Source organism: Sceloporus occidentalis, unplaced genomic scaffold (assembly GCF_023333645.1).
Source record: "Sceloporus occidentalis isolate IW3139 unplaced genomic scaffold, rSceOcc1.0.p SCAF_11, whole genome shotgun sequence".
NCBI lineage: Eukaryota > Metazoa > Chordata > Lepidosauria > Squamata > Phrynosomatidae > Sceloporus > Sceloporus occidentalis.
The window spans coordinates 12,081,506-12,142,453 of NW_028316991.1; the positions used below are offsets into that span (position 1 = coordinate 12,081,506).

Genomic DNA, 60,948 nt, shown 5'->3' on the forward strand with positions numbered 1-60,948 from the left:
TTGAAAGCAGAGTAGGTTTTCCACGATTGCATCTGCATCAGTAAGCTGTTGGGGAATTATAATGCTAAAAAGGTACCGAAGTCATGCATTAATAAATGAGTCCGTGCTTCCTAGTTCTGGTGCAAAACTATCTTGTCTGGATGATATAATAGAACAAAGAGTTGAAGTGTAAGCTTGTGAGGAAGGCCCACTTTATGTAAATTCTAGGATTTTTGTGCCAAAATACTATTTTTTTTGTCCCTAATCGTCGAAGAGCTTACATGACTTCTGATTTTTTATAGAACAATGAAAAGTGCAACTTGTGTTTAAACAGGGATTACAGCGATAACACGAATGAGAAAAGGCAAACGTTTGGGAGAGTAAAGTATGATGCGTTCATGAGAATGGGAACAAGTCTCTTCTAGACTGTATGGTGTGGAGACTGTCACATAGGCTACGTGTTTCTGCGGCAGTCCTCCATACATGTAAATACCAAAAATATTCTGCCCAGGCATCCCCAGCTCCCAGTTTGACTCCTCCAGCAGATCCAGACTCCATCGCTTTCAGCCTGTCCAGTGTTTACAGAAACCTAGTTTGCGCTCCTCTGTTTTTCACTTGCAGACACAGCTCAATGTATTGGGTGTTTATCAACAAGGCTTACGGTTAGCGCGAGTGCAATTATTCCAAACCACTTATCTAACCGTGTCTCCTCAACACATTTTCCTTTTCCTCTTTCACCATCATGGCAGAACCTGCACCCCTTCTCCCCTTATGTCCCCACCTTTTCCACAGGTGTTATTTTCCACTGTTTCCCATGAATATCCTGCTGTAATCCCTTCCCACGTCTGCTGGACCTGGTTCAGATGGCTGGCCCAGTGTAGTATTATTGCTTTCACCAGGTATGTTCCAGAATTCAAGCCGTGACTTGGCTTTGAACGTTCTTTGCGTGGAGGGCATTTCTGTTGCATCTTCGTTAGCTTTGTTTGCAGGTTAATCAGCGCACACTCGGAAATAACTTGCAGTCGTAGGTTGCAACTACTTTTAGCAAAAGTACAACAACCATAGAAATGGGGGACCAGCTTGTGAAACCCGGTGAGTGTTAATAGCAGGCCAGACCCTGCCACACCTGCAGCTCATCATCTAATATTTAGCCACTCAGAAAATACATGGATAGGATTGATAATGCAATGCAGGACACAGCCATAAATAGACTATGCTCGCTAATCAGAGGCAGATCACCCTAGGGCATGGGCTGAAAGGGGCCCTGGCAGTGTGCTCTGTGTGCCTGTAGGAGTACAGAGCTGGGGGGTATCGGAGGATGTTCATACACTATGGATACCTCTATAACACCTCCATTTAACTTTTTTTGCTGAGTAGTGAGTGCGAGAAGACGCACAGACCTTACGCGTCAAGGGTGAGGTCATCCTCCTGTTATTTTTAAGGTATGTAAAAATACTATATATATATATATATATATATATATATAATGGAGATTCCACAGAAGCATTCCTAGGAGCCATGCTTCTGTGTTGCAAAGGACATCTAGTGAGTGAGTCTTGATCTCCTGTGATCGCTTGTTGGTCTAGTCTTGGAAAACATAAGGGATCCAGGACAGGGCAGCTCTCCTTTCCCGTGTAAACTATGGTAAGATATGTATGGAAAGTATACTCCGTTCCACAAAATAGAATGCTGACCCCATGGATGTCTTTAATGACTCTGGATAAGGTATTAAACTGTGTGTAGGTAGAGGCATAGAAGGTTCGGGTTTTCCTCTGTGATTAATGAGTTAACCTCTGATCTAAGTAACGCAGCTGTTCCCAGTTAAATGAAGGCAGATGGGGGTTAAATGTAGTTCTGGGGAAATAGTCTCCCAGTCAGCAGATTCCCTTCAAAGGGAAAGAAACCAAAGGGCCGTGCTATGCACTTCGGTGTATAACGTACAGGTAAGGCTCCGGATTTCACAAAGAGTTTGATTTTTGTCCTATTTGTAAAGAACGGGCATTTTGTTTGTTTTGTGGGCTTGTCAGTATCTGTCTAGATATATATATATATATATATATAACACTTTCAAAAAGTGAGTATATATATATATTATATTATTTTTATACAGTGCCTTTAAGCACAAAAAAGGCAGTTATACTAAACTTAAACTATATATAAAATGTACAATGCCTGCGGAAAGTTACATTTCTGTGAAGTATTCTCCAGGGCTTGGGGAAATTTCCACAGAGGACGTTTTTGTGTAGAAAATTTTCCATTTCTTCAAACTGTTTTAAAGTTAAAACCAAAATCTGCGGTCTTTGACTCATTTTATGAGCGAGCCGGTGATTGAAGTGATCATTTGTGCTTTTTGGTGTTTATTTAAGGCTGCCACAATGCCTAATATGAAAAAGAGCAGCGTGTGGCATCACTACACTGAACACGCGGAGGGGAGGAAGATTGTTGGCAAGTGTAAATACTGTGGTCAGACCTACGCCAACAATGCCACCAGGATGAAGAGGCACCTGGCCGCGCTATGCCAGAGGTGTCCGGAAAAAGTCCAACGTTCCTTCCAGAAAATGTTACAGAAAAATCATGAACCGGTACTTCGGAAATATCCCAGGCTTCATGTAAGTATATCAATGGAGTATAAATATTTTATGTTTTATAATACAATTCTGATTCACAGGGTGGGTTAAAGAAAACGTCCTGGGACACCGTAATAAAGCATAGTACCAGGTTATAAACCACTTTATATGCTCCTTTGTCCTCAAAGGGTTAAATAGTATTTTTAAATACTAGGATGGCAACAATTTAGACTTTTCTATTTTTATAATCTTAAAATCTGTGGAATACAACTGAATAATTAAATCTCTACATTTGGAAACCCAACTGATTTATTCTAAACCTTTATTTCTAATTGACCGTTGTTGGCCAATAAGTTGGTGTCTTATCCCTTCTTTATACTCATGGGCTTTTCTTCATGTGAAAACGTTTCATGACCGTATGGGCAATCACCTGATTCTTATGATCAACCACTGTGTAAGGGGGAGTCTCACAATTAGACCTTGCAGTATACACTATGCACTGTGCTGTGTACGTTATTGTTAGGTTATTTTATTGTATGTGTAAGTTATGCCACCTGACACAACTGAATACAGTCGATGTCTGACATCTTCTTTAACGGTTCTCATTGATCATGATTCCTAGCTTTGAACTGCGTCTTTATATATTTTAATAATTTTAATAATAAAATACTTGCTTACCGGAAAAAAAAATATTGATATTGTTGCAGGAAGTTGGTGATTCTGTCAAAACAGAAAATGGAACAAAAGAGGAGAATATAAATGCTACCGTTCCATACCTAGGAGGTGACGCTGCATGCGGATCTCTGCTACAGAATTTTAGTTCTCGTATGGGCTGTTCAATACCAAGAGCGTTGGTAGCTCGCTTTGTGGATCCGGCGTTAGAAGCAGATCGTGAAAAGAACAGCGATACATTAGCTATATCTACAAGTGGCACACATATTCCCGTAGATGATAATGAAAACCACAAGGAGCATTACAAATTAATGGCCCAGGCTCATGTGTTCCCAACCTCAACTCAACCTTGTCACAGTCCTGCAATTGAGCCACATAGTGAAGTCTCAACAACTATTCGGATGATAAATGAAGCAGAACATCTCACGCTAATGTCGGATGGATGGTCAGATCAACTTGAAAGTAATTTACTGACCATCAGATTTGCAACACCTGAGCCAATCTACTTGAAAACTATTATGAGCAAATCTTGCCACCATACGGGAGAATATATAGCCGGTTTACTGAGTGACGAGATGGAGACCGTTGATCCTTTCAGGGTGCAAGCTATTGTCACTACCCAGTCAAATAACATGAATACTGCATGGCTGATATTAAAGGCAACGTATCCGCATTTAATTGTGTTTGGGTGCCTTGCGGTTGGGTTGAATAATCTGGCAAACGGTTTAGTACATCTGAATACTATAAAAACACTGTTTGCCGACTGCAGTGCGATTGTGAACGTGTTTAACCGCTTTCACATGATAGACTGTAAATTCATGGTGCAGAAAGAGGAGGAAGGGGCAGAAAGCGGAATTATTCATGAGGCTACAAGGTGCCTAGAAAGTCTTCTGGTTGCCAAAAGCTGCTTGCAATATGCTGCCCTGGATATGAATTTATCCAAGGTTATTCCGGTGAACATTTGTAAGCAGACGCTGGACGAGGATGTTTTTTGGGTTCAAGTGCAAGGAGTTTACAACTTGCTGCTTCCTCTTTCAGAAGCTATCTTGAAGGTAGAAGCTACTACACCCAACATCTCCAAGATCCCACAGATATTCAGAAAATTAAATGAAACTCTCACAGAGAGTTTGCCTCTTTTACCGCTCTCAAGAACAGAAGAAGATATATTAAAAGAGAGGTTCAAACAGACATGTGAATTCTGCTGTCACCCAGTTCACTTGGCGGCAGACCTGTTGGATCCCAGACACTACCAAGACAATTTATCAGAGGAGGAATTTAGCATTGCTTTTGATGCTGTTATGGATATAGCAAAGAATGTTCCAGAAACCGACGAAATAAGTGTGGCCACAGACCTTGCAGAGTACCGGGCAAGAGATAAGCTTTGGAGCAGAGATATCATTTGGAGAACGGCAAAGTTCATGTCTCCGCTCACGTGGTGGAAAGGATACTTTAAATCCCGTCAGCTCTCTAAGATTGCTGTCAGGATTCTAAGTATTCCGTCTACAGCCAAGTCCAATGAATGCAACGAATGACTATGCCAGGTTTCAACCTATAAATGTTCCGAAAATGTATGGAATTCCTTGGTTTATTTAAACACAAACACAACAGGAAAGAGGTTTTGGTGTCTAAAAAATCTTTTGCTTTTCTAATTGTACGTTTCTGTAAAGTAATAAGCCGAAGAGTACTTTTACTCTGTTATGGGTGCCCTGATTTTGGGAGTAGCTCCCATCATGTAGCGTTTTTATAGGCAATACAACTTCAAACTCGTTCTGCCAATTGGAAAAACGTGCATATTGCTATTTATTTTTTTTTTATTTGAAAGGCTCAACGGTATTATGTTACCTGTGTTTTGGTCTGTATATTGTTATAGTCCTTACTTAGTTGTATTTTTCTTTGTATTGTACTGGCAATAAGTACACATAGAAAGGGGACTCTCAAAGAAAGAGGAAAAAGAAAAAAAATATATATAAATATCTATATCTCTATCTATCCTAATTGAGGTGTGAGGAATATGTAAGATGCAGTTAGGACCGTGGTAGACGTGATGTGTGTTGCTAAAAGATCTTAGAGATCTGGTTGTAATGATAAATCTATAGTTTTTTGGGGGTTTATTTTGATAATAAACCAATCTAATATGTAGCAGTTTAATTTCACTCAAGCAAGACCATCAAATCAGAAGTGTTTTCTTCGATATTCCATATTTAATGACTCCATTAAAAAGGACGTAAGATCTGTATTGTCTTTTCCTCCAATAAATTGTTTGAAACGTAACTCTGTATTGTCTGCTTTTTTTCTCTTTGTCCCAAGAGTTAAGTGGTATTAGTTTTATATAAATGTATAATATGAGGCCTACCAAACAGGTGTAAGCATGCTGCAAAAACAGTGTATTGGCTGTACAATGTATACAAAAAACAGAAACTGTCTGCGCTTCTCACCCTAATAAAGTTGGCAACAAATATATAAACATAATATAAATGAGAGGTGTTGGTTATATGAATTGGCCAAAGCATAATTAAGCTCACCCGCCACGTCAAGGCACACTCTCAATAGGGTGAGAACCTACTCTCACCTCCTACATAGTGGGCACTCAAAGCAGTTTATACGGCTACCAAAACCTTATTAATGTGTTGGGGGAGGTGCAATTAAACCTCCTCCCATTTAACCCCTGGACAGCAAGCTGCAACCAGACTGATGAGGAGCCAACAGCCTCAAATATGTGCAAACAGGGAAAAGAAAAAATGTCGGTGCACTGAGCTAGTCTCAGGCTCAAATAATACAAATACTGTCCAGGGGTTAATGGGGAGGAGGTTTAATTGCACCTCCCCCAACACATTAATAAGGTTTTGGTAGCCGTATAAACTGCTTTGAGTGCCCACTATGTAGGAGGTGAGAGTAGGTTCTCACCCTATTGAGAGTGTGCCTTGACGTGACGGGTGAGCTTAATTATGCTTTGGCCAATTCATATAACCAAAACCTCTCATTTATATTATGTTTATATATTTGTTGCCAACTTTATTAGGGTGAGAGGCGCAGACAGTATTTTGTTTTTTGTATACATTGTACAGCCAACACACTGTATTTGCAGCATGCTCACACTGTTTGGTAGGCCTTATATTATACATTTGTATTATTTGAGCCTGAGACTAGCTTAGCGCACCGACATTTTTTCTTTTCCTTGTCCAAATGGTGAGCTTAATTATGCTTTGGCGAATTCATATAACCAACACCTCTCATTTATATTATGTTTATGTATTTGTTGCCAACTTTATTAGGGTAAGAAGCGCAGACAGTTTGTTTTTAGTTTTATATACCTTATGGATACGCAGGTAGGCATGCTGTACAGCACGGATAAAGGCAGGGTACTTGGATAGGTAAAGGAACTAGTATAGGAGTATACTGGTGAAACTTACCCTGGAGTATTGTGTACTGGAGAGTCAATCTCCAAACATATTCTGGACATAATCTAAAGAATAAATTGTTACGTGGTGCGTAGGTTACAAATTGAGATCTCTTTCTATCGTGACCTTTTACATGTTGGTCTCTCTCACAGGCTTGATCTTATACTTGACTCTGTTCTCTCACTTAGACTTGCCTACAGTCTGCTACTTTCACTTGCATAGCACTTCTAAATCCTATCATCTCACACTAAACATAGCTAAAAAAATATTAATTTATTCACTTGTGGTATCCTATCTGGCTTATTATAAATATCCAACTAATTGGCCTTGTGTCTTCAATCCGCTCTGAACACATCTGGCAGTAGTAGTCTTATCCCATCGTGTCAGTCCTTCCACCAGATCCTCGCACCCTCTTGATTAATATTTAAACTCTGTATTACAGATCCCTGTAGAAATACTACACTCGGATGCCACTTACCCTAGGCTAGGTTACGTAAATACGCACATATTCTTTCTCCTGGTGCTGGGTCATGTTGCGTTGAGGTCCTATCTCCCTGATACCTCCTTTTACTGAATTAATGCTATCTAGGGTGAAGACGGTGGGCTTCTCCAGAGTGTTTGCATAAGCCACTATTCACCACACAGCTCTCTGAAGGCACCGGCATGCACCAAGGCCAGTTTTCCAGTGGGCCTGCCAAGCCCTGGTATCAGATGTAATTCTAGAAAGTATTTATTTAAGAAGAGTGTGTAGTATGATATGGGATCGGTTCATACCAGACCAAATATGGCTATTGAAAAACCCTGTTAAGCTTATGATTCAATAAGATTTTAGATTTGGTGAGGATAATTCAAATTTGCCACTTTTAAATGAAAGACAACATCAGTTTCATCAGATAACATTCTGTTTCTTTTGAATGATCCGTAAACGAATAGATGAAGCTAAGCCCATGGCTTGCTCTCTCCTCCTTTCTTTGTGTCGGTGCTTTTGAGCAAGCAAGCCGTGGTGACATAAGAACCATTCCTGTGCTCTATAGTGTAAGTGTAAAAACTATGCATGCATAAACTAATAAATAGAGTAAAATGTTTGACCAATACAAGCATTCAAGACCTCAAGTATGTTCTCCAAATGTAAACAAACTGCAACATTTTTGCCCTCTTTTTAGCAATTCACCCATTTTCTAACAACCTTTTCCACAATGTGTCTGGGCATCTGTTTCTATTGTATCACCGGGATTTAACGGTTAATGAGGGGTGTCCTATTCGCCATTCTTCTTGAGGTCCGTCTACTTATTTATTGTAAGATGTGGCTGGGCCAGAAGGGACATCTCCCGCTACTTTGACTTCTGTTTTGCCTGTCTGGGCTTTTTTGATCCCATTGATTTCAAAATAATTTTAGACACAATTATATTTACTTTGTAATTAGCCATTAATCATATCAGCCCAAGAGAAAATTGAGCCTTTGGTTGAAGTTGTTTTATTGGGCCAAATGTTTAAAAAGATGTTGACTTACCTAAGTCCCCTTGGAAGACGAGACTACTGAGGCTCCAAAAGGTTATGTAACTGTAGTCCCAATAAAATCAAGTTTGAGTAAATAAAAAAATAAAATAAAATAAAAAGAAGAATAGTATTAATGGTATGTGGAGCTGTATATTTGCGGTATGACTTTTATTTTTAAAACCAAAAAGAAAAATAGAACAATACAACCTTCTGGCCACTAGAGGGGGCCACCCTACAGCTTTTGGTGACACTTTTATCTCTTGCTAATCTGTTGTAATATATTCAGTGCCAGCCTTAGTGTTGTGTAAGAAAATCCTGCAGATATGACTGCTGATGCTGTGTGCCAGTGCGTACTCGCCTGATACTGAATATGCTGTTTGCTTTTGTATATATCGAAGGGAACTGATACCGCTATTCCACGGAAGATATAAAACAGAGGGATTCCGACTGCTGCCCAGGCACCGAAGATCAGAATTCCCATCTTCCTAGAGTTTCTACATCAGAAGACCAGAGAGATGAAGATGCAGTCACCATGGGCTCGATTTTACTCAAACAGCTGTTGCTTATGCTGCCATGTCCGCACTGGGACAATTATCCTTGGCGTGTGGTACTTGGTAAGGACCCTTTTCATCCTTTATTATGTCACTTATCGCTCGCCTATTTTAGAAAGTGACTTCATAGTGACAAGACAGATTTTTGCGTGATGCTCACGAGGATCCCCTCTGTTCGCTGTGACATTACGTTATCAGGCTGCGGTTTTATTACTAATTATGTGCCACTTAAAAAAATAAACTGCCCTATTTATCCGCATGCTACCAGTGGCCATGGATGTGAAAGGACGAATCCAGCATTCCTTCTATTCCGCTCTCCTGTGTAGCGGAATGCTCTACTTAACCCCTTATCAGACATGTTATCTGTCCTGACCTTTATACAAATCCTATGTTTTTTGAATGGTTGAATTGACTTTATGTACTTTTTTCTTTTAAACTAGCTTGTTTAGGAGTAATGCCGGTGACGCTGTTATACTTTCAAAGGGACTTAATGTTAATTCTGTTTAATAACTTAATACTGGTTCATTAGGGCAACTGTAGTTGTGAGCAGTTCTCAAGCAGAAGGTCAACAGGGATTAATTGTTGTAGAGTAACTTCTCTTCTGTTGAACACGTATTAAAATACTGATCCATCCATTCTTATTTGTTTTACAATCTCACAATTTCCTTTGCGCAGATATAAATTATGTATTTATAGACAGCGAGTTTGCAAATGTAATTTAACTTAATTAAAATCCCATTTTGATGTCTTGTTGAAATGGCTCCAAATAGGAGTCATTCAGCCCATAAGACCGTTTCTTATTTCCCAGTGTTGCGGAACAATTTAACCCTGTACGTGCCAAATGTTAAGCATGCCACAACAACATGCATCTCTCAAGGGTCATTAAAGGTGGTAATTAAAACTAGCCTTGAAGCAGTATGTCCAGATAACGTAAAGTTACGATGATTTGTGCTTAAGGTTTTGTTGGTAAAAGAGAATGACGTAAATTTTTTTTGTAGCTGCCTAACATCTATATATGTGTTATATGTAGATGTTCTTGCTGTCAACTGAGGAATTAGAATATATGCTTTACTAGTTCCTATGAAAAAATGACATTGCATTTACTTATAGAGAACCCACAGATTCTGCAGCCCTATTAAAATATGGGGACGGTAAAAATTAACAATAACAGTCGACGCACAGTTTGACAATAAGATTAGCACACATCAAGACACGCTGGTATGGAAGGAGAAGAGGGCCCTGCTTTTGCTCGCTTATAATCTATTGATGGACAGAATAGATTTACTGCTTGCGTACTTCTTTTACAGAATTTTCAGATTGTGGGATTGAACGCGACAACGTGAACCATACAATAATAGGATAAGGTCAGGATTTGCTTAGGCAATTACAACACCCTTATTGCTTATTAATGCACTCATTTAACGATAAATAATTTTTGATCAAACTGTATCACATAGTAAACCTAAAACCCTAGGTATGCTAAAAAGTATAAAACATTTATGTCAAGCCTTTAAATGGATGGGGCATATTTTATTCCAAACTATTGCCTAGGAGGCCACACCATATTAAATAAATTAATGCAATGGAATGTGTGGGTATTTCACAGTGGTTGAACTGGAATATATTGATGCTAAAACGCAGTGTCCACAAGTTACTTGATAATAATATATCCATTTTTCCTCTTTAACAGCCATTCTGATTTCCACCTTAGCCGTAAGTCTGCAGTAATTTTACTTTGCATGTTTAAAGCTAATCCTTGGCCGTTAACGCAGGCTAATCCTTATCTGCTTTACCTCCTGTCTGTTACTATGTCTAGTTTCGTAAGCTTTGTCCATTATAACATCATCTGTTAGGTGTATTGACCTCGGCCCCTAAATTTATGAATCTTTTGTCTATACAGTATACAGATTCCTATTTCCCAAGCACTTTTATAAATTCAACCACCCTCGCCCCCAAAGATATATTAGTAGAAAAGGTAATGTGGCTTCAGATTTATTATTTTTTCTATTTATATAGCTCCGATAGATACCACAACTAGTGGCAGAAAGCTGTGCGCCGGGTACAACTTGTAGCTCTGGAACACCCTACATTCGCCATCCCTGGTCTAAGGAATAGCATAAGGCCTTGAGAAGTTTCTCTCGCTTTAATGAAAACATCCCTAGTTTTTATCAAATGACATGTTTTTCTACAATGGAAACCACGTGAATGCTTAGATTACTAGCATAGACCAAGCCACCCCCCCCACACATGACTCAATAAAGACACTGGACACCAACTTTGTGGGTAGGGGGTTGGCCGCAGCTTTATTGGCATCAGCTCCCCTACCAGGCCAGTGACACCAATGGAATAATAACAAACATTAAACAACATGCCAGTTGTCAAGTCATGGGTCCGACCGGCAGTTAGTTAAAGAAAACCGTGAACAAGAGTCCTAGTCTCCCCAAACCCATTTTGGGCAAATCGTTCTATTGGCATTGAATTCCATGCTAGCCTGGGGACCAACACCACAGCTGTGTCTACAAAAGAACAAAACACATATTCCAAGCAACATAGTTGCGGGCCCACACCAATGGCCTTAAGCCATAGCTTCAACACCGTTCTAAGAGACTGGTTTTATGTTATGTTCTGAACTTATGTGTTCTAATCGTGAAATAGTCTATTACACGGACACATAGAAGTTAAATACAAGGTAATGTGGATATAATTATAGTTTAGAATGAGAAATTAAGCTGTATATATATTTACTTTTTAGAACTGTGGGTTATGGTTTGCTTTTTTGCTCTTGTTCTTGTTCCAGTAATTGAGTCAGACCCTGTAGCTATTGTTCCAACAATAGGCTGCCTGGGGACACCTGCTTATAAGTACTCTTAATATCATTATCACTAAATTGTTAATGTGCTAGAGAATTGCTCAAGGTTGGACTATTCGCCACTTAATGACATGACCTATATATGGTTCTTTACGATAAAGGAGGATGCCGAAGAATGCCTTTTCACTTGGATGCTCTTTAGCCAAGAGTATGCCTTGAAATCGGGATTTGCCGAAAACAATGTGTCGGAGGTTAATGGGTTCTAGGATGAATTAATATACACATGCATATAGTTTATTAACCAAATCAAAATGCATGCAAAAAAGTGCATTATGAAAGTTAAAGTTAAAAACGAGACCCAACACCCAAAACCCCTCAAAGCGTTTACAGTGCAAGACGCGCTGCGGGGGCTAATTGCCAGGCACCGTACCCTGAACTTTTATACCTTTAGCGATTCATAAAAGTCTATTTAAGAACTGTTTACATATGTGTGCTCAGCGACACTTATTTGCAAATAGTGTGGTTAGTGAAAGCAAGATACTTAGGATTTACTCCCTCCAGGTTTAAGGATATGCTAAGATATGCTTGGGTATATTTATTCCGACGTATGACTTTAATATAACACTTCTGCTTTGCTTTGTACGTAAATAACTGAAAAACAACATCCCTTTCTCCAACATTTAACCCTTACATGCATTCATCATACTATTAACCCCTTTGTAGTACTAGTAACCCCTTTGTAGTACAACACTCTTCTGGGAATTACGCGGGTCCCAGTATCTCATTCAGGATCCATGTTCCTGGAGGCCAAATGAAACAAAGCATAAATGAGTATTTTTTCAGTAGTTTCTGTGCTGTGGACGGCAGTGCCCGAGGAAAAAATAAATACATATATTCATAGACAGTATTAGGCTCTATTGCTATTGTGCTAAAAAAGTGGCTTTAATGTGATGAAGGCTCAACAAGACACAATGACCTGAGGGTGCATAAATATTTCATATCCAGAATCGCACTGCTTAGTAATCTAATCACATCCAAAGTGTCATTGTGCGAAAGTTCCCTTCACATTGATGGATATGGTTCTTTCGGAGTAGAATCCAAGAACTAGGGCAAGGATAATAACTCTGTTAATACGCTACTGATAGTCCTACAGCAACCCTAAAGCTGTCCATGGAACAAAGATCTACTAGCAACTAGACTTGGGCACCAGGGGGCTCTTCGTGTTCGTCTTCGTGCTCGTCTTCGAGGGAAAAAAAATCTTCGTATTCCGCGAATATTCGCCTGTTCCTGTCTTCTCTTCAGGCGAATATTCGTGGACAATCTTCGTGTTGTTTTTCTTCGTTTTTTTCCGGTTAAGGGGTTAATACGGGGTTAACGCGTACCGAAGCAGCTCTGGCGCCAGGAGTTTAAATGTCCGTATGAGCAACTCTATTGGTCGTCAGCAGGGGGCTCATCTGCCAATGGTTGATGGCAGACGAGCCCCCTGCTGGCGACCAATAGGGTCGCTCGTACAGACTGTTAAACTCCTGTTGCCGTAACTTACCCTGCAGATCCCACTGGCCTCCCTGTTCTATCAGTTAAATGTCCGTAAGAGCGACTTTATTGGTCGTAAGTTGCAGCCTATTGGTCGCTTGCACGGCCCTTTAACCTACGGAAATCCATAGGTTCGCTGTCAGGGGTTACAATTTACAAAGGCCGTGCGAGTGAGCCTATTGGTCACCTGCAGGGTCTTCCTCTGGCATCAACCAATTGGTTGATGCCAGAGGAGGTCCCTGTAGGCGACCAATAGGCTCATTCGCACTGCCCTGTAACCCGTGACAGCGAACCTGCGGATTTCCACTTCCGTGAACTGCCGCGATGCCGCTGAGACAAGGTAAGTTAGAAGGGGGGGAGACTGGTAGACGAAGACGATCACCAAGATCTTCGTGGTGTGTGTCTTCGTCTTCGCCTACGTTTTACCGCCGCTGTCTTCTCTTCGGGGTGTCTTCGGAACGAACATGAAAACCCACTCTTCGTGTTCGTTTTCATGTTCGCCCGAAGATGAATGCACAAGTCTACTAGCAACTGTTGAGCGACAATAATAATCATTTTGTTCCATTCCCCAATATATACATGAAACGATCCATATCCCTCCCAATAGTCATACTCCCTCTGTCCAGCTTTTGACTCCTGATGCCCCACTTTTTAAGAGCTCAGAATGTGTGTTGGATATGATTGTATCAAAGTGTTTTACATGTCACATATGAGTAAACAGCAGAAAAGGTGCAAATCACATAAAAAATTCCTCTTCTACTTAGTAAGCAAAATATATGGCTATTAATGAGTAACAACGTCGCATAGAATGACACAGCCCCGACTCTTGAAGCAGAACAAATGTTGTGAAATATGATTTCACACCCTGACAGGTGAAGTTAATACATATGAAATGATGTGTGTTTTTGATGGAGGTAGCGTGTGTGAAGCGGCAACACTTTCATAGGACGAGTTCTTGGTAGTCAAATAGAATGGGAAGTGAAACCATGTTGCGTCTTCTTCTGTATCGCAATCGGAAGCAGATAAGCCATCAATAAATACATAACTGTTTCGGCTTTCATTTGGCAGCCCCTGTGATAGGTAAAACCAATCTTCCTTTCAAAAAATGCTTTATGAAGTGTTTATGAATATACCCTGCTGCAATACCAGCTGTTTTTTCAACTGCCTGCTAATCCCCATAATCTCTGTCTAAAACGGCAGCAAACCAGGCTTATCCGATTGCGTTCTGCTCTGAAGCTGACCCCTAGACACAGATATTAGTCTTTCACATCTCACAGGAACTGGGAATAACCTGCAAACAACAATATATATTGGGACCACCTGATAACTCATAGGATCTGCTTTAATTTCTCCATCAGCACCTGTTGACTATTTAAGTATCAAGCAGGTTGCAAGTCGCTTTAAAATCGTTGTTCATGGTACTAATTTCCACTAATGAAGAGATCCCTGCTATTTCACGGATGGATTCTCTAGGATTTTGTAAACATAGGATTATGACGGAAGATAAGAACCATTCGGCCCATCTAGTCTTCCCGCTTTCTGATGTAAGGAATCCATTCAATTGTGCTTTTTTGGAGTAACCAGTCATTGTTCTTGCATCTATTCCTATTACCAGTTACTTATTACATCATCATTCCATCATAGTTCCATTATGGCTATATTTGGCTAACCAAATTTTCTGAACAGCAGAGTTTAAGTTGATTCACGCAAACAGTATCATTAACCCACTTCAATTCATGTAATTTAGCCTGTCCCTGTGCAGCTCAATTTTCCTTGTACCGTTATCCATCAGTTACCATGGACTACAGAGTATGTCATTTCACCTCCTGCGATCATGCGATCTTCTGTTTAGAAGTTGCTGTAGACTGTTAGTTGCTTGTAAATAGATCTGTTTATGTGAAGGATAATATTCACGTAAATTGTTTATTTTTTACACCTGTGCAAACGCTTCAAAAATGCAGGTGCAGTCGATATCAAGATACAATTGGGGTGAAAAAAAGACGCAGGTGCAAACATTCCAACTTTATTGTAAATTTGTTTGAACAGGGCACTCCTGCAAGTCCAAACTATGTCATGTCTACAGCACTGCAGAACACAAAAATACCCTATTTGGGATTTATGATGATTATTGGCTCATCCCAACTGTACTTTCCTTTCTGGAATACCGCCCTCGAAATGCTTGCTAGAATAGAGGTGAAAGTTTGAGATAACTTAAGTCTAGCACTGGCTTGGAGTGTAGCATGCAGGCAAGGTCAGCATGGCTGGGCTGGGCTGGCTGTCAATCACCACAATGTGATAAGCCGGGGGGCTACATGCAGGACTCCCCGTCGGGTGGCCCTGGGGAGTATGTATTGTTCCTTGCTACCGTTCATCAGTATTCTCCCAGTGTTTGTAAGCTAGGATCTTCTTACATGTTATATTTTCTGTTTTATGCTTTGAATATTTTGGTATTAGCTTATTGGATGGGATATATTTTCATCGTTTATTTCGCTTATGTATGTCGCAGGTTTTCCCTCAATAAACGGATGACATTTTTTAAGATCTAGCAGGTCTCATGTGTGTTCATTTGGTAATTATTTATCGGCCATGGCGCTGTCATGCAAGATATTGTTTTCATAGAGATCCCTTTGGTTGTCATAATTAACAAGTCACTATAATAAAATATCTATATGACTTCTTGCAAACTGTATGGAGCCCATATTACAAAACTGAATAATGAAAAAGAAAATTGCACATACAATATACAACAATATACAATACAAAAAATAATTTTAAATACTCCATGGGCACTCATATATAAAAATTGAGGAAAAATGATTTACCAATATTCCAAAATTTGAATCCTCTGAAGACGGGTCCTCATCAGGGTAATACATTTCCTTTATTTTAATATACAAAATGAGCCTTATCCTTAACCTTGAACATAGTTGATTATCTGTCACTAGATGGAGCTCAAAATCTGGGAGTGAATATCTCTTCCTAGTTAATGCAATGAATGCAGCAGTTGGGTGAGTACAGTAGGGAATGATGCTCACAAGTTGAGTAGACGGAGATCACTTACAATTAATAACGCAAATTAATTAGGTAATGTCATGTGCCTAGCTGGCCCTGATTTGAAACGTAGCCTTTTTTCTATTGACTTTGTAATAATATTTAAAATATGCAGTCTTTATAATTAAACATCTGTGGGGCGCCATATGAGCAATAGCCGATTGTACCACTGGAATAACGAATAGTTGGAGGTTCTTGCAAAAAAATACCAACATAGCATTTGAATTTCAACAAAGGACTTTTTTATTCCAGAAGGTATGATATACAGATATCCGCAGCAACTTCAGTAATCAGCAGAGGAGGCCTAGCTCTTGCCCATAACTATCATACACACTAGCACACACACTTGCACTTGCAATAACATACACACTCACTTTATCAAACGCTGACACTAACACACACTGCAGATAGGCTGGCCCAAGTATTTATGGCTATTACAGGTTAACTTACCAGTAATAACCAGCGAAGAGGTATGAGTTTGCAAACAAAGTCAAGGTGGCACTCTCTACGTCCAACAAATCCTGCTAAATGTAACAGTCTTATAATTAATTGTAACATTAGAAACATCTTTCTTAGAACCACTGAATGCCCTAACCCTTCCCAGAAATAATTATTTAATCATGGAAAATTTTGCCTTGTTTCCATCTTACACTTAATAGTCATGTGACTCAGGAACAGAAATATTGTCATGGAAACTGAAAAAGCATTTTGAACGTATCCGTGTTGTTTTTAAATGTTTAAACCTTCAGAGGAAAGATTAAAATGACAGCTCCACAAGGTTTCCGCGTTCCACATACCGTAGAGCTGATTTCATGATTTTTCTGATGATGAAATGAAACAGCACTTTAATTCCCTGCGTACCTCAGCCTTAGATCTCCTTAACGAGCCTCTGATCACAGCTGAACAATGCGGGATGGTGGGGCAGTGCCGCTTAAAACTGGTCAATTGGGAGAGATGAGGCTTTATTGTTCTAGTGAAGTTTGTCACAAACAGTAATTACAACTCCTCAGTATGGTAGCCTTTTCGTCTGGGCAAAAAGAGGTATCTGTCTAGGGCCCAATATTATTTAGTGGCTCACAACTCCCTGCCAATTTCATTTAGAGGGTGATAACTTCCTATGTGTAAAAATAAAAGATTGCAAGCTTCAGGTCAGACTGGGGGAGCCAAAGCAGACTGGCAACTGCAATGCTTTTATATATTGGTCACAAAACCGCACTGTCCAAAGCCCCATTAATGTTACAGATGGTCCGATAATCAGAGCCGGAATGAGCCTCTCATAAGTTGGTGCTAGACTCAGCTGTAACTTCTTCTTTCTTCTTCTTTCTTCTTCTTTCTTCTTCTTTCTTCTTCTTCACACCATCATATTCTGTAGCACTGTACAATAGGTAGATAGGACATAATGAGAAATATATAACATAAACAACAGCTTACAATCTAATTAGTATTATGTTCCAATGGGAGATCTTATATCCGGTAGAAGCCATGAATTGACACACATTAAAGCCAGGGTAAGCCAGGAACAAGGGTTGTTACTCCCTTATGGCTTTATTAATTGCTAACGTAGCTTGTGATTGACAATGTATGAGATTAATAAGATTTTATTGCTTTGCTGTTACAATTGGCAACAATGATGTCCTGAACCTATAGTGATTGTTCACTTTTTATTAGCATACAAAATATATTAGGATAAAAAATATAGGATAGGATATTAAATATATACAGTATACACCTTTTACATAAAGGCATAAAGCAGAACTTCATACTCTCCGCCATTGACAATGACCTCATTGTACTTTAGTATGTTGAGATTGAAAGAATATGTAGTTTATTGAAAGAATAAAAAATAAACTATACTACTCTACTCTGTACAAGGTTGTATTTAATGCTCAAGGAAAAATAATGTTTTTCCCCTTACCTTTTCTCTATTGTATTTATTCTTCCATTGCCCTTTCTCCTATATTATCTTATACTCCTCTTTGTCAACCCCCACATATTTTAATAGCTGTTAGTTGTTATTTCAGTTGTTAGCTCTTCTCTTCCGGTTCCTGGAAATTAAGAAATTACATTTTGATATCTGTTTATTTTCCACATTGAGAAGACTTTGAGAAATTGACTTAAAATATCATCTTGAAAAATAATTTGCACACATTATTAGCCATTATGTTTTAGATCTTTTGTGGAAAATTATTTAAAGGTCTGCATTTTGTAACCATCAAGAGTCACCATACAAATAGAGACAAATCATGGGATAACTGAGCTTGTATAGTAGTTATAGACTGAATGGTAATCATTCGGGATGCATGGTATGGGCGCTGTTTGCCGCAGAACTCCTCAAGCTGTGTAACATTTGTTTTAGTTTACATACAGACTATATATATATATAGTTTTGAAAGGGGCCAATCAATTGTGTTTCAGAAAGTTGATAATCGGTTATTGATTATTGAGGGCTCTTACATGGGGTTGCCCTAATTGTCCATATATGCATATTCATCCATTCCCTACAAAGCCAATGCCTAATTTGCCATTTTTAAGACCTCTTCTTTAGTTATTTTTGTTTAAATTAAATACTGGTTTATATGGATGAAAGTCAAGAAGGTTTGTTTTTTTTACATAGTATAGCATTGCAGGTATAGAGCAACTGAATAACAAGCAAAACCAAGCCTTGCAGGTATATATCAACTGACAAATCACATGCAAACTCTAAATTGCAGGCATTCATCGCAGGTCATACTGACACACATAGGACTTGCCCAGCATTCAGATTGCACACATATTACTTGCCCCAGCACTCAGATTGCACACATATTGCTTGCCCCAGCACTCAGATTGCACACATATTACTTGCCCCAGCACTCAGATTGCACACATATTGCTTGCCCCAGCACTCAGATTGCACACATATTACTTGCCCCAGCACTCAGATTGCACACATATTGCTTGCCCCAGCAACCAATTTGCTTCCACATTCTTGCTTGCCCTTAGAAAAACTTTCCTTACATACAAACATACTCTCTATCCCATTATCTCTCATATTAGTCATTATCTCTGCCCTTTCCGTGCATCTACCCCCCCTTTATCTCTCCTCATCTTTCTCTTTATCTCTCCTCTTCTTTCTCTTTATCTTTGTATTTCCTCCCTATCTCCCCTATTTCTCTTTATCTCTCCTTTCTTGTTGACCCCGCTACTTTTTACCTCTCCTTTTTATTTCTCCCCTTTCTATTTCTTTGTTCTTTTTATCTCTCTACCCTTTCTATCTTTGTACCCTTTTGTATCTCACCTCCTCTTTATCTCTCCCTTTTATCTTCCCATTGTCATCTTTCAGTAAATACAACCACTTGAGTTATATAAACACTAGCCCTGGTTGCATTAAACTTCAATAAACGTTTATTCTCCCTACTTGTTTACTTGTTGCAGGTCAGCAAACTAATATGCTGTTGGTGATCCTAGGTAGTGAACGAGTCCATCAGCACAGTGCCTAAATTCCAAGTGCCACAAAGAGGACACACATGTTCTGACCTCCATTGATTTTCCAACTCCACAGACCAGTCAAGAAAGATCAGAGGGTCGGCCAAACTGGCCCATGACCCCTACTGTGTGCCTGAAAAATCGGAAAATCTGTTGCATGAAACCCAAGATGGAAAATCTGGTGCTGTGGATAATAGTGCCTTGAAGATTTGATGTTTGATTATTTACCCAGCTTCCTAAAGTATAATTGTTACTACGCTAGTATATAACTATATAAAATCCTTGTAAAAAAACTGCTTTTCAATCTTACGTTTATGTCCTTCAAAATAATTTTTTTGGCTTTTTAAAAGATTTCAGTACTAGCACGTACAGTGACTTGCATTTAATTTCCCTCAAAAAGTGAATACCAGTAATAAATATTTCAAAACGCCTGTTTATGGATACATTCAAGTCACTGTTTCATTCCTGAGAAGTCGATATTGGCTATAGGTGCTGTTCCATTAGGGCTGTCCATTCATTAACACAGTAGAGAAACCATAGATTTCCCTTACTGCTAATTCCTGAAATAAGAATTCATCCAATATCTTCCGAGAGACACATTCCTCTGAACTTAAATGAAAGTGTGACTAAGGAAAGAACATTAGCCTCCGTAGGACACTTGCTGGAAATAAAAGGCAAAAGACCCTGATGAAAGACCATATTTAAAGTCACTGGGGTGAATGATAAAAATAAAGTGGAAGTCAACATTGAAATCTTGTCAGCCGGTGCTACTTGTATGCCATCTAATAAGAGTAGAAGAAGAAATGAATGCTTGTCCCCACATTCATTACAAAATGACTGCGCAAATATTGCATGGCCATATGCCCCTTTTGCAATGTGTAACCCATAGGGATTATTCACTATGAAAGGGCATGAAGACGGTGACGTTCTTTTAATAAACTTGGGAAGATGAGCGCACATGCAGACTATTCATGCAGTGAATATTTACTTATTCTGTTAATATGCTGAATTAGCAGTACTGTTAATATGAGGTTTGCGTAACAGTAAACACAGATGATTCCGAACTAAATTACTGTCGGAGTCCTTTTACAGAATACTGGGGTTTATTCTAATGCAGGAGTCTTCTGGTTAGTCTGGTGGAAAACTCCAGGTCCTATTCACTGACTTCATTTGAGTTATGATTGACCAACCTCATCAAGCTTCTCCGGCATTAAGAGTTTTTTGGGTGATGTATGATGCATAGTTAACTTGTTACAATGTCTTGAAATTGATCTCACATATTGAGCTATGCATTATGCAGGGTCAGCTAATAGACCATGTGGGAAAACCGTGCTATGACTCGTCATTCATGATGCATAATACAGTCAAATGAATGAGTTCAACATCCAACTCTCCAGAAGACTCATCTGCCATTGCCCACTTTAAACAAATACGCACCTAAAAGCTTTTCCGCTTCTGTAGATGTCTCTTATCACAACCAAATTGTGCGTTTTTACAGAAAAACTGTAATAAGCCTATTTATTTTAGGTGAAGGCGCTGTTCCGCTTAAAAAAAAAACATTATTTGCACATTCTAGTATGTTAAGAAAATAAACCCTAGCATAGATGTCATTTATTCTTTTGTTTGAAGGATTAATCCCATAAAAACAACACAAACTTTTAAGAAGCTTTTTTTTGGTTTCTATGACAACAGCCTATCCTGTCAAGTGTTCCCAGCTAAATTTCTGAACGAGACAAGATTTAACATGATGAAAAAAAAATTTCTGAGAAGGGTTTGGGCATTCAGGAGTACCAGGAATGATGTTCAACACAGTGGGTGGGAATAGCACCTTTAAACGGGTCATAGTGGGAAATTCCCAAAGGTATGTAATAATATAGACTAATTTGGTCTCCGGGTACTTATTAGGGAGGCAGTGTGAATGCAGCTTGGATTTACATGCTGGGGCATGAAAACGTCAACAATTTACAGTTAGGTTTCATTTATGTACAGTGTCTTACTGATTTATAAGATACCATTTTCTGATTGTCTGTGCATGTGAGCAATGTTTTTACACATATGCAATAAAAAGATTAAACCAGAACATTAGGTTTAATAGAACACATTTTGAAATAATGTACCTCTAGGTAAAGGCTGTAGAGACGCATCATTTCCACCCTTTGGCACTTCTGAATTCCTTTATTAAAATACATATAATTTGTATTTGTAATTGTTTTAGAGATAATTGATTTAAAAATAAGTTACTATTTTACCCCGGGAAGCAGCTGTGCATTTACCCGCCCAAGGCCTGACCATCAGCCGCCCCTTCCATGGACATTGTCCTCGTATACCGGTGCTATGTCTATGTGGGGTGATTTTGATGGATCCTATGGAGGTTGTGCTGGCTGGGCACAGTCCCCCATAGTGTAAGTGGGCCGGTTGGAGAGATCAGCGATCTCGTGTGCACTTGACCCGTTGAGCAGCAGCACCCTGGTTTTGCAGCTGGGGGACTACCGCTCCCCTGGACCAGCCACCATAAGCCAAGGCCAGAATTCATTAATCCTGGAAGGCTGCCCAGAGAGCTTCTGTCTGAATCAATTAACAACAACCAGCAACAATATAAGAGTGATAACATAATGGTGAGGAATAATATAGAGCTGTAAATGAAGTATTTCACAGCCCCCTTTTAAAACCCAACTAGATGCAATGTGTATCATTCTGCTCTGTCACTTTGGCTATGATAAATACCCCACTAACTATAATCATTTTCAGTTTTACTAAATTACTTTTTTGGCCTCTATAGTGTTGTGTGTATGTTCCCCTTTTATTTTCCCTAATTCTAGAGATAATTTAATTTTATTTATTGGAGGATCACAACCCAAGCATAAAAGCAAGCATATCTCTAAGCTCTTAAAATAAACCCAGATTGTGAAATAAATTTAGTAAACACATACAGTGTATATATTCGATGATCAATCATAATAACCTGGAATCCATTCTGAATGTTTAAGGAACTAGTAGAAATAATAAAGTTCATATTAATGACTCTAAGACAGTTTTAATTAGAAGCTGCCACCTCACTCAGTTAAATCTACAACGACCTGTTCAAGTTTAAGCCCTGAAATTATTTATAGCTTAATTCTCATAATTGTCTAAACCACGAAGATGTTTATCTTGAAAGAAGATTAATAACTAGGATTGACGAGGTGACCTTTTCCATGGATGGCGACATGTATTTTTCTGGACTCTTGCCCAAGCTTAGCCCATTGTATAAAATGTATCTGACACCAGCTACTTAGAATTCTATTTTATTTTTTGTATTTTATTCAGTCTTTATTTACTAGGCAGAGTCCCTGATGGGTCAAATGCAATGACAGTAATATATTTCAAAGGAAAGCAGGGTTCTTCTTTTAAAGCTACTGTAATACTAAATAATATATATAATATAAAAACTCGTGTTCTCTGGCCATATCAGAGGTCTGTACATTCTTTTCTAGGAAATGTGTTTTCAACCTTAATGAAAGCTACAAATGATTAATAAAAAAAATGACCATATCTTCTACAAAAATGCATTGAAAGACATGAGACTTTAGCATTAAAGGATACAGTTATAATTCTTAGTAATTTATTTTATGAAAATCGACAGTTCTTTCCTTCCCCTATAAATATCACTGCTTGATAAAACTGAATTCCAATAAATACCCTTCCCTTTCTTTCATGGGATCCTACCAGGTGCCTACCAAGTGTCCCTCTTTACGACCCAAATTTCTCTGTCACTTTCCCCCCTGATGTCCCCATTTTCTAGGAGTTCAGAACATGTGGTGAGTATGAGTGGATCAGCATAATGTGTATGCAAACATCATTGAATCATTCCTCTTCTAAATGTAGTAGAACTGGTCAAAGTTGCATAAAACGTCTTAGTAAAGCCCTACCCTTTACCCAAACCTCTAACTATACCCTCTAAAATAAAATTGTCCCTGGGAGCATTTGAAATGTTGGGCGTTATGGAACAACAACAACAAAAATCCAATCTTTACTGAATTAGAGCACAAAGTTAACACCCTTTAACTCGGGTTTAGTCATGTTGTCACTATTCCTATAGTAAATTGTTCACATATTATTTTAATTCTATAGAACATGATTAGCCTTATGTCTAGAAATGTTTTCTCATATCAAACTTCTACTTAAATTTTGAACAAGTAAGGCTAGGTCTGGACTAAAATGTTTACATTCTATAGTCTAATGAAGTCAAGTTCCGGGTTCTAATCTGTTTTTTTGTCCTCATCATTGGTAGATTTAGGGGGGGGGGCAGGGTAGATGGAGGCATGCTCCGGGAGAAGTCCAGATACCTGAACTTACCTCTATCACCCTGATTTCTGGGAGTAGCAGGGCTGAGCAGGGTCATATAGAGTCACTTTACGTAACTCTCCGTTGGGCAAGCTGCATCAAACATAGGCTGATGCTTCACAAGTGAAATTGTTTATGTGTGTGTCTGTTAGTGTGTGAACATGTGTCTTTCGGGATGTTAGTGTGTCTGGATATGTTAGCGTGTGTCTATTTCAGTGTGTGAACATGTATTTTTGGGTATGTTAGTATATGTATCTGGATATTTTAGTGAAAGTGTCTTTGGTTATGCTACTGTGTGTGTGTGTCTTGTCTGGTTATGTTTGTGACTGTGTGTGGTTGGGTTAGTTTGAGTCCCTGGGTATGTTTTTACGTGAGTGTCTGCGCTGGTGTGTAACCATGCATATTAGTGTTGAGTGTCTGTGTGAGTATCAGGGTGGGTGTTAATGTTGATTCTCTAGTTGTGTTGGTGTGAGTGTCTGGGTGTGTGTTAGTGCTGAATGTGTGTGTAAGCGAGTGTGCCTGGATGTGTGTTAGTGCAAGTTTCTGGGTGTGTGTTAGGAAGAGTGCCGCTCCTGAGGTCAGGTTTTGGATCCTCCCCGGTCCTCATCATAACTCTGAGGATTTTGCAGGCACATGTAATACAGAAGAATGGCTATTTTTTAAAAGTTTTTTCTTAAACCCCCAAAATGTGCCATATTTCTAAATTGATCTTTGTAAAGGATTTTTTGAGGGAGAACATTGTTACAGAGGCAGGTTTCTCAGGAATACCAGTGGCAAAGTGGCACAATCATAAAACTAAATGCCTCTTTGATTTCTAATTGATTTGAATGATACATCTCCTAGTAGCGTTTTTTTCAGAGACAAAATATCTATTTTGTTATTTAATAATGCTTTCTCTTTATAAATAAAAACATAAATAGATTGTAGTATATAAAACCACATAATCTTGATGCAAAAAAAAAAATCAGAGGTGACCTTTATATTAAGACCTGATAATGATATGACCTCAGCTTTTTTTCTTCCTTTACAGATAATAAACTCAGTTGTCCTCCTTATTTTATTGAGTGCGCTGGCTGACCCAGATTTATATCACCTTCCGCATAATGAGTTGAAAAATGATCTGGACTTTATGGATGATGCCAGTAAGTATTAAAACTAGAAATATGGTGTACAAGAGGAAATAACATGAATATACTACACTGAACGAATCATTACCCCTTTGGTTAGGTGATTCCAAGGTGACCAACCACAAGGTTCAAAATAAAGAACATGGATATTTTGTAATATATGTGTCTCCGATATTTTGCTGATGCGTGCGGCAGGTAACAATCCAGCCATAGTCCTAAATTGTTGCTTAATCAGGGATATCGCGCATGATCTGCTTTCTAGGTTTAACTGTTTGGTCAGACATAGTGCCCATGCAGGTTTGAGTCCTGGCCGTAGGGCTCACATTATCCTCTTCGCAAATCAACAAATCCACATCGCTTTTAATTTCCAGCAATGTGAATGTTGTAGTATGGCACTTCTTGCCTAAGAAAGATCCTGGGGATCTCATGAACACTGATGATGTTCATTTAATGGTGTTGGGCATCTGGTACTCTTGCTTCCAATTAAAGTGTTAAAAAGGCTCTAGTGGTGTGGCGGAGGTTGGGTTGGGAAGTCAAACTTCCCAACTTTTATGAAGTTTACATGGGAATCTTTAACTTCTCAGGGGAAATATGCTTATATTAAAAGTTAATGGGTGGTGTCTACTTCTATCATGGAATTTACATGTCTATGGCTACTTATATTACACTGTGCACAATGTGCTGTATATTACAACCTCATTCCTCTTTACGCAATAAGAAGCCCTAACGTGAGCCAGTGCTGCACATGCTCATTGGTACGATGGAGATGTGTTTGGCCGAACACATCTCATCCAAGCTGAGAAACAGAAGGGGATTCCGATGAAAATGTTAAAAAAAAAAATAAAAGTTTAAAAGCTGACATAGCTATAATATGCATTAAACTGCATCAATTCTTGTTATGGTGATCCTTTAGTAAAGTCATGAAAACTCTATGTTCACTGTTGTTCTTATCCAGTCCTGCCTGATTTTGTTTTTCTTTGGGATATTTTTGGGTTGGTTATTTTATTTCGATGGAGAAAACAGAAATGGATAGAATGACTTGTCACACGCCATAGTCGTTTTTTTTTAAAATGTACTAAACATTGTTTCTGATCTTTTATCCTCGTTTCCTTTTTCTAGATCTGTGCATCGCTACTTCAATTTCTCTCCTAATGATCTTAATCTGTGCAATGGCAACATATGGAGCTTATAAGGTAAAGATAAGTTAAGGGGGTCCATTATTTCTGTTAACAGGTTATTTAATATGGTGATTGCAAGAAACATAGCTTAGCAGGATAAACTGTAAACTGTTGAATATAATGCCTGCTCAAAAAAAATGGTACATAAATTACCAATTCTCTAAGGGAATGCAAAGTTTTGAGCACGACTCTACTTTTATACAAAGTTCCTGGATTTGAGGGCCCCGCTAGCGAGTATAGCATTAGGCATACTATACTGTTGATGAGAACAGATGAGTGAGACTTGGTAGCAATTATTTCTGAAGACTTAAAGAAAGGCAAGCAATGTGACAAAACATTGGGAAGTGCAAGCAACGTGCTTTATTTTAATAAATACCTTGTATGCTTTATAAAACACGGGAAATTGTATATGTGCAAATTACACTAATTCACTTCAAAGCACATTCATTTGGGAAAAAGGCTTTACCTTTTTGTAAACTACTATTGTAACTGTTATTTCATTTTGTCTGCCACTTTGATATGTGAGCTTGTGAACCGAGGCATCTTGTAACATATATTTGCTGTTTTAATTAGTACATTTTACTTGATTTTTTTTCTCTTTGCAGCAACATGCAGCTTGGATCATCCCATTTTTCTGCTACCAAATATTCGATTTTGCCCTTAATTCCCTTGTGGCTATTAGTGTACTTGTTTACCCCAACACAATCCAGGACTACCTTCAGCAACTGGTAAGTCTAACCCATTGGACATGGTGGGCATATATTGAGCGCAAGACAAAGCTTTGGTTTTCACAGGATCAGGTGATGGCAAGATGGGTTACTTCTAAAAAAGCATTAAACACCCTAAATGTCTTTGAGGCTTAACAATATAGAAATGTTGATATGTTAAATGCGTATCACTAATGATGTGTGTTTCTGGAATAACTGTTCCAAAGAGTGGATGGAATTTTTCTTCATAGTCTGTAATTAAAATTCCTGTTAATTAACCCCTTAAGGACAATGGGTGGTCCATAAACCCATTGAAAACAATGCATTTTGAGCCTGTACATGTACGGGCTTTGTCATTAAGGGGTTAAGGAGGTACGCACTATGGAAGTAATTAACAGCCGTAGCCTAATATCAGATCAGGGCAGCTGACCGCTTTATTCTTAATTCATTATAAGACATATTTTATAGGACTGGCAACAGAAAACCATTGAATAATTTCCTATCACAGTGGATGAAAGCATTTATTACAGAGCCGCTGTCATTTTAGTTTAAATGACCAAATCAACTGATGTCAGTTTTGGCAACTCCTGTTATACAGAATAACAAGGATATAAGTCTATATGCAGCTTAACCTCTAAAACCATAGTGTGACATTGAGCAGAACACTTGAGGATGTCTTACATTAATCGTTACAGATTGTTTTTGTTCCAATTCAATAATGCCTAAGTAATATTACTGCCATTTTAATGTATTTCTTCAATTAAGTTGCTCGTGATTTTTGGCAGAATTTATACTTTAGCATTTTGTCACAAATATAGGGTCTTAAACTGAATATTTGAAGTTTCAATGAAAATAACCCTTCCATTAGATGTGTGTCTATATATTTATCTATCTATCTATCTATCTATCTATCTATCTATCTATCTATATATACACATACATAGCATGCAACAGTTAAATGCATATTACTGTATCAGGAGAGTGTATGTGATTCATAAATCCTGCGATAATTATATTATGTGATAATGGATTGTTACTATATTTTCATTTTGTCTGGTATTTGCACTGTATTTCTGATATATAGTGATATCTCATCCTTACTTTATTCTGAATGGGCCATATGTTAAAAATACACAATGTACGACTTCCAAAGCTTTTTGTGTCCCACAGATGAGCCTGTCTGTTCATGTAGCCATAGTTTAAAAGAATTGCCGTACTATCAAATCTCGGCTTATCTATGACTCATCTTGGCCAAGCAACCTTTTATAATTCCAATAGATATATTTTTGTATGGGAGTAATGAGATAGTTCTGGCAGGTTTTTTGTCATGAATGAGTATTGGCTCAGCGTAAAGTAGTAATAAAATATTCTACCGGGAATAATTTGCTTAGTTTGCTAAATTAAAAATGAAACAATGCAGAATTATGGGTCTGCTATTTTCATAGGGTAACTATAGGGCAGAATAATCTGTTTAACATTTTTCATCCCCTTAAATATTTATGTATCTATATCCATACCTGAGAACTCTCGGGGTTTGGCTCAGGGAACTCTGGGAGAAGTAACGCTTTTGCAGTTCTCTAGGTTAATACCTTAATCCCCTGACACGCCCCACTTCCTGCCCATTTTCCCTTTAATTGGAGGTGTAGTCCTGGCCGCATCCCACAGATATGTCTATATAAACTCACACAAATAAATACAGAACTGTGAACTCTCTGGGTTTGACCTGGAGTCTCCCAGTGCTGCTGTGCTTCCCTGAGCCCAGGGGAGGGCTGGCAGCCTAAGGCCTGGGGGGAAAGTCTAGTCAACTGGCTCATTGCACCATCAAAGCGGCTGCGAGCGACATTGAAAGCGGCCGTCGTGCGGCAGTCACTCCACCAGCGCCCAATGAAATTAAAGTGGCCGGCGTGCACGCACCGCACCGCCCAATGGCTGTGCCTCAGCTCTTCATCACACCCCTTTTAAGACGTGGAAAAAGGAGCTGAGGCACAGCCATTGGGTCTGACTGCCGCATGATGCAGGGGCGTACCTAGAGTATTTGGCACCTGTGGCAGATCCTGTATGTGGCACCCCCCCCACACACTTTAAAACTGCATAGTTTCTATGGTTAGGCAAACATTGACAGGGGTACAGCAAAATTGTTATCATTATATACTTAGGGATTATGCGGTACCACCGTCAATGTGTGCCTATACATTGAGCCAGACACTGACAACCCCTATCACTATATACTAAGCCAAACATTGATGTGGTGTAGGCCTACCACTTTAGTGACTGGCATAGTATATAGTAGGGATGCACCAAAATGAAAATTCTGGACTGAAACTGAAAATTCAGCATTCACTTGGCCAAAACTGAAAAAAAAAAAAAATAAACCTTTAAAATACTTTATTAAAAGTAACACCAAAATTAGGCAAAAAAATCAATAACAATATTAACATATATATATATATATATACACACACACACACACACACATATATATCACAACAATCACGATCCTATCATGCCCAGGTTCTAGCATGTGCTGGTTGACTTAGCATGGTAGGAGTGTGATTGCTGTTTGCAATTATATATATATATATATATATATATATATATATATATATATTTTAATACTGTCATTGAATTATTCTGTCCAATAAAAGTGTTAACACACCAAAGTTGGACCAAAAAATAATTTATAACAGCAATCACACTCCTATCATGCCTAGGCAGCCACTACATGCTGGAATCTGGGCATGAAAGGAATGTGATTATGGACTCCCTATGCCAAGCTATCCCCCAACACTTACACATCCATGCTATCTGAAACCCTCATTCACAAACATTCAGCATAACACCCATCACTCTCACACACTTACATTCAGCATAACACCCATCACTCTCACACACTTACTAATCACTCTCACACACTTACATTCAGCATAACACCCATCACTCTCACACACTTACTAATCACTCTCACACACTTACATTCAGCATAACACCCATCACTCTCACACACTTACTAATCACACACTTACTAATCCCTGAATCTTGTCCTACCTTTTCTTCTTTCACTCTCACTTTTCCTCCTCCTCCTCCTCTTCTTCTTCTTCTTCTTTCTGTCCTTCCGGTGTACTGAGCGCGGAAGACGGTGGGCATGGCTTCAGTGTTGTGCGCCGGGATTTGACATCAAGTCCCGGCGCACAGCCACAGTTGCTGCGCACATCGTTTCTGAAGGCGTGCCGGCATGGTGGCACCCCTCAGATGAGCGGCAGCCGGGGCGGACCGCCCCCCCCCCCCACGCCAGGTACGCTACTGGCATGACGGCCGCATTCAATCTTGCTCGCTGCCGCTTAGTTTTTAACTTTGCGGCTGCATTGAATGCTCGTCTGCCGGTCGTCCGGCAACCGGCCCGGATTTACGGCGGCCTGGGGGGCAATTGCCCCCCTGCCCCCTGGCCCAGCCTGAGCCTCCAAGTCAGGTATTTTTTCATGGTATTCTTTGGTTTCTATCCTAGTTCTCCTCACTTCTCCCGCCTTCTCCTCCCACTACAGGCTGTCTGGAGCTGGCCCTCCCCCAGTTACCACTAGTCTTGCCTTTATGCATGACTAGCCACACCCCTTCATTAAGCCACTCCCCTAGAATAAGGAGAGCTTAGGGAAGCTGTGTATGTGTGTGTGTGTGTGTGTGTATATAACTATATATATATATATACCGTATTTGCTCGATTATAAGACGAGGTTTTTTTCAGAGCAAATGCTCTGAAAAATACCCCTCGTCTTCTAATCGGGGTCGTCTTCTAATCAGACCTCAAATAGAGGTCTGATTAGGAGACTAAGATCCAGATCCCCCGCACCGCTGCAGGGGACCTGGATCCTCCTGTCTCACCCGACTCCCCCCCCATCATACACACACTTACCAGTGCTTCCTGCTGTGTTGCCGGGGCAGCGGGTTGACGTCTACGCGATCCGCGTAGACAACGTCCGCTGCAGCCGGAAGGAGGTGTGGCTAGCAGCGGGGGTTGTCTGCGTCCGTCGCATAGACCTTCCCCGACTGTCAGAGATCAGAGTTCCCCGCACCGGTGCGGGGAACTCTGATCTCTGACAGCCGGGGAAAGTATACGCGACGGACGCATACAAACCCCCGCTGCCAACTCCACCTCCTTCCGGCTGCAGCAGAAGGCGACGTCAACCCGCTGCCCCGGCTGGAAGCACCGGTAAGAGATGGGGGAGAGCGGGGGAAGGGGGGGGAGAGAGTGTGTGTGTGTGTGTGTGTGTGTGTGTGTGTGTGTTAGTTAGTTAAATGGGGGTATAGGGTGTGTGTGTGTGTGTTAAATGGGGGCATAGGGCATTTCTGGAGTGGCGTTAAGGGGGCATTTAATAGAGCACTCTGCCTCCTGAAATGCCTTATACCTCCCTATATGCCACTCTGCCCCATAATATGCCTTTTAACCCCCTAAATGGCAGAGTGGCATATAGTGGTATAAGGCATTTCTGGAGGCAGAGTGCTCTGTACAATGCCTTTTAACTCCCTTAATGCCACTCTGCCTCCTGAAATGCCTTATACCTCCCTATATGCCACTCTGCCCCATAATATGCATTTTAACCCCCTAAATGCCAGAATGGGATATAGGGGTATAAGGCATTTCTGGACGCAGAGTGGCACATAGGGGGTCAAAAGGCATACCATGGGGCACAGTGGCATATAGAGGGTTAAAAGGCATATCATGGGCCACAGTGCCATATTGGAGTGGCAAGCCTGGGGGCAGATGTGCGTAACTGGGGGACAGGTTGGAAAATACAAGAAATAAAAACAAAAAAAATCTTTTTCTCAATCATAGCTTTTATTAAAAAAAATAGTTTACATGAATTAACATTTACTGGTAAAACTTTTTTCCTTTGGGGTCGTCTTATATTCAGGCTTTTCCTTTGTTTCCTAAGTTAATATTCAGATTTTGGGGGGTCGTCTTATAATCAGGGTCGTCTTATAATCGAGCAAATACGGTATATCCCCAGGGAGATGTTCTGTGTGTATTTTACGCACAGATGATGTGCATGTTACTAATTAATTATTAACGTATCTATTAAATTAATGATCATTGGCCCCCATTTGGTAGAATTATTTAATCAGACACCCAACTATATACCTGCAAAATCTCTGACTTTGTGCAAGTGTACCTGGGAGAATTGATACTTTTTTTGAAGGCAAAGGACGGCCACACCAAATATCGATTTGATTAAGATTTTTCCTCTGTTCGCACATTTTGTTAAATTATAAAAATAAACTATTAACTATAAACTACTTTTGAAAGCATTTTTACTTTACAACATGTTTCAAACCTGCCTAAAACTTTTGCACAGTAAGTACTGTGTATAAATGATAGGAGGCAATTGAAACATCATGCGGTGATGAGTTCTAGAGCGGCCGCCAGGTTGTGTACAACGTAGTTTATGAGAAATGCCATTTTCTTTAATATTACGGTACTATATTACTCCGCAACATATACTATACAATTACAAGGGACCAGGGAAACCCCTTTCTGAAAACCACAGAATAGATCATATTCAATAAGTACAAAGATATCGACTTGGGGTAGTTTTCCGTACAACTGAATAGCGATATCTCTTGTATTAGCGCTCTGATATAATGCATATACCGTGTCACAGGCACTTATAACGGCATTCATCATTTTTTGCATGTCAACATTGAAAATATAATGTTTTCCATGTAGCCCACATGGGTGCCGGCTGACGTAGAACAGGGCTGTAATTCATTAGGTCTTTAACCACACAGTCCACCGACTCTAAGGCCCGAGCCACTTGCAGTTTTGTAATACTTTTTATTCCCCATGTTTAACTTTGCGGGTTTCAATCAAGCCAGGCAAGTCAGGTCAGCTCGAACATGTTTGGGAATTGTGCTGTCGATAAATGCCTCCCTTATGAAATCACAAAAGCTCCTTTGCTTCGTCTGTGCATTTGTGGGTTTCCTGGTAACAGGGATACGTGTCGTGTTGCGAGTCCCGCTATTGCCAAGCTGAGTTTGTGAAGGATACAGACTGGAGGAACTCAGCTATAAACTCCATAGCGTCCAATTACGCAGCTGTTACTTAAAGAAAGCCACTGGGAGCATCTTTAAAAACTGACATCATTTACTTATGCATTATGTGTAAAATTTGCTCTCAAGATTTACACGTTTTTAAATGACAAGTTTGTTCTTAAACTAGGCCAAAAAGTAGAACGTTTAGAACAGAGAAGATGAATGATAAATAAATACTTGTTTAAATTATCTATGAATTGTCATGTTGTCCCTTTTGTAAAAGCAGGGGGACATTCTGCAGATCTCCCTTGGGTTGCCACCCAGGATGGTTGCCACGCAGGAGATGTGTTGATATACTCCCCTCCAGTCGGCTCCAGCGCTGGCTCAGTGGACACTGTGGGCAGGGGTCGCCCTCTTGAGCACATGTGCGGAAAGCGTTACCATTGGTTTCAATAAAAGCACTTTCCTGTCACTGATTAGTTGCTTCAAACAGCCAATCAGTGGCAAGAATCATCAGACCACAAAGGAGTAGGAAGGCAGCAGCAGAGCTGCAGCTTCTTTTTCAGATAAGTGTTTTATTTGTAGTTATATACCGTATTTGCTCGATTATAAGACGACCCTGATTATAAGACGACCCCCCAAAATCTGAATATTAACTTAGGAAAAAAAGAAAAAGCCTGAATATAAGACGACCCTAAAGGAAAAAAGTTTTACCAGTAAATGTTAATTCATGTAAACTATTTTTTTAAATAAAAGCTATGATTGAGAAAAATATTTTTTTTGTTTTTATTTCCTTGTATTTTCCAACCTGTCCCCCAGTTACGCACATCTGCCCCCAGGCTTGCCACACCAATATGGCACTGTGGCCCATGATATGCCTTTTAACCCTCTATATGCCACTGTGCCCCATGGTATGCCTTTTGACACCCTATGTGCCACTCTGCCTCCAGAAATGCCTTATACCCCTATATCCCATTCTGGCATTTAGGGGGTTAAAATGCATATTATGGGGCAGAGTGGCATATAGGGAGGTATAAGGCATTCCAGGAGGCAGAGTGGCATTAAGGGAGTTAAAAGGCATTGTATAGAGCACTCTGCCTCCAGAAATGCCTTATACCCCTATATGCCACTCTGGCATTTAGGGGGTTAAAAGGCATATTATGGGGCAGAGTGGCATATAGGGAGGTATAAGGCATTTCAGGAGGCAGAGTGCTCTATTAAATGCCCCCTTAACGCCACTCTGCCTCCTGAAATGCCTTATACCTCCCTATATGCCACTCTGCCCCATAATGTGCCTTTTAACCCCCTAAGTACCAGAGTGGCATATAGGGGTATAAGGCATTCCAGAAATGCCCTATGCAACCATTTAACGCACACACACACACACACACACACACACACACACACACACACACACACACACACACACACACACACTTACCGGTGCTTCCAATTTCCTGCTGTATTGCCGAGGCAGCGGGTTGATGTCTCCTTCCGCTGCAGCCGGAAGGAGGTGGAGTTGGCAGCGGGGGTTTGTCTGCGTCCGTTGCGGATACCTTCCCCGGCTGTCAGAGATCAGAGTGCGGGGAACTCTGATCTCTGACAGTCGGGGAAGGTATCCGCGACGGACGCAGACAACCCCCGCTGCTAGCCACACCTCCTTCCGGCTGCAGCGGACCCCCGGCAGGAGCACCGGTAAGTGTGTGTGGGGGGGGAGACAGGAGGATCCAGGTCCCCTGCAGCGGTGTGGGGGATCTGGATCTTAGTCTCATAATCAGACCTCTATTTGAGGTCTGATTAGAAGACGACCCCGATTAGAAGACGAGGGGTATAAACCTCGTCTTATAATCGAGCAAATACGGTAATTTCTGTATGTTGAACAATACATATTAAAGTACTCACGGAGTGGGGCTATCGGTGTCAGTAAACTGTCCGTAAGAGAAATTTGCTTGCAAAGCAGTAAATGTGGCCAAATCTACAGGAACATTTTATAGGTTGCCCTGGAAAATACTCCATTGCTTAATATTGTGTAATGTTTTAGTATTTCTTTTATTTAGTCATTCCTTTTCAGCTTTATTTATATGTCGAGTTGAATAGCTGCAGTAGAGCTGTAGGCTTCCTCTGTGTCGTTATGTTTTTCTTTTTTTTATGTTTTTGAACTTTTGACTTTGTAAAATAAATATTATTCAACCATAAAAATGGCAAAGTGCCAGGTGATATGTAAGACGTCATTACCTGCCCTGTCAGTATAGCAGTGTAAATGGAAGCCATGTGTGCTGTGCTAACATATATATATAAATATATGACACATACATTTCTCTGTATATACGTAGAATGGTTTCCAAAACAAAAGGAGCGCTACAAAAAATTACTTTTTACCTCCATTTGGAGATGTTTACATTATTTACCTCTAAGGATGAAAATACAACTGCGCTATATGTTAAAGAAATGCATTACACATCATACCTCCTATTAGAGCCAGCAGGAATTAATCAAGGAATATTCTTTTTAGGATAGTGTTTAGGGTAAAATGTCACACATTAGCTACAAATGCGTAGTAATAACTAAACACAGCTATTTTGGCTATTATTTTCCTTCTCCTAGAGCAGCTTGTTCCTGGTAAGAGACAGTGGGGTCTATTCACTAAAGGAAGAGCTGGCAGAACTATTCATTATGAGGGGCTAACATAATACCTTGGAGAAACTTTTCCGCTTATACTATGCATTACACAGCCCTGGGGGATGGGACATCATAATGTATTAAAGCAATTGCATAACTAGAAACCACTGGGCCCCAGGGTGAAAATTGCCATGGGGCTCCCTAATTTCCCCAAGCAACATGTCCCACAGTGCCACCTTTCCCCAAAAAAGCTTGTGATGGTCACCTTTGCCTCAAGCAGCTTATCAGTGCCAGGCTAACTGCCTGTGCCATCTTTGCCCCAGCTTTTCAGTACCCCCAAATAGCTTATCTGTGCCATCCTTGCCTCTAAACAGCTGGTCTGTGCCATCATTGCCTTCAAACAGCTTGTCTGTGTCTTCTGTGCCTCTTGCCCCCTACATACACTCTGGCGCACATACGTAAACACACTTTCACAACATTAAATATGTTATTACACATACACTTACTCATGTTCACTAACATAAACACAGATACACACTCATTCAAACAAACACACCGCCTCTCACACAACTTATATATACACATTCATTCTCAAACACAACACATATACTTTTATGCTAACACACAAACACTTACACAGTCATGCTAACACACACTCTCATCTCACACCATTTACACATACATGTTCACACACACACATATATGCTAACACATAGACTCATTCTCGGACATACAAACGCTTTCAGATACACATTTGTGCTCACACATGTACACATACACATCTATGCTAACACACAAGCGCTTACACAGTTATGCTTGTACATACAAATGCTATCCCGTGCGCACACACACTTATACATAGACATGCATGTCCACATATACTTATACATAAACATTCATGCTCATATACACTTAAACATACACATTCATGCTTACAAACATTAATACCCTATGTCTCTTGCACCCTCAAACCACTCCTGCAGCTTTGAATCTGGTGTTCGCACACTCAAGCAATCTTGGTTTCACCGCTGGCTCACGTAAAATAAAGTAACAAAATTCAAAACTGTTGTGAAAGGGCCGTTCCAACCCAGAACGGCCTGGGCTCTTTCACCTATAAACAATGACTTCCACAAATGTGTGTTGTTTTTATAATAAATAAGGTCTTTTGTAATAGTGCAAGATACTATACTTTTCTATATACTAGTTATTTAGTGTACATTCCAAGAGGTGATTTAAATGTGGAGTCTCACCTTCTCTACTGAATTTAAAACATTTACTAAATGCTGAAATAGAAACGCTATTCCTGAACAGTGGTTTCCATTTCCAGATATCATTCTTTAATCAAGTAAAATTGTACTTCATTCAGATTTTGTTTCTTGCAAAACAGCCAATTGTTAGCAGAAAAGCACTACCGTTGAAATCAGTACACTCAGGGGGAGGTCTGGTTAGACCCCCTTAGTTTTCCACGAGAGCTGGCTAATGTATAAGTGACACTCGGCTACCACATAAATACTTAAAGAAACTTAACAAAGTACAGGAGAGAAGTTTATTTTAAAGGAGGATAAATGCTAGATCAAGAGGCCATAGCCTAAACTAGACTTGTGCATTCGTCTTCGGGCGAACATGAAAACGAACACGAAGAGTGCGTTTTCGTGTTCGTTCCGAAGACACCCCGAAGAGAAGACAGCGGCGGTAAAACGTAGGCGAAGATGAAGACACACACCACGAAGATCTTCGTGATCGTCTTCGTCTACCACTCTCCCCGGTCCCTTCCCCTTCTAACTTACCTTGGCATCGCGGCAGTTCACGGAAGTGGAAATCCGCAGGTTCGCCGTCACGGGTTACAGGGCAGTGTGAATGAGTCTATTGGTCGCCTACAGGGCTCACTCGCACGGCCTTTGTAACCCCTGACAGCGAACCTATGGATTTCTGCTCCCGTTAACCCCTTTGATGCTGCGTTAGATAACGGGAGCGGAAATCCATAGGTTAAAGGTCTGTGCAAGCGACCAATAGGCTCACTCGCACGGCCCCTGAACCCCTTAAGGTGCAACAAGTGCACCAGGAGCCTAAAAGTCTGTATGAGCGACCAACAGAGTCGCTCGTACAGACTTTAAAAAGTTAACCCCTAATGAAGCAACTTGTCCGGCAGATCCCACTGGTCTCCCTGTTCTATCATTTATTAACTGTGGGATCTGCCGGGTAAGTTGCAGCATTGGGTTTTCAAAGTCTGTACGAGCGACTCTGTTGGTCGCTCGTACAGACTTTTAAAACCGCAACGCTGCAACTTACCCGGCACATCCCACTGGTCTCCCTGTTCTATCAGTTAAATGTCCGTACGAACGACTTTATTGGTCGTTGGTACGGACATTTAACTGATAGAACAGGGAGACCAGTGGGATGTGCCGGGTTAGTTAGAGCACCAGGAGCCTAAAAGTCTGTACGAGCGACCAACAGAGTCGCTCGTACAGAGTTTTAAAACCCCAATGCTGCAACTTACCCGGCAGATCCCACTGGTCTCCCTGTTTTATCAGTTAATAAATGATAGAACAGGGAGACCAGTGGGATCTGCCGGACAAGTTACGGTACCAGGAGTTTAGCAGTCTGTACGAGCGACCCTATTGGTCGCCAGCAGGGGGCTCATCTGCCATCAACCAATGGCAGACGAGTCCCCTGCTGACGACCAATAGAGTTGCTAATAAGGACATTTAAACTCCTGGCGCCAGAGCTGCTGCGGTACGCGATAACCCCGTATTAACCCCTTAACCGGAAAAAACGAAGAAAAACCGAACACGAAGAATGTCCACGAATATTCGCCAGAAGAGAAGACAGGAACAGGCGAATATTCGCGGAATACGAAGATTTTTTTTTTTCCCGAAGACGAGCACGAAGACGAACACGAAGACGAACACGAAGAGCCCCCTGGTGCCCAAGTCTAGTCTAAACCTAGAGAGTCAGAGGTTTACAGTGTCATGTAAGGAAGTCTTACTTTACTGAGAATGTGGTAGATAAATGGAACAGCCTCACATCAGAAGCGACAGAGGGAATGTAAACATGTATGGGATAGGCATGACGCTATCCTGAATCTAAAATTTGACTCTTGCATTAGGAAAATGGGTAGACCAGATCTGCCGTTAGTTTCTAGATCCGTTGAAGTGCATATGCTAGCTGGAGTGTACATTTCAATTTATAATAGCAATGGGTTTATTTTGTGCGTGTGAAGGAACAGACGTGGCGGTTTTTGCATGCTTGGTCTTTGCAATTAATAATGAAGTCCCCAATCCTCGCGGTGTATTGAAGAGTGTTTATAACCCAGTCCTCGCGGTGTATTGAAGAGTGTTTATAACCTATTAGCCCCTTGCCCTTCCAAAAGCACAGTCAGGTTTACAGTCACTTTTGTTAAGATAGTTTACCAGCCATTCTGAGCATGGAGAGAGGTAGGGGGCATTGGCATAACCCCTTCGGTGCTAGATGGCAGCTGCCCCGCACTTCTACAGCAGCAAATCAGAGAGAAGTGCGGTAACATAGGTAGCCTGAGCATGAAGGCAGGTGAGGGGCATTAGTAGAGGCTCCAGGGGTTAGGGTGACCACTTGTCCTGGATTGTCCGGGACAGTCCCACAATGGGACTTTAAATTGAAGATCCTGGGCAGCCTTAATCTGGGACAATGCATTGTCTCAAAATGAGAATTCTAAGTAAAGGAGGTCTCAGCCAATCAGGATATATATATAATATAAAATGTATGTGACAGTGTGTATATGTGAATCAGTGTGTATGTGAGATACATATAAAAGGCATTTTATATAATATATATATATATATGTGTGTGTGTAAAGATGTTATGTATCGGTGTGTATGTGATATTTTGAAGACGCTACAGAAAAAACTAACATTATTTTAAAACATGAATACATTTATATATATATATATATATATATATATATATATATATATATATTATATTCAACGGTTGGGCGTCCAGGAGAAGTTCGGTCTTCCCAAGAGGTCCATTTACACAACGGATGGCTAAGCATAGCTGGCATAGCCTCCATGACATGCCGTACTTAGTTCCGTGCATCCTTAAGAGGCCATATCACGGCATTGAGCAGTAAACATATAACTGTAAATAACATACTTTTTTTATTGAGGCTTTTTCGAATGTGTGTCTCCTCTGTGCAACACGGCAGAATATGTTGACACATAATCAATAATAGTAATTCTGCAAGACTTTAGTGCTTTCAGCATTAGTGCAAAATGTATTTGCAGCTGGAAACACGTGCAATTAATCATCTCTGTTTTCTGATATAAACCATTGCAACAATACGGTTATTTATCTTTACCTTTCAGCCATCCAATTTTCCTTACAAAGAAGAGATATTGTCTGTGAATCCCACATGTCTTGTTGTGATTATTCTATTCTTCATCAGTGTCATCCTGGCTTTTAAGGTAAGGAGTTTAATATCTATGATTTAGCCTTTTCAGGTGAAACGCGTAAGATGTATGCCTTCCGTTTGATTTCATGATGCACTTTAATAGCTCACTTAATAGCATCCATTTTTGAATATTTTTTTCCTTTATAGGACAAAAGCATTTTCCCTCATTTTTGAAATTTTTTTAAATAAAATAATGGATTATTTTATTGGCCTGTAAATTTATAGATTCTGTTTGAAATATATCTTAGAATAAATGCATCCAATTTAATATTTCATGAAAAGTTACAGCAATGGTTATTGTCAAGGAACCCTTGAGCCAACCTTGTCTTGTTAGGATGAACAATTGTAAGCTATAAGAGAAAAAAAAAAAAGAAACAAATATTTCAATGTGTTTGAAAACTTAAAAAATAGCATATACATTTAAAAGTATTGTATTACTATTGGAATGGCTAAATAAAAATAAACATACAATAAACTGTTTTCAGCTGTTTTCTTCTATAGAGTTTTGGGTAAAACTCCAAATTTATACATCTGGTCAGACAAGTTAAAAAGCTACTAAAAAAGTTTTATGGCACTATTTGTTTCTTGACTGTACTTTATTAAAAGGATAACTGTCTTACTAATTTGAGAAGTTTATGGTTAATAAAAGGTCCTTATGAATAAATAATAGACACATGGTAAAGTGTTCCTGTGCTGATTTAGAGTCAAATTGAAACCATCATAAGTTTCCCCATCCTAAAGTATCTACTTCATATAAACATAATATCTAGAGATATCAAATACTTTAATGCAGACTCATCATTAATGTGTACGAGAAGAATATATTGCACAGGAATATAAAACATCACATTTTAGTCCCAATCCAGCAATATATTTTGAGCAGACCTACATTAGTAACTGGATGCGTATGTCTTAACATCTGCTGCCCAACAATTAGAACAATTCATATAGCCAAGAGAAATTTTAAATTTGGTTGAAGTTGAGACTTTTTATTGCTGTTCCATCTGTAGAAAAGACCTCTAGGGTCCCAAAAGCATATGTAACATTACTTCTTTTTTCTACATTGGCCCAAAAAAAAGAAAGCGAAAAAAGTCAAAACAGGGCAATTCTTAATCATCTTTATTAAAAAACATAACTTTTTAGTAATTGTCTTTAAATTACTGATGGGAAACCACAGCAAAGAAAGGGTAAAATAAATAGGAAATCCAAATAGAATGTATCTAAAGGAGCAGGGCCGGCCTTTGGGCTGTGCAACCGTACAGGGCACCACACTCCAGGGGGCGCCACCACGGGGTCCGCCGCCGCCGAAGGATGTTAAATAAAGTTAAAACAAAGAAAAAAAAAAATGTTTTCATTTATGTCCCGGGCAGGGGCGCCAAGCGGTCGCTTGTGAAGTTTTCAGCAACCACTCGGCGCCCCTCACTCTCCGTGACTCCATCGCGGTGCCGCGTTTTATGCTGAGCGCCAGAATATTCCGGCGCTCAGATGTGAAGCGCGCACCACGGGAAGACGGACGCCTCCCGCTCCCGCGGCAGGACTCAACAAGGTAAGTAAGGGGAAGGGGCAGAGGAGGGGGGGGTCAGTAAGAAGAGGGGGGGTCAGTGAGAAGGGGCAGAGGTGGTAGATAGTGAGAAAGGGGAGTTTTGTTACAAGTTTTTATTGGGATGGGGGGGCGGCGCAAGAGGAGTAGTCCGCACAGGGCGCCAGAACACCTAAGGCCGGCTCTGTAAAGGAGTAAGAGTAGATTTCCATTCCAGGGTTTGATCGTACACCTAAAAACATTAACTGCTCAAAAAATTAACATAAATGTTCACTTTTCCCTAATAATGTTCCAACTTGAGTTCCTTCGTATTTAAGCAAATTGTAGTTATTATTTTAAGGCTGAAGATCAGACCTTTTTTATGGTTTTCCATCAGTAATTATTAATAGAATGTAATGTGGAACATTATGAGTTGCCCTGTTCTTGAGTTTTAACCTTAGGAATCAGAGCCTAATGGGTCTTCAATCAAAGGAAAGGTTGCAATGGCAACTTATACACATTTTTTCTTTGTATACTCTGCGTAAATGAAAAGCTAGTGATCATGTGTTTAACTTTTGTCACGCATTCTATGGTGGAAACGTCACAGAATATTTCAGCATAATTTTAATATATATATATATTGTGTTATTCCAAAATGTACCTCCTATAATAATAGGTGATGTGTAATTAATTGTAATCACAGAAAATGGAAGTGCAAATATCACATCCCAGTCTTTAAGAGGATGGTAGATTTTGTAAGAATATTGTATATAACAATCAATTTTTATTCCGCTGTGTGTTCTGTTCTCCAGGCTTACCTGATTAGCTGTGTATGGAACTGCTATCGTTACATCAACAACAGGAATTCCTCCGATGTCTTGGTCTATGTAACCACTAATGATACAACTGTAAGCATTTATGATTTTACTAATTCAGTGTTAAAAATGTTGGAACTTTTTTAACTGCCAAGTTCTAGCATGAGGTTCCTGCCGAGGTTCATTCACAAAACTTTTTGTAACTACACAAAATGGGAAGGACAAATCTAAACTGTATAGTTATAGAGAAGGCTTTATTTCCCACAAGGCAAGCTATAGTTACCTAGACTACCAGTTTACCATTATTTATTTATAAATATATTACCCCATGTTCTACAACACCACGCCAATCTAAATACAGATCCCGTCCCCTGAAAAATATCTCTTTTTTTCACAATTTTCACTTTTAATTATCCTTTTTTTCGTAAAGTCTGGCATTTAGGTTTTTGTGATGTGTGACGTGGTTCAGCTCCAGTTTTAAGTCTCTGGTGAAAAGTAGATAAAGATGCGATTTGCCATTACACTAAAAGCGACTTGCGACTTTGTGTCATAAGGAAAGTTGCTCTATACAAGAGGGCTCTGATCACAAAGACTTGCATGGAAATTTCCTGAAATAGACTGGATGAAGGGATTTGTTTCCAATGTGTTGATCTGTCCCCAATATGTTAGAACGTGTCACCCAAGTGCGAAATACCGCTGATATCTGAAGCAATTATCACCAGCTGCTTAATGTTTGCAGGAGTTCTCTCACACTCCATGATTATGTGTTTTCCAGTATGTCACCGTCAGGATAACTTCAGTACACCGCTATGACTCCAAACTATGACCCTTTGGTGTGCTGCAGTACCGTATATACTAGCTGAGATCATTTCACAAACAGTGCATGCAAAACAGGCATACAAACCATAAAGGATTATTATTATTATTATTATTATTATTATTATTATTAACTTTTATCCAACCGGAAACGCCACTTGATTGTGCTGGGGAAAGGATTAGAATTCTCTTCTGGTGACAAATGGTTGAAACCTTGGCAAATGATTGTCTCAAAAGTAATTGATGGGTTTTTTTTCTAAATTTAATATCTGACTTGGGAAAAACCAACATATACTCGCATGCAATATTACTACTGTCCTTCATAAATGATAAATAATGTGAAGCAGTGAGTTATAGATGCAAGGGCATTCAAACAGTGTAATTAACGCAGCTCCTAGAAATGTAGGAACACAGACATCTGGCAATAATGTAGAAACTGAATATCTGCTCGCTGACATCACAGTGCATATGATGACACGTTATGTGAACTTCATGTAAATATCATGACGTAACTGGCCATGTAAACTATAGACGGAATTGCGGTTTCTTCCACGAAAGATTCAGCAGGGAATTTCCTGCCATTCTTAGAATATTCGTGTTTGTATTTACTCACTTTAATTCCTAACAATTTCAATAAATAAATAAATATATATATATATATATATATACTAAAAAATACAGAGAGAAAACTAGGACTGCCTGCAAGTAAAACAGTAAAGCATTTAAGCAGATAAAAGAGAGACCAAACACAAAATAGAGAAAGTGATGGCAACAAATTGCCAATTACTAAGGGAGAACCAAAAATATTATCCCGTAAAAGCTACCACATTCCCTCTCATCACAATAGATACTCGCTGCATTAAGGTAAGAACACGTATATACCGGGCTACTATTCAGCTAGATTGGAACTAGTCACACTCAGACATACTGTTTTATATTAGTTATATAAAGAGGCATCACCTAAAGAAACAGTAAAAAATAAACTGAATAGTCCAAGTCAATCTTAGATAGTGAAATTTGGCAGTTTACCGACACCACACTTTCTTGCCTCATTAGAGGTTTCTTGTGAAAGCAAAACTAGAGTTACACATTATCCTCGCCGAGTTACGTCTCGTTTCCGAACTCGCATTCCAGCTACCGGTGCTGATATGTACCTTCCAAGTGCGTTCAAGGACATAATGTGCTTTTTAGAGGGTAAAAAAAAAACACATTAGCAGCTGCAGACAATACCACACAGTGAACCTCCCCTCCTACAGAGGGTTCAGAGACGTGAAATCACTTAAAATGCTGCCTTTCTGTAACTGAGAAATGAAGCCTCTTTTATATTTTTTAAGTAAGCATAAGCTGTGCGATAACCAGAAAAACACTGGGTACTGGCTTTTGTTAATCGCTTTTTAAAAGGTTGTAAGTCAACAAAGTAAAAAACAAAGTATAAACAACTAAAATATCATTTTAGTCTTTTTTTTCCTTAAAATAATAATTACATTTAATTTTTTTCTTAATTGGTTCCTTAATTAAGTTAACTTAACCTTGAGAGCCTTGGGTGAGGACACAGTCTTCCCTTGGGGGGCATATGGATTTTCATAACTTTGTTTTAGTTATTTTTGGGTTACATTATATCTAGTGAAACTTTTATTTGTCTCAGGACAATTAAAGCGAATTTACACCAAGTTCACCTTAAATCCATTTTTTTCCCTTGAAGTAAATGAGCATACAGCTGAGTAGGCAGTCTAGATCTTCCAAAATAGATAACCATGCCGATTTGGTGAAGATGGTACATTGCAAGTAGGTCTTCAGGCATGTTGAGTCAAAAAAGAGTTCCCAAAGTATGGAGCACAGGAGCATCTGAGATTGTTTGAACTATACACTTTTCAATTTCCACAATCCTAGAGCAAATTATTCAAAACAGTATCATGGTTTAGTGGATACCTTATACAAAAGTATACTTTTTGCAAGGCTACGGGATGATGAGGCCAAGAGCAAATGGTGTTTATAAGAGATGTATAAAGAATACATAAGCCAAATGTATTCACTGTCAACTTGTTAATTAAAAATGTGGGCAGAGAGGGATTGCAAGCTTTGTCCCAAACCATCTGTTCCCCTCTCCTTGCCAGGATAATCTTAATAGAACAAGTTTCCCTGCTTCTTTGAGTAACAGTCTCTGCATTCATAGACTCCCAATGAACTATATATATATATATGTATATATATATATGTTTTGTATTTAAGATGTTGTGTTTATTACCCCATACCTTGTTTCTTTATATCCTTAGGTCCTGTTACCCCACTATGACGACAGTGCTGGTGCAGCAGCTAAAGAGGCTCCTCCACCTTATATTTCAGCCTAAGATAGAAGCTGACATTCAACCATACATGAACCTTCAAACAGCAGCTTTGTATATAGGCGAGGCACTGGGGCAATACTCCATTTCATCCACAGGTTATTCCTTATTGAAGAAGCAGCACTACCAAATATCTTGTCAATAAATAGATAGCAGGTTAGTTGCAAACAGCTCTAATGAGCGTTCTGGCTACTTGATCGCGCATAACTCTTAATTATATCTGTCATTGGTACTGGGTGGTCGGTGGCCCTTAGGCTGATGTTGGGCTATGTTTGTAGTCCAAGAGCAGTCTGTTTGAGGCTGCCCATCCGTGGTGTACGGTGTAAGATCGGGTGTGCCATGAACCTTAGAGGTCTAATGCAACTCACCCAAGTGTATATTCCGTGGCTTCAAAGCGCATAATGTAATGAACCATTATTGCATTTTCTAAGTGTTTTGGGACCTCTGTTTCCTGTATCTTTCCTCAAATCACAGCTTTTGTGACAAAAAATGCAATAGTGGTTTTGTGAGCATATTGTATATATATATATATATATATCAGAAACACCTAAAGTATGATTACAATTGCCGCAGTTTGGAATAATGTTGAGTTTTACCAAGTCATACTGTCTATAACGGGGTTAAAGCACTATATGCTACTGTTAAATGATGGTAAGTTATCAGACTGAATGAATTAACAGAGAAGTATATATATTAAATATATTATTGTAATAAATGTGTGGTTTTCCCATACACTTGTGGTATCTGTAGTTTGATTAGTGTTCGGCTGCAGGAAATGTAACTTGTGGAAAAAAAAAAATGAACAATGTATTTGAGAAAATATGTGAATTACAGTATGGTTGTTATTAAATGCTGCACAGGTTCGTGTTACATGTGTCGGATTAAGATAAAATGCATGGGTTTTGCTGTCTCCGGACCCCTTCTATGTTATTCTTAAATCCCCAGCTGAAAACCAAGCAGTCAGTTATGATGCTTTCATAAAATTGTTCAGAATTTCAGCTTTTTGTTTGTTAGATGAGGCTATAATCTACTTCCTCTTGGTACTTGTAGGGTAACCAGAGTTTGAAAGGCCTGGTAGGATCCAGTATCTTTCAAATAGACTTTTCCTCTTCATTAAACAGGGCTTTCTAGAAGTGCAGAATTGACACTGTAAAATGCATAGGTAATGTGATTACATTAGATTAGATTACATTTAGATTTCCTAAAATTGATATAGCTATGCATTATACAGGGTTAGCCAAGCCTTTCTTACAGGAGAAGCTCACGGGGTTCTGCTATATCAAGAAGTTGAAATGTTCAACTCTCCTGAATATTCCATATTCAATGTCAGAATTATCAGTAATAAATCTACATACCGGATCCTGGCTCAAGGGCCAAAAACCGATATGGAAGGCAAATTTCCTCTGCACGAGGGAACCAACAACCCTACACGTACGTATTTGCCCTTCGTGAATGAGGTCCCGTTGGTATCCCTCTAGACACAATAGTGGCCCCACTTATGATCGTAGTTTCTCTAATGACGGTAGGGAGCAGTAGTATATTTGCTTAGGGGTGCCTGGGATGTAAATCCAGCTCGGTATTTAAACAGTGGATCATACAAATGATTTTTTTGAGAACCACATGATATACTCGCATGATCACAGCTGGCAGGGCCACATTTGGAATCAGCAACGTTGAAACATATACACTAATATATGTATGTAATTATCTTTCACGGAAATCATCATAGGTCACATATCTATGTCCATTCAAACGTGTAAAATAATTAATATATCCTGATACAATAATCTATTACTATATCCTAACACAATAATCTGATATATTCCTGGATGCAGTGACTATACTGTTAGAAATAATACCTTGCATGAATCTCATTACTTACTCTGCCTATAACTAAATATAAATATATATATATATATATATATATGTACTGGTTCCAGCAAATGTACTAACTGTAGATCATTAGTAATAAAGGGATATATTTTAGGAACAAATACAAATACAAATAGTATCACCATAAAAATGTTACTGTTAGTTATTCCACATTTAATACTTTATCCCAGAAACTAATTCTAATTTTGCAATCTATTTTTGTTGCCCCAATTGTTATGAGTTAAAGGAATTGCCTTAGTTTAACACTGGAATTGAACTGATTTCATCATCCAAGCTAGCCCCCTTCCTGTTACATATATGAACTTTATTCTAAAATATCTATATGGATTGTGGGCACATGTAAACATGCATTTTAATTCGTAAGGATTCAGAGAGGGGGGTGCAAGACTTTCTAATGTCACGTTCATCCCTCTAGCACTGAACGAAACTATGACCTCACTGATCTTGCCATACTTAATGTAATATGTCACAGAGAGTTTATCGGTATCCCATACTAAATTTGCATTCCATGCAATGTACATTGCAGAGACATCTCAGACATTGACCTTAGAATTGTCTCACCAGCTCAGTGACCCGGTCTTCTGATGAAAAGCCAAATAAACCAGTCTCTCTTTCTCGTGTTCACTGACCTAGGTCTTGCACTTAAGCATTTACAAAGCCCCTGACCTGCACATGTCCTGTAAAGGACACCACGGCCAACGGTAGGACTTTCACAGCTGCCCATGACATATTATCTTAAGTACACTGGATCTCAGGGTAAATTTGTTTGTCTTTAATTATTTTCAAGAGGATGGATTATTTCATGTTTGTACTCTATAAATTCTATTTATTCAGTATCTTAGTTATAATAAGCTTACTGGCACACTGCATACTGTAGTAATCTCTGTATTAAATATACGTCTTCATTGTCGGATGAAAATCTTGTTTTTTGAAAGTGTTCCTTTAAATATATTCAGTAAAGCCATTTAACATACTTACTTTTGAAGTGATCGTTTATTCATTTCTAAGTCTAACAGAACTAACCATCTATAGTTTGTAAAGAAAACCCTAAGCGTTTAGGAAGTATGCTTAAATCTAAGAAGAGGTTTCACATCTGCAACACGTATGATGACAAAATGTATTTAGACATCAAGACCACACAAATATGGTGTAGAGGTAAGTAAAGCTACAGTCAGGGCCGGTCTTACCACCAGGCACCCAAGATAAGAGCTTGGCACGTTTTTCGAGATATGATGTATTCTTCCAAAGGAGATTGGTCTGAAATGGTAGCAGCCAGGGGTGGGGTGGGCCGGGGGGCAGGGGGGCAATTGCCCCCCAGGCCACCCGAAATCTAATCTAAACGGCCGCTGGGTGCTGATGCCGGCGGCCGGCGCTACTATAATACTTTTTTTTTTTTTTTTTTACTTACTATGGCTTGCCATATTACATTTTAAAAAAGGTATTAAAGCAGCCAGCAGCATCAGCACCCAGCGGCCGTGTGCGACGGCCGCCTAGTGATTGGAGCAATGCCAGCGTGAGGGTTGAAAGCTCCGCCCCCTCGCACGGAGCTTTCACCCCTCACGCTGCTCCCGTCACTATGCGGCCCGGATTGGCTTGCCATAATAAATTTAAAGAAAAAAGTATTAAAGAAGCTCCGCCCGGCGGCATCAGCAGCACGATTCGTCCGCATAGTGACGGGAGCAGCGTGAGGGGTGAAAGCTCCGCCCCCTCGCACTCAGACTGCTGGAGCACCGGATGTCAGTGACACGACGTAGAAAACGGCAGTCTGCAGCTACGAGGAGACGGAGGTCTACACGAAGAAGTGGAAGATGTACAAGGTTATTAAACCAATCTATATTTGTACAAATGATATATTATTTTTTTGTATTCGTTAAGAAAAAAAAAAAGGTAGTGTCACCTCCGTCCCCAATCAGCCCCTCCCAGTGTCACCTCTGTCCCCTTTCAGCTCCCCATGTCATTGCTGTCCCCATCAGCCCCAACCAGTGTCACCCCTGTCCCCAATCAGCCCCCCCATGTCATTACTGTGCCTATTCAGCTCTCCAGTGTCACCTCTGTCCCCAATCAGCCCCTCACAGTGTGACCTCTGTCCCCTTTCAGCCCCCCCCATGTCATTGCTGTCCCTATTCAGCTCTCTAGTATCACCTCTGTTCCCAATCAGCCCCTCCCAGTGTCACCTTTGTCTGCATTCAGCACCCCCATGTCATTGCTGTCCACATTCAGCTCCCCAGTGTTACCTGTGTCCCCAATCATACCCTCCCGGTGTCACCTCTGTCCACAATCAGCCCCTCCCAGTGCCCACAATTCAGCTCCCCACTGTCACCTCTGTCCCCATTCAGCCCCCCATGTCATTACTGTCCCCATTCAGCTCTCCAGTGTCACCTCTGTACCCATTCAGCCCCCCATGTCATTGCTGTCCCCATTCAGCTCACCAGTGTCACCTCCGTCCCCAATCAGCCCCTCCCAGTGTCACCTCTGTCCCCATTCAGCCCCCCATGTCATTACTGTCCCCATTCAGCTCTCCAGTGTCACCTGTGTCCCCAATCAGCTCTTCCAGGGAATTAATATTTGAGAGTGTATGGGCCCACTTGATCCTGGTAGGGTACTCATATTAGCCTTAAAAACACTTTCCCTGCTGCTGTGTACCATACGTCCCATAATTCTCAGCCAGTATCATGGGGGACATTTACCTGGCTGAGCATCAGGGGGACATTAGGTTTTGCGGTTTTTTTTACCATCCTTTGTTGCTATTAAAATTACTTATGTTAAACCACATTTGAATCATATTTGTAGTTTTATAATCAATATGCGTTAGAAAATTAGGAAAAGATGGGCTGATTCGGTGGCACAATGGGCCACTTGACTTGAATTGCCCCCCAGGCCTTAGGCTGCCAGTCCTCCCCTGGTAGCAGCCCCTGGGCTGTTTTACTAGGGTCAGATCACCCTACTTGGACCAAAATCCTTGTGTCACCCTTTCCTCCTCTGATACCTATTTTTTGTAAAACCATTGGTCTGTTTGACATTCTCCTTTTGCTTTTTTCCTCTCATTCTACTTAATACCTGGTAACATTTTATCAAACTGCAATGGCTACGTAACCCTGGCTAACCCTTAAGGAAGAAGAATAGTTGCCAAGATAAAGACCTCCATTACCTCCTCTATCAGGGAAAGAATGGCAATGTTCAGTTTCTGGATGTATTATTGCTGGCACAGGAGTACATAAGTGACTTTTTTGTGAATTCTGTCCGTAAAGCATGTTCCATTTTGCTTCCATATTTTGTAACCAAACCTGTAATAAATCAGTGGATCTATAAATGTAATTCAGACAGCATTCCAGACCTATTTCATTAAGTGCATACCATTTACAGTAACAGGCTTTTTTATTGTGTCATTGAAAAAGAAGTGGAAACATTTTCTGAAATGATTCAGATACATTTTCTCACTTAAATATTGACCATGGGACCGTGTGTCATTGACACCAAGGCAAGGTTCGGTACTCTTCAAAACTGCTTTAGCAATATTTCTCTACACGATGAAAAAGAAAGCAATTCCTTTTGAAGCTACATGATCTTTACATGAACCTTTACAAGTAACAATTACATAAAAAGATCTACAGCCATTGTCTTAACTCTGAATACAAGAATGAGGATCTTGCATATCCTGAATTGAGTCAATGAAACTGGTAAATCGAAATCTGCACCCTGTTGATAATAAATGTATTGTTAAATGACTTGACAGCATGAAAATATGGCAGCATCTTGTTGAACTTTCACAGTACTGTGTAGGAAAAAATCTGCATTTTCCAAGGAAATTCTCATGAATAACTCACAGCTCAATGGAATCACTTGTAATATGGCATCAATATACCGATTGTAGACAAAGGAGGCCATATTATGGAAAATCCACCCTGCAATGATGTCTTGGGTAAGCTGGTGTCAGCTTTCATAGATATATGACATGCCATCCCAATGAGAAATCAGTAGATAGTTGACAGGCATGGGTGCTGAAATGAATAATTTTAATGCATTGCTAAATGTAATGGAACTGGGAGGACAACAATAATGTCAATCACTGCGTGAAGGAGTCTTGTGTCCCTGCAATTAAATTAGAGAGGATAGGGGGAAGTTAAAACATAAGCTTAAAATAAGAAATGTAAATCAAAGTTGAGAAGTTTAGTCTGTGGGTGTCCAGGTTGATACAATTGTTGTTCAAGTATAGTGTTTAAAAATATTGTGCAAAACTCATCAAGACTAAAAGTTGCAGTAACAAGACTGCATAATCAAAAAATGCTCATGTGGATTTGCCGCTCCTATTATTTTCAGGGAAGTTTCTTAAATTTAGAGCAATTAGCTCACTTGGTTTGTCCAAGTCTCTACTTTTGAATTTGAGGACCATCCCTTGTTAAGTATTTGGGGAATTCATTAATGTGGAAAAGAAACGCAGGTGCTAATGTAATTCTGTTTGTATCTCAGAGTGTTTTAATAGTGCGAGTCCTGGAAAAAATGACTCGTAAAGGGACAGTGTAAAGTGTGATTCATTTACTCTCAGCGTAAGAGTTGCTGAACCAGTCTAATATTTATTATAAGTATATATGGAAACACTGCATGTTAGTTAGCTGAACAACATAGTTTAGATTTAGTACAATGACAAACTATATAAAGAATTGCAAAGGACACACAGAGACAGAGAAAGTATTGTATTCGCCATACCGCAGGAGAATGTGTAATTACATTGATTTTTCATCAGAAATCACAAATGGAGACAAGATATCATGGTTGTATTCCTCGCCTAGGCCATCATGTATATGCCTAGGTTTCCGGTCAGCCCGACACACAAGGGACCCCTATCTTTTTTGTTGACCCCTACAGTGACCTGTAAACCCAACCTGACTGCTGGCTTCAGTTCAGGAGGTTGATGGCCCCCATGGAACTCTGCAATTCTTGTGATTTAACTTGTTTAGTGGCCTGGATTGCCAACTCTCTTATTTGGTTTATTGCTTTTCATATAAACTCTGCACGCCTTTTGATCTTGGACAGTTCATTTTTTTATTGTATATCTGCACCTGGCCTTACAAGATTGTACCTGAATGACATAGCACTGCTACATCTCAAGCATGGTGAGTTTCTTCAGAAATGCATTCCAGAAATTCACTGCTGGAAAATTAAAAAGAAAGAAAAACATTTATTTTCTGAAGGTAAATAATCATGTAAGTGACAGATGGACTTTTAACTCATAGTCCCTGCTGACCTCGTTGAGCATTCAGTGTATACATTTTAACTAAAAATCTTGTCTCTTTGCTATCCTGCCCACAAAATGTGATAACGCTAATTCTCCAGTAGAGCTTTTCCTGAATTTGACACTTTATGAGTGCAATGTGTCAGGAGTGGTCCCCCTTGCAAATGCGTGGAGGAATTCTGCAGAATCCCCCCCTATGAATTTGAGTCTTTCTCTGCCCCTCAACTATTTGGCTTGCAGACTGGGAGAGTTCTGAGGTGGGTCCAACTTTACCCCTCCATGCGCATGCACAGAGCTTTCAATAACATCGATTGGAGTACTTTCCTCCCACTGATTGTCTGCTTATAGAGAATTACATTCAGTATTATAAACAATTCTCGTGATATAAAGACCATCACAATCTGAAGAAATGAAAATAATGACAACGTTACATAGTTCATAAGGTTGAAAATAGACCTAAGTCCATCAAGTTCAACCTTTCTACCTAACCTTCCTATTCTTGATCCAAACGAAGGCAAAAAAAAACTTTAATTAAGCTACTTCGAATTCTTTTAATTCCATTTTGTGTTTTTAATTCTACACCATTTACTTTTTTTTTTTTTACTAATACATTAGACTAATGTTTTTCCAGCCTTGATAACGATGTTTCTTTTTAATTTTAAGTACAACAATATAATAAAGCATTAAGCAAGAGTGTAGCAATTTACACAATGTTTTACACAGTGTTCATATCACTGACTTCTGGATAACAGCATTCTTATGATTCTGAATTCTTAACAAATCGTTGGCTTTGGGAAAAAATTCTTGGCTCTGTCATGTATTTGGCTTTTTACTGATCATCGTAACATAACAAACAATTTTACAAAATGTTTGTAATAGAACTGAACTCAGCTGACCCAAACCTCTCTGCATAGTTAAAGTTTCTTGTCTACAATTAATCCCAGTAATAGCCAAGTCCCAATCCTATTATTATAATAGTAGAGAATGAATATAATGAATTTATGGAGTAAAAAACATAGGGTTCCAAAGCTGATCCCAGAGTCCAGGTTATGGACTCTATGCTTTGACATCTCCTGGTGGTCCAGAGTAAACTAGATCTCCTTGCCTTGGATGTGCTGTTACTCTGCTGTAGCAGTGAATAAGAATATCTTGGATATCACTTTGTACCAAAAATTCAATAAAGGGTGAAGAAAGAAAATATATCTACCTGGGTGCCCATCAAGTATGGATTTCATGCCACATGTCTGCTAATCATTTAGACAATGTTCTTTTCTAAAATTACCATCTACCACCATTACTTTCGTAGCAGGAGAACTAGGTTTTGAAAAAGATTTCCTCCTTTGCTCCTACAAATAGAAATGTTACTTTAATAATTGTTACTGGTAACTATTGCAAAATATACAGGGAGAAAAAAGAATATCTGCTGGGAAGATAGATCAAGCAATCGAAACATGCTGGATGGTTACATCAAACAATGTGTCATTGTTGGCAACGCATATTATTGTAATAATTCATCTTCACAAGTTGTAACATTATAAAGGTTTCGCTCATTTGGATGAGTATGGAATTAATTATTATGTAATTCTCTTGCGGGATCCTCTTGCCATTGTACAGTTCCAAGTCAGGGCAGGTGGCAAACATATACTTATTCCACTAAAGTAGCCTAGGGTCAGGGTCACAGGCAATATGTGCAGAGACTAGAAGATCAGGAAAAGAATCAAACAGTGATCAGAAATTCCAGGTAACAGCACAGGGGCTAAAACATACCAAGCACTCACTGAAAAGCGAGTCAGCCTTCAATGGGGACTTCAGAGCCAAACAAGGACTCACAGCTGACGCATGTGGATGTATGCATCGTTATTTTTTTTTTATTTTTATTTTTTTTGGAAGCCCGAGGTGCGTGCTCCATTGGGTGCCGCATTCTGTGCATAAGGCAGCAGAAGCCAGACTACGATACCGAGTTCCCTCACGGAGAACTCGGACAAATTCCAACCCCCCCCCCATGGGAGGGTCGGATCTTGAGTCTCACCCAGAAGAGTGAGACTCCTTCCTGGCTTTTTTGGAAGGGAGGAAGGGGCCAGAAGGCACCCAATCCTCCTCCAGCAAAGTCCAACAAAAGAAAACAGTGTCCAAAACGTGAGTACAAAATCGTGTGCCATAGAATAGTGAAGGCCAAGCCGTGAATTTGAAAGCCGTGAATTCCAAAAGGGGGCAAATTAATTGGCACTCGTGTAAACGAAGTGAATATATAAATTAAGAAAAATAATTTAGGGACAGGCCATTGCTGGCCTGCCAGATTCAAAAATAAAGTCTTAACCCCAGGACCAGAAGGTACCTGGGGAAAAGGTAGTGCTGGTAGGCCGCCAGTGAGAACGTGCGCTCACCGTGTGCAGTGGCGTGCAATACCACACACGGTGACTCCAGCATTTCTGCCAGGGCAATTCCACCTCGGCCTCCATTTGCTATCCCGAACCCTAAGGCCAGAGGATCAGCATAGTCCCCCCCTTCCCAAAGAGGAACTACACTTGATCTTAGCCAAAAGGCCGAGAAGCGATGTATGCATCGTTATTGACACATATGCAAGCAGTGGAGTATTTACCATAACGTGAACGGGGTGGTTGGGGAGATCAGTGGTTTCCCTTTTAACCAGCCCATTGACTAGTGGCTACCAACTCCCCTGGACATAGTCAGCCTAGCCCAGAATACACCACTGTATGCAACCATATAACAGTCCAGAAATGTGGGTATGCATCTCAAAGACACGTTCGCTGATGGGTTGCGGTAACCTGTACTGTAAATTAACTTAAAAAAGTATTTTTATAAAAAAAAAGTGTAGATGCCTGAAATAACTAGGATGGTAAAGTAATTGTTGTACGAAATATTACTTTTAAAACATCATGATCACATTATTTCTGACACTAACCATCCAGATCACTTAGACAAAGTGTTCACACACCGAAAAGATGTGTAACTGTATTCATTTTAAAGACTTTTCCTACTTGTAGCTGTTGTTGGATGGGCTGTGGTCAGCCTCTGGTAAACCAGCCCCATGCTCTGGCCTTGCCCGGTGCTAGGCATTAGATTTTTAGATGCATTGAAAACTAAAACAATTTAATTTTACATGCAGACAGGTTGAAGCTTGAATGGTAAGTATAATATAATAGTTTATAATAATTTGCCTAAACGTGTACTTTAATGAGGATACCCTAGTTTTTCACAAAGTCTTTCTAGTCATCATTTGGCAGCCCATCTAAAACACGTTTGCAGTCATGAATACAGGATGCAGTCTTGCCAAGACGTATACTCATTGTGTACATATTTGTCTAGTTAGATCAGTGTGAGTTCTTCCATGTCTAAAGTCTTCTGCTTTTCTATTCAGTTGTGTTCCAATCATTAAAACACTAATTGTTAGATAATTACACCAAGAGCCAAATGTGTCACTATAACATAAAGAGATCCCAGAAACGTGTGAGATGGGAGAGAATAACCTGAGCTCACAGGGAGATCTTTTGACGTCACTTGGGTGAGTAAACAGTAACTTATTGAATTTGACATTAAGCATAGCTGTTAGAGGGTGCAGAATGCAAACACAATAAGCCAAAAAATATAAAAAATGCAATAATAAATTAAAATACAAGGAATATAATTACATTTCTTACAATGAAAACATGGCATGTGTCTAGACAGTATTTAGGTGAGTGCTTAGTGGTAAGAACGCACTCCTATGGATGAGCCACCCATTGGTGACCACAATCTAGGATTTCTGCATGTTGCTGCTCATATTTCACCCATTTAAACCGTGATCCACCTACATAACATTTTACTTTGTATTTTATTGTGCTTAGCCAGTAACGTTTGTCACCCATGGCAATCAAATGTATATCCAAAGCTTAACAAAAGACACAGAGCAGAACATAAGAAATATTAGAACAAGCTAGTTCCTTCAAGTAATGTTGAAAATGTGTGGGAGAAATCTTCTTAAATGAGTAAGATAAATCTTGCGTGCAAGAAACATCTTGGGAAAACACTTCTACGAGAAATAAAGAGATCACAGATGTGAGCAGAACCTGATGCTTCCATTTGACTGCTATATTACTAAATGCATCAGATTTGCTGATAGGTCACGAGATTCCATTTTTATTTTTGTTGATGTTCAGAAAAATTAAATAACCATGGCAATATAATTTAAAATATTAGGATATTATTCATTTTCTTCAGGAGTCCCACCATTTTCTAGAGGTCTCTCCATTCAGGAATAAATAACACAGTGGGAGTGTAACTGTGACTATTGTATTGTATATGAATTGTTGATTTAATCATTGAGAGATTCACTCAATACAACAGCAGGTGTGACAAAGGAAAAAGCAGACTGGGTTACATGTTTCAAGCACAATCGTACTTCTTCATTGGGCTATGTCTGTTCACTCTACTGAGCCAATCTGCCTTTTCTTCTTCTTGAACCAAGGTCACGATCCCTTTTTCTTCTTGTGTTTCTGTGATGATGGCGTGAATCTCTGCACATCCCCTCTGTGGGTTCACAATTACCACATTGGATGAAGGAAATCTGTATGTTGTTTTTTAACTGTGAGTTTGTAGGTTAACTTGCTACTCAACAACGTGGTCAGTCCCAGCTTTGCTTGTATAATAAGACAGGGTGCAGGGATAGTGAGTCTGTAGGGGATCAACACTTTCTTAAACTTTATCAAAATTATTTTGCAGCATTCCCCACGACATACAACATTTTGAACATAATGCGCTGTTGTCAGTGGCAAGCTCTACTCAAGGGACCAGGGGAGATGAATATCAAAAGTCAAGTTACAACCATGCTTGGGTAGTGGGAAGCCCAACCATATGTGAAGGTACCAACCTTTGCTTATGTTTATTTTGACTCCACAATCATCGGAGTTCTGAAAAATCTTTCATTATCATATTATTATTATTGTATATAATTTATATATACATATCGAAGGGTTTCAAATAATATGTCCAAAATCAATTTTTTTATCTTAAGCCCTCATCAACATTTAAATTGGTTAACAGCCTAGCTCACCCTATGTTGATTCAGGGTATTAAACGCACAACTATATAAATCTCGGATTTAAATTATTATTATTATTTTAACAAAGCATTAGTTATATGGTTATATCAACTGGCTCTGAGAGTACAGGATTAATTTTTACAGAGGGTCGGTCCGCTACACATGTACAAACCATGATTAGTTTGGTAATTCATGAGATCATCCCATTAAGCAGCTTGTGTTTCTGGAGCAGAAAATACAAGGGTAAGATTGATTCGTTAAAGGCTTACATGTTCGCAAAACACTGAATGTTAGTCTAATGACTTCACCAAAATAAGCATATATCAGACAAAGATCTAGCGCACAGCACTGAAATATTTACCATTGTTGTTGGGTGGATTATCTTTGAGGTCAAAATCATTTTGTACTTTATTTATTCGATTAACAATATAGGAGTGTGTTAGAAGTTGTTGTACGTTATGGTAACAAACACGTTAATTTGTGATATCTTTTATCACTTTCCCAAAGAATCACGTTTTATGGCACATGAGAGTAAATTTAGTTAGAGAGGCTACAAAAGGGTACAAGTCTAAAAAGAACGCTTTTGTTTGTAAATTGCACTAAGATGACACATTTAGAACACATATGGTTCATATACCATTAAAATGTATCTTTAATTGATACTAGTAATAAAAATGGTGGGAGTTCCCCTTTAATGTTATGCCCTAAGTTTCACACCCTGGAAGGCAGATGCTTCCGGCCTATTTCACTACTTCTTTTCTAGAAGCGCTAGAAGCTCACTATGTGTGGTACGTATCGTGATTTTTCATTCTCGTAAATCAAATGAATGTGTTTTCCTTAACTTCTGTAAACATGTGTAACAGTTCGTTATTCAATAAAATCGAATTTTTCTTGTCGGCACAAATACAATAGTTTCCCTTGTGGATCATTTGAAATGTTAGCTATACATGGTATATGTATTTTAATTCCTAATTAGATATATTCTGTGGTATTTTAAATACCCCAAACCTGGTTTGGAAGGCAGGGTAACTGGTCTAAAAATAATGAAAGTGGACAAGCAACTGGTATCATTTCCTCTAAAGAAAAAAGGCCACAAGGTTGTCTGAATTACAATTTAGATTTTAATAATACATTTATGTTGGTTAAATAATTTAAAAACAAATATTGTAAACATGATGGAATCACTACTGTAAACATAGAAAATATATGCCACAATTCATTTACTTATGTTACTTATGTAAATTATTACTTAATGGTAAAAACGGGGAGACGGGTAATTCAAGTGGGTCTGATAGAGACTTATGGCGACACATTTGGTTGTCAAAGTATATGCATTTTTGGGATTGATTGGGAACTTTATATTTAGTTATTTGCTTTTCTTTGGAGGGTAATATCACACGACGGTTATATCCCCTAAGGGGGAAACAATATTGAAATTGGAATATATGTATATACGTGTGTGTGTGTGTGTGTGTATATATATATATATATATATATATATATGTATAATATAGACTTTATTCACAAGAACCCTTGTGTCTTCTTTGGTTTCCTTTATGTTTTTCTGAAATAAAAATCTTTACCTGCTAAAAATAAAGCCTGATAGAATGTTTGCATGACTGGCATAGAAAACGTCAGCTTGATGTTGGTTTAAAGGAATAATTTCATTATTTCTTGCAGTAAAAAAAAAATTATATATGGTAAGAACAAAGAAAACGGGCTTTTGGAAAAAGGCTGTGTGAATAAACCTATATTAGCATCCAGGCCTCCTTAATATATTCAGCGAGCAGCGAGTAAACAAAATGACTTTCCCACTTTAATAACTGCGTTACTTCAGAACAACATAATAATTTCAATTAACATTTTCAATTACAATTCTGTTCCGTTTCCAACATACCCAAGAGGTTTACATTTAACCGGAGCTTAAGACTACAAACATCTTGTCTTTAGCAAGTTATGAGATGTTTAATGCATATGTAATTATTTATATCACTACATAAAGGCTTCTTTCAGTCAAAAATCCCTTTAAATGCCTGTTATGACATACTGCATCCTATCTAATAATTACTTCATTGCAGATCCAAACTTGCCTGTTCAGCTTCATGAAGGCATCCATGATATTAATGCTGGCATATAATTAGAATGCTTTAACACCATACAATATATTTAGGCGTCATTCACAATTAAATGCAAAGATTATCTAAGAATTCTAAATCTCAATTCGGGTTTCCATTGTGATATTTTGCCATGAAAAACCAATCAAAAAAAGAAGAATGAATGGGTTGGGAGGGGCATTTAAACCTTTATTTTCAATTACCAGATCCAAATCTGGTGCAATTGGATCAAGTAAAATGATTATTAAGCAGAGATGCTGACAGTGATGGTCAGGTTAAATAGCGCAGGTTGTAAAGGGGAGCCGGCTCTGCAGCAGAACCTCGGGGGCAGGTCCTTTGGAAAATCTTTCTCCTCTGAATGCCTGAGAAGCTCTACAGATGACTTCCTGCCTGGTCCCTGCTCATATCTTTGCATCACCAAAATCTTGCAAATGGTTATTCACTTTTTGTTTGTATCACATTACAAGAAAGTCTTTAAAAAGTCAGAAAACCTTTAGAATTTTAGTAGCATCAAACTCTTGCAGAACCTCAGAACATGAACTCCTAGCCAGTGTGGAAACAAAAGGGTTTGAATAGAGCCAGGATGATTCAGGAAGTTTACATTTGATGATTCTCAAGGTGACACTCCGATCATCATATACACTGTAATGCATATGATAGCTCAGTGGTCCACTTTAATTTCCAGGTGGTCCCCATTGTAATTCCGTGTGCATTTGCCACTTCCCAGTCCAAAAGCTAACTGCGGTGCTGGAGATGTCTTCTGCCAAAGATATCTACTTACCGCCAGTCAGCTCCAAAACTGGCTTGGTGTACATTTTTAGGGCTCTAATAAGATTTCAGTGAAAACACTTTCCTGCTACTGATTGGATGCGTGAATCAGCCAATTAGCAGAGTAAACGTTGGACCATGGAGCAGGAGGTGCTCTGCTGTAGCTCTGGAGCTGCAGATTCTTCCCAAGGTACGTTCTTCATTTTATTTTTTCTGGCCAGTCTAAAGAATGCATATTAAAATATTGACAAAGTGGTTAAATATTCATTTTGTAGAGACATACTGGTGAATAATAGCAATGTTGCACCGTTCAATTACACCAACACACACCTGTGTAGTAATATCAATTTGAAGAAATACTTACATGTAATGTAATCAGGCTCCCCGTGGACAGATGGACTGCTCATTTCTAGGTGAGCAGTCCATCTCATCCTCATAAAGACACAGATACAACATGGAAATTAAAAAGTGTTCAGGTGGCTCCTGT

General features: G+C 39.4%; 1 protein-coding gene and 1 pseudogene across 1 annotated transcript; one reads left to right on the forward strand and one right to left on the reverse strand.

Annotated features, from left to right (window-relative positions):
- Positions 1-8,628: 8,628 nt before the first annotated feature.
- Positions 8,629-45,424, forward strand: LOC149305578 (lysosomal-associated transmembrane protein 4B-like). Its single transcript, XM_089477434.1, has 7 exons — positions 8,629-8,727; positions 24,876-24,987; positions 26,092-26,165; positions 26,756-26,878; positions 39,841-39,939; positions 42,258-42,353; positions 45,350-45,424. Exons 1-7 carry the CDS (start codon positions 8,629-8,631, stop codon positions 45,422-45,424), a joined length of 678 nt encoding a protein of 225 aa, XP_089333560.1.
- Positions 45,425-54,915: 9,491 nt separating this feature from the next.
- LOC149305579 (U2 spliceosomal RNA) lies at positions 54,916-55,096 on the reverse strand (annotated as a pseudogene).
- Positions 55,097-60,948: the final 5,852 nt, after the last annotated feature.

What these genes read in the sequence shown, in the direction of transcription:
- LOC149305578 (XM_089477434.1), top strand. Translation starts at nt 8,629, where the DNA reads ATGAAGATGCAGTCACCATGGGCTCGATTTTACTCAAACAGCTGTTGC. An exon ending in GGACTTTATGGATGATGCCA is followed by an intron (nt 24,988 to 26,091) that starts GTAAGTATTAAA and finishes TCCTTTTTCTAG; the next exon opens with ATCTGTGCATCGCTACTTCA. An exon ending in TAACCACTAATGATACAACT is followed by an intron (nt 42,354 to 45,349) that starts GTAAGCATTTAT and finishes TTATATCCTTAG; the next exon opens with GTCCTGTTACCCCACTATGA.